The 72089-nt window shown below is 36.0% G+C and overlaps 1 protein-coding gene across 1 annotated transcript; it reads right to left on the bottom strand.

The window, feature by feature from the left end:
* Window positions 1-19101: 19101 nt before the first annotated feature.
* Window positions 19102-63804, bottom strand: LOC145684327 (uncharacterized). Its single transcript, XM_081756526.1, has 5 exons — window positions 63587-63804; window positions 50077-50215; window positions 46396-46567; window positions 33432-33518; window positions 19102-22891 (listed from the first exon to the last, which is right to left on the bottom strand). Exons 1-5 carry the CDS (start codon window positions 63660-63662, stop codon window positions 21851-21853), a joined length of 1515 nt encoding a protein of 504 aa, XP_081612652.1. The 5' UTR covers window positions 63663-63804; the 3' UTR covers window positions 19102-21850.
* Window positions 63805-72089: the final 8285 nt, after the last annotated feature.

The raw sequence follows: 72089 nt of genomic DNA, 5'->3' as shown, positions 1-72089 counted from the left end.
TGAGACTATATGAGACGTGAACCTACCGATTAACGTAGAATACGAACCACATGAGCTCCCGCCAGGAATCGAACCCGGGTCTCCCACGTCAAAGTTGCGGCATTGTTTTGCAGTGTAATATACGAGTTCAGGGGTGTACATATACAATTCTGTATATACAATTAAATTTAGTGAATTCAACATAATTCTAGGTTTTAGGATTATTTGGATAACTGGAGTGTGGAGTGATTCTAAGTATTGTTGAAATGAAATGAAATGAAATCTTTAAGTTTAACGTCCCATGGTTATGCCGGTTAGGCTAAAGGAGACGGTGATAATAAGAAATGAGTGAAATGGTGGAATGAATAAAGTGGGAGGAAACGCGAGAACCCCGAGAAATCCCACGAGCACGGCGTTTGTCCACCACAAAGTCCACACGGCGCTAGCTGGTATCGAACCAGGAACCCCAAGCACCGGAGGTGAATTACTGAGCCACCGCGCCCAAACCTTGTAAGTTATACGATGATATGTTTAGTTTCCTTTCTTTAGGACGTATGTTAAGCAAGGGCGGATCCAGGACGGACTTCTGGTGGGGGTGGTGGGTTGTAATACTGTTACGAGCTACTTTTAAGAGCTCCAAACTCTGGGATGCGTTTTATTTGTATATATAAAATAAAGAAGTTTCCTCTTCTGGGCGGGAGCGATCGCCCCGATCGCCCCCCCCCCTGGATCCGCCACTGACGATAAGGAAATAATTCAACAAATAGGTTGAATAATTGATGCTCTGATCCTTACGAAGAAAGACCTCTCGAGGCCTCCTCACCCTTAATTACCCTCGCCCTCAATGATATGAGGGCGAGGGTGCGCGAGGGCGAGGACAAGCTTCGATGGCGAGGGTGAGGGTGCGCGAGGGCGAGGAAAAGCTTCGACGAAAAGGGCGAGGGTGTGCGAGGGCGAGGAGAAGTTTCGACGAAGAGGGTGAGGGTGCGCGAGGGCGAGGACAAGCTTCGATGGCGAGGGTGAGAGTGCGAGAGGGCGAGGAAAAGCTTCGACGGCGAGGGCGAGGGTGCGCGAGGGCGAGGACAAGTTTCGGCAGCGAGGGCGAGGGTGCGCGAGGACGAGGACAAGCTTCGATGGCGAGGGTGAGGGTGAGGGTGCGCGAGGGCGAAGACAAGCTTCGATGGCGAGGGTGAGGGTGCACGAGGGCGAGGACAAGTTTTGGCCGCGAGGGCGAGGGTGCGCGAGGGCGAGGACAAGCTTCGACGGCGAGGGCGCGCTAGGGCGATGGACAATTCCATTCGCGAGGGCGAGGGTGAACGAGGGCGAGGGCCAACTGCTACTGCGAGGGCGAGGGTGAGTGAGGTAGAAGTAAAATGAACATCTATGCTCCAGAGTGGTTCAAAGTTGACGGGAGGGATTTCTAGGGGGAATTTTTCCCACATTCTCCCAATTTTCCCTGTTCAAGTACGTTATGGACCCCAATACATAGCACCTCTGGAAAGCTTGTTTCATGCTGAAGAGAATGAAATATAAACCATGACTTTCCAATGAACACTGTTGATGCAATAGCTATTTCACTGCGAGTCTACGATTTTCTTTATACTAACAGGGTTAATGGGAGCCAGGGACTTACTTCGTTGTCCATGGCACCTATTTTTTTTTGTGCATGAACCTATCTTTGTTATGTTTATCGAATGGACTAGGTTTGATTCGGATGTTTGGATGACAGGTTCATGTCCCTTCCTTGTGAGAATACGATAGTTAACATTTACGAATAAATGTTTTTACTCAGAATTGCACGAGTAAAACAGTAATAGAAAATTGAGTTTTCATAATTAGAGTAGATTTTAAGTAGTAGCAAATAGGAAATATACAATTTTAAGCAAATTTATGATTAATATATTTTCACTGAACTGTTACATGACAGTCTCGTGTTAGGAGAACTAAATAACTTGAAGAGTTTAAATAAGTGCGGGAAAAGGGGGACTCAGAATTATATATATATATATATATATATATATATATATATATATATATATATATATATATATATATATATATAAGCATTATAACAAGGTCTTCTAAAAGTTCTTGCAATTTCCAGAACTAAGGGCCATGCCCCCCCTAGAAAAATACCCTACATACGCCAATGATTACATATAGATAAAAATATAATTGAAATATTAAGATGGCGTTCTTAGGCTTTTTTCATTGTACACGATACATAATTCCATCATTAGACTGTTTTAATTCTTAATTGAAAATTGATACTGAAATAATAAACCAGAACACTTCAGAATGGAGACAAGGTTATTAATTCCGTTATTGATTTATTTCGTCTAGTCAGTTTGGAAACTACCTTCAAGTTTTGTCTTTAATCGTCGTAGTATCTAAATTCAGGGATGAAGTGTCTCTGATAGTCGTTCTAATCGCCTTTGTAACTTTATTGCAATGTCGGAAACAACAACTCTGGCAAACAGCCATAAAATACATAAACTATGGGCATGCATCTGTGAATAGCCTTTCTTCTTCTTCTTCTTTGATATTAGCCAGCTTAATCATCCTATCATTTCGTAACGTTGCATACGATGAGTTTATTTGCATGTCTATATTCTGATAATGATCGCCATGTAACAAGAGAAATATAAACTTACCCATTACAAGGTGTCCTTTTTAATGATTTTTTGTTTGATTCTAGTTCCGAAAGTTATCTTCGATTTGGTGGTAGTTAAAATAATTTCGCTCAACCGATTCAAGACTCGTTCAATCTGGCGGGTCAGTTAGTTTTTCTTCATTTTTTTTTCATGTACCGACCTTAAACCAGAACTCTGTAGGTGGCTCTGCTATACTCTTCGTATGTTTGGTATTTGCTTAATTTAGATAGCTCTCGGTAGATGGCTCTGTACCGCAGTGGCCGATTAACGCACAGGCACAGTAGGTACGTGCTTAGGGCGCCAAAGAAAAATATATTTAAAAAATGGTTATCGAAAATTCGATCTTTGCGAAAATCACTTGATAGTCTTATTTTATAATTTTATAATAAAGCACTAATCTAATGTTGCACTTGCACTTTATTTTTTAAAAGCGCTGTGCAGTTTTGGTCGCAATAACGCAGGAATCTCATTTGCTGAAGCACCCACCTGTGTACGCTCATCGTATTTGCTTCCTTTACGTTCTATAACAAATCAAAAAACTAAACAGAGGACGCTGTCGACTTGGATTTTTTTAAAAGGGATTATAGATGAAAAACTGCAGTGCGATGTTTGTTTCAAGTACACCCGCGTAGCAAAGAACGAGACAGTATTATCTATTTCTATGTTTACGTTGTTATTATGCACACGTCGTGTCGATAATTCAATCAGAATGAGTGGTTCAGGTGCAGAAAGACGCAAGTTAAACAGAGAGAAGAGGAAAACGAGAGTGAGAAAGTGAAGAAAATTCCTAAACTCGAAACATTTTTTGACAGCAGGGAAAGTGTTAAGTAGGCTTCGGATTTTTAGGTCCCAAAAAATTCAAATTAGGATTTTAAAAAGTGCATTTTAGGATTTTATAGGTTTTTAAAAACACCGTTTAGGATTTTTAGCGTTATATTACTGAAAACGGAATATTACTACACTTTAAACACTTGGTTAGCTATTTCATACTTAAATGGTAACCTTAATTTAGTAAGCTTTATGCTAACCAGTCTTCTGCGTAATAAAAATAATAAAACTCTTCTTAGCTTGGACTCTTTTTGATAGCTGAAATATAGTTTAACATATGTATGGCCTGTCGTACTATAGTAGTAGTAGTAGTAGTAGTAGTAGTAATTTTTGTCAGTTTTCTTATATTTGAAATTTTATACAACACCACAAATATCACTTCACTTTTCTAACGATACACTGAGGAAATACGAATGTTCAAATATTGTTTTTCCGGCACTTTTCATGTTTTCTATAGCTCAAAAAGTGGTCACTTCACTCTCTGTAATGGCACTGAACAACAAAATATTTGGCAAGATTTTCTGTTGTGAACTTTTTCCTGTTGTCTGACAAAATTCTCTTGAATACAGAAAAACTGCATTCCACATCACACGATGTAAGAGGCGCATATTTCATACTGGCTAATTGCTCGGGATTCCATAGCAAATTTTCTTGGACATTGTCTCCACGAAGAATTTGGCCCACTGAAATCAGGACTGCGTTTCAAAACCGCCTCCAACTTGTCCGCAATTTTTGTTCCAACTTCCCCAGGTACTTTTCTCTCTTTCACTTCTTGAAGAATTTGAAGAGCTTCTGTTAGTGGAAGAGACTTCTTCTCCAATTCAGTGATGGCTTGAGGCAGATGAGAAAAGTTGGCTTTAATGTAACTTAGTTGTTGTACAGCGAACTGTGACTTCAGTGCTTTTTTTGCAGACGTGATTGAAGCGGCTTCAATCTCGTCGAGCGAATCGATGACCTGAACAATGCTTTCAAAATTATCTGCATAGTATAGTGCTGCTGAGAGCCACGTTCCCCAACGGGACACAACGGGCTGTAGTGGCAGTGCTGTGTTTGGAAGCATATCCTTGAAGGTAGCCACTCTGTTAAAAGCTTTCAAGAAAACCTTTTTTACAGATGAAATTATGTCGTTGACGATTGACTACGTGTTTGAAAGTATTTTTCAAGTTAAAAATAACTATAAAGAATCATTTAGGACGTTATAATCATATAGGTTCTAAAAGCTAATTTAGGATTTTTTAGGTCTTAACCCCCCAATTAGGACATTTTAGGTCCTATAAAACTAATATAGTTCTACTTGTAGCAACTTGAAATGTAAAGAAAACACGAATTTTTTGCATTCACTGTACAGGAATAAAATAGGTTCGAACCTAAGAATCCGGAGCCTAGTGATAAGACAACAAATACGTCAGTACATGATACAGTTGTGGATGATATCCGGCAACATCAATGACAGTGGCACCGATGAGGTTAATAGGCTACTTGCAGTTCTGCAGTAACCCGGGTGACTGAAAAAATCCCTGGAAAAAAATGAATGTCCTCGCAAAACTGGATAGTGTGGACTGTGAAACCACCCGAGCAAAAGCGAATGTAATTAGTTCTCCATTACAAAGATGACTTAAATGACAGTATTCATTTCAAAGCTCACTTGAAAGCGTGTGGTGTAGCCATCAAAAATGCATCTGAAATGTTCAACTACACTCGGATAAAGAAACTCGAAACCACCTTTCCCAATGTAGATATTTGTATTGTATTGTATTTACTTTTTTTGTATGAACTTACAAGTATGAGGAATGTCCTCAAGTAAGTGTAACATGCGTCATAAGTACAAAAAATTTACATGAGTAAAATAAAGTAAAATTACCTTGTGGTGATATTTACGTACTCCTCAATCGTATAACAAGAATTTTCTAATAGAAATGATTTTAACATTTGTCTAAACCTTTTCATACTTTATATCAATAGGCAACATGTTGTAAAACTTAACACCACCATAACTTACACTTTTTTGATACATTGCTGAGCGGTGATTATTTGCCTACGAATGTTTGTATCTGCGCCAACTTCGAACTGTACAGGGAAAAGATTTTTTCTGTGTTAAAATGCGTTAAGAATCATTTACGGGTCCAGAATGCATAACAAAAAACTTTCAGCTCTTACAGTACATGTGTATTGAAAGTGAAATGTTAAGAAAGATATATTTTGAACCAGTTATTTATGTGCAGACTCTAAAGTCAGGAAGAAGTGTTTTACTCTGTAACAAGTATCGTAATATTTCCAGTAACTGTTGATGTTTAAAGGTAAAAAGAGAGTGTTACCGTCCATATAATGACATGTAAAGATGTAGCCTATAACCACTAAGATTCAAAGCTTCATAAAGGCTTGTTTTATATAATGAGATGAACAGAGTTTTGTATACTGGTATATATACAGGGTGTTTCAAAACAACACTGACAACGTTTGGGAAGTGATTCCTGACACCAAGATGAGACAAAAATATAGACCAACTTGGGTACACAAATGCTTTCTTTCGGAGTTATAGGCTGCCGAAATAATGAAAAATTGAACTTTAAAGGTCCATAGGTCCAAAACTATGGGACCTACCGTAGTCGGGTCAAGACTTCACTTAGGAGCTAGTATGTGTTCTATCCTAAAATTCTGTTTCAGAGTCCTTCGGTACTTCCGTAACAATTTTTATAGAGGTAGTTGGTGAGTACTTCAAATTATATGCCCGTAACCAAACTCCCTCTATAAAAACTGTTGCGGAAGTACCGAAGAAATCTGAAACATGGATTGTTGGATAGGGCACATAGTAGTTCCTACGTGAAGTTTTGACCCGACTACGGTAGGTGTTGTTTTGAAACACCCTATATATATACTTTAAACATTAGTTTTGTAGGTGTGTTTGTGGAACCAGTTGTTAGTTTATTTGCATACTCCAAAGCCAGGAAGAAGTGTTTTTATTCTATAACAAATATCGTACTGTTTCCAGTAACTGTTGATGTTTAAAGATTAAAAGATAGTGTTACCGTCCAAATTATGACATGTAAAGATGTAGCCTATAACTACTGTAAGATTCAAAGAGTCATAAATGTTTGTTTTATACAATGTGATGAACGGAGTTTCTGTATACTTGTATGTATATATTTTAAACATGAATTGTGCTGATGTTTTATGAGAAGTGGATAGGTGTATGCTGGGGAGGGGGCGCATTATATCAGAGTGCCTAGGGGCGTCAGAAACCTTAATCCGCTTCTGCCTGTACGTACCATGATTGTGGAGTAATTTCTGAAATTTACTTGAAAATCTAAACCGTTTATACATCATGAATTATTCCATCAAATATTGTATCAAATGCTTCAGCAAAGTAGAATTTGAACGTGTACGATACCAGGTTGTATGCAATTTTTGGTTGCTCACAACTTTTGATACAACTGTTCTCAAATAGAACATGTTCTATTCCTACCAAACATTGCATCAAAGAAAACAAACGACAATTACTGTGCGGTGGCGCTAAACGTGGGCAAGGGAAGTTTATTCATGCCTATAAGCAGCATCCTGTTTTGTTTGTATAACTGTAAAATTAAAGAATATTACAACAAATACATATGCAAAGAAGGCTTGGAAAATTTGTGGTTGAAGTTAAGCTGACAAGCCCAGAGGCTACAAGTTAGTGAGCATTCACGTTTCACATGCACGGTTCATATTTCCAATTGCTCGTTTATTTCAAGATTTACGATTTAAACAGCTTAATTTAAATAACTGCCTCACGTGAGTACCTTGTTGCACTCTATGCCTACCAACAAATGTAACAATTGAATGAGGAAATGTAAACAAATCAGCAACAAAATTAAGTTTTGAATTTGATCGTTTATAGTGCGTGTAAAAGTTTTAACCAACTTATTTGACCAAATCATTATCAAAGATAAGTTTGATAGAACATTTGATGGAAAATTATGACCTTGTATAAATAGCTCAAGGGTTACAAGGCGTCCTCTTTTGCTTGAACATCGGACGTCCTCCATGTAGGACCCTACAAATAGACATGGACAGACCCGGGAGGAGTTTTTCCAAGGGGGTACAAAAGAACGGCAAGTAAAGTCGCGGATACACACAGTTTGATGCACATACTACTCTGTGTAAAACAGGAAATATTTACGTGCATTGCATAACTTTATTAACTACAGTAAATACTATAATATATGAGTAAACAAATCTAACGTGTTTTGAAGAACCGAATCCTTTCGAAAATACAGGAGGAACAACTGCCCCTGCTGTGCGCGGCCATGTTCCGTGAGTTTATTATTATTATTATTATTATTATTATTATTATTATTATTATTATTATTATTATTATTATTATTATTATTATGGAAAATTTGGAAAAAATCACTTTTGGAGGGATACCTACAGACACTGGCGCAAATCCCGGGAGGACAAGGGGGACATGTTCCCTCCAATCTTGCAACTGGGGGGACTGCCCCCCAATAATCCGATTTGAAATGTGTTTTTCGGGGGAAATGTGATGATTTGTGTCCGATTGCCACAAAGGAAAGTAAGATGAAATTGATGTCCCCCAAGAATAAATCTCAAATCTGCCCGCCTCCTAATGTTGAAGACAATTCTGCTTTCCTGATCCTCCACAGCATTGTATTTCAACTTCACAAATATTTTCAACATCGCAAATATATATTGTAATGTACCATTGCAGGTAATGGAATTTTTCTTTGAAGGGGTCCAATAATTTTTGAACGCACTCTACTACGTGATTTTTCAAACTATAACTTCGGTCCGTGTAGTGTATTCACTCGTTCTTTATCCAAACAAAAATTAATATAGAAGCTTTGAATAATTTAGTGGGAATCATATTTTGGAGAATAATATCTTTATTTATACATTATTTTATTATGAATCCCGTATATGGACATTTCAGATGAATAGGCATCGAAATTATCATCTTAATGCAATACGAAAACATAGGCCCGCTATTGGACAGAAATTCTTGTAATTATCCACCAATCTGATTTTTTGGCAGAATAGAATAGACCCCCTTCGTCCCTCTGAGATGCCCATATCCAATCAAGATCCGGTTTTATCCAGTTTTTGCTATCTTTCATTCGTTTTATAATTTTCCGCCGCCAAAACACTCTTTTCTGATTGAACTATTTTCTGACGCTATCATATCAAGGCGCGAGAATGCTTATTCTAGAACCGGAAATGAAGCAAGCATAATACGTACCCTCGGCTATTCCAAATTTTGGGAAATGTAGAAGAAAAAGCAGCATAAACAAGGTAAAATCAGTTTCATTTTACAAATAAACTCACTGGAAGCTGAAGGGAGCCGGAGATAGTTAAAATTCAGCAGTAAATCAGTCAAAAACAGTAACATATATAATCCGATTCAGAAGACGCCATGTTTGCTGCATATAAATAGTGATGGACATGATTTACTGTGCTGTGTGTTAATTCTCGATTTTCATATGAAATTTTAGTGATCTAAACATTTAAATCTCCTATTCACCCCTCCCGAAATTCAGTTTAAGGTTACGTTAGGCCTGTCCTAGTATAGCTTCTGTTTGTATACATAGTAATTGTGATTTTTTTAGTAACATGGCGGTATATGATTTCGTGGTAGTTAGAGTAATTATCATTATGGTAGTGTAAACATAAAACCAGGGTTCTCATTTACTCCTAAGTTGATCAAGCTTCCAACCAAAATGGGTTAAACAATTTTTCATTAGGGTTCTTTTCCCTTCAGGAAGGGGATCCTGACAATTAGCAGTGTTGATATATCTTTCAGTGACGTTAATAGTACCTTGGAAAACATGATTTAGTTTGCAGAAGGGCCATTCGGCCCTGATCATTTCGTTTTCCTTTTTCAATTCATAGAGTCGATTGGTAAAATTAGATAATCTTATTTAATTCATATATAGTTGAGTGGTGTGATAATACACGTATTAGTATGTATAGTTATATTTATCAGTATTTACTTTCTTGGGTATGTGGAATGTAATGTGCATGTGTCTAAGTGAGTAGTGCAGATAGTAGAAGTAATATGCGAGTGAAAGTATGAAATATATATCGATGGACAGTGTATTGTTGTTTGTTTATCTCTTTGGTCCGTCATGAGAAGTACGTTACTCCATCGTAAAGAATTTCCCAGTAGTTCCGTACCGTAATTTCATAGTACATAGCTTATGATTAACAAAAATAGTGCAAAAATCATGATTAACAGTGCAAAGATTATTCAGTTTTGCACAGGTTGTTTTCATATTACTAGCGCCACCGCGTCTGAATTTAGTACTGTCCGTTGCTAATGTCCTGTAACTCAAATACTTAGTGATCTGGTCAGTACGAAAATGACCCCTTTTTCGCTATAAATAATAACTAAATATTAGTTTGGGCCCATAAGAATTGATTTTGAGATAACACATCGCAATCTACCTTTCTGGAAAAGCACGATCATTTATATAACTTAGTAATCAAAATATTAATAGTAATAATCTTCGCATTTCCACTTAACTCGAAGTTTTGTCCATATGATATTGTTTTGTTGCCAGGTTGCATTTACGAATCCTCTTTATCCGTTGCTTACTGTGAGCAATTACATTGTTGACATTTTCTGATATATATAGTTGCATGCTATTCAGAACATTAAATTATCACTGCATACAAAATAAATTTCGAAGCCGTGAAGTGAATTATACCGTACTTTGTTACGAAAGAAATTCATAGTCAGTTCATATAGGATCACACGTGTTAATTATTGTATTATGGTAATTGCTGATTGTAATATAGTTAGACTGCTGTGAACAGTCTTCGGCTTATTGATGATGTATAGGGTGTCTAAAAATAAATCGACGTCGTAGAAAAAGTGAATAGATAAATAAATGAGTGAGTAGTGATGATATTATCTATATATATAAAAGAGAACGCACAAAATCCTTTGTCCGCTCATCACGCTAATACGGCTGAACCGATTTCTTTCATTTTTGGGGGGTTGTTAGGATTTGGACCCTAGATGGTTTTTATCATATCACTTTAATTTTCAATTACCAGTGTCTTGAGATAATTGACCAATCAGGTGTCAATACGTACAAAAAATCCTTTGTCCGCTCATCACGCTAATACGGCTGAACCGATTTCTTTCATTTTTGGGGGGTTGTTAGGATGTGGACCCTAGATGTTTTTTATCATATCACTTTAATTTTCAATTGCCAGTGTCTTGAGATAATTGACCATTCAGGTGTCCATACGTACAAATCCTTTGTTATTAGTTCATCATAGGTATAAAAATAAACGTATTTATATGCAACCCGCATGACCCTGTGACTCGGCGGGTTAACATAACTGACAGGCGCTATAAATCACTTGAAAGCGAAAAAGTAAAAATTATCTAAGTAACAAAGTTTATTGCGTTCCGGGATGACCGCAGCGAAGCGGGGCGGGTTGGGGTGACCGCAGCGAAGCGGGGCGGGTTAACATAAATGACAGGCGATATAATGTTAACATTAGTGCAATCTTCTATGGTTTTTATCATATCACTTGAAAGCGAAAAAGTAAAAATTATCTAAGTAACAAAGTTTATTGCGTTCCGGGGTGACCGCAGCGAAGCGGGGTGAACGCTGCTAGTTAATATATAAATGCGTATAGTAATGAATATGAATAAATAGCAAAACGCCCATGTGTATATGTGCCCAGTGGTAAATTTTGCTATGAAGTATTGAATATTTATATATATATAATAATAAATTCCTTAGTGCATTAATTGTCACGTCAGATTTTTATATGAGGGTAATGTGATATGTAGAAAACGATGGATGGTATTTTTCACTTAGTGGCTCGACTTTTCCACAGTAAATACACCAGTTACTTGATCAACCAGCTTGACAATACAAATAATATCCATATGGCAAATGATTCCGGATACCTCAAAGTTAATTACATGACAGAATAGCTGTTTGTAGAATTAATACAATTTAGATATATGCGTTTGACTTATATTTATGATAATACCCAGCAACTTTGAATTTTTTTTCACGTCACCCGACCAAGCCAAGTTTATTATTGTTTGTAGAGGTGGCGAAGTGGACAGGATTAAATAATCTAGTAAATCTGTTACAGTAGACTCTAGTAATACCGTGCTAGGGCGTCTAAACCCCCAATGTCCATGAATTTTTCACTTCATTTATTGTTAGTATATAGTGTTTGAAATTAGTTGACGCCTCAAGGTTGGCAACTTTGCTGACTGGTAGCTACTAGTAAGATTTGGCAGACAACTTACTAGTACAAAATCTAATTTTATTTATTTTTTAATTTTTGGCAAATCCTGTTAGATTTTTTCTAGTTATTGACTAGTTTTCCATACTTTCCTCGAAACTCTTCTCAGTTTCTGAGGGTCCGGATATTTTTTTATTATTTTAGAAATTCTAAATTGAGAAATCACACTGACCTTCCGGTAGTGCTGGAGTCTCCAAGGTCTCAGCCGGATTACAGCGAGGAGGGGAATTTCCCTAAAGCTTTTGTCTTTTTGAAAATTCCCTTGTGGGCACGTACTTGCTGTTGCTTTGGAGATATTTATTTTAGGCTACTCATTTTAGTAAGTCAGCCATTTTTGGCATATAAAGGTATATTTGGCTGTAGATTGTTGTATGTTGAAATTCAACCACTTATCTTTGTAGTTTAGTGTCTTAGCTTATTTCTTTGCGCCGCTTTTCCTCTCTTTCTCTTTCTTATCTATTCCTCTACTCTCTTCTTCAAAATATTTTTTTTTAATTTATTACCTTCCCCGAAGTTTTGCACTTTACAAATATCCATCATTTAATATATAGTATTTAAAACTGAATTACCAACTGAGACGTCGAGAGACACGATTCGTAGAGGTATTCATTGATGTGAAGTATGAAATAAATGTTTTCCACCATATTGACAAACCGTATTAGCGAGCAACTGTCTGGTCTACAATTACATTTTACGTTCGTTTCCTCCAATCATTATCCGCTTACCTAGGTAGAATCTTTCGTCAAGTTATTAGCTATTCGTACGTTTGTTTCCACTGGTAACTCTGATGTGAAGGTTGTTGTAGTTGTATTGGGCCCAAAATAGTGTTAACAGTGTAGAATCATATACACATTACGTGCTTACGTGCCTGCCATGTTAGTTAAATGTTTTCCCAGTTAAATAAAATATCTGAGAATTCTAATTTTGTCGTCATGCGCGGGAAATTAGTTGAATATATATATGCGATATATCGGATTTAAGATGCAAAGTGTTGCAACCTCAAAATTCAATTTGTCGAGGTTGATAGTTTGAAAGATCGAATAATTAATGAATATAAATATATGTTGAGATATGAATATGTGTTGAATATGAATATAATATTGAATTGAGCAAATGAATATTTGTGTAAAGAGTCTTGGTAAATTATCCCGAAGATTTCTTGGTTGCCACGGTAACAGAATATCCGATAAAGTATAAATGTTAAAAATACCGCCGTATGTTGTATATTCGTTTTAATCTGTGTGATATTCTTTAATAACATATGTAAGAACTAACATTATTAATATTACATTAACCGCAAGTAGCATGGGTTTAAGGCAGGTCGGCGTAACTCTAATTTAGTACTAAATCTATACTCAGACCAGTAAAATGAAATCCTACTGTATGAATTACATTTGATTCCATCCCTCCTGTACAAATCCTAAATCTCAACCAGTGTTTTCACCTTTATAAACGTGTTCTCACCGACGAAGATCCTTCTGGACTTGAGAAATTCTCGATTACTATTTTTTTCTTGAGTTGTGCAAATTTACCAATAAATGTGTTTATTTAATGATATAAGGCGATAGTGATTCAAACCTAGTCAAGGGGCTAGTAAATCAATTGAAATGACCAGAGAAGTAAACTAGTCGCCTTGATAGTAGAGACAAACTTTGTGCTCGTCATCCAAAAATGGGGGAAATATAGTAATAAGTATATCTACGGTTACGATTAGTAATCTAATTTCGTATTTGTACACGAAAAGTTGAAGTAAAGTGAAATGTTTGGACACCAAAAAGAGTGCTTAGATATTTAGTGATATTAACACTCATCGCTATCTACGAGATAGGACTCGTAAATTCAATCAAAATCTTCATATATATGAGAAAAGACTCATTCAAATCCTAATATAAAGTTTTTTCTTCTACATTCAGTTATGATCTTGTGAAGTATAAATATATTTTTTGTGAAGTATAAATATATATATTTTTGTGAAGTATAAATAAATATCTTGTGAAGTATATATATATATGTCGTCACAATGCTATTATTCAATTTCACATGTAGATGGATACATTAATATATATGCTGATTGCATGTTCATGATAATTTGTGTCTAGTTCTAGAATAGATGTAGTAAATGTTCACCAAATTGTAGTTAGATAGTTTCTTTTACATTATTTTCATCCATGTCGATACGCTGTCCTGTATGTATGTGAGTGTGTGTGAATGAATGATAAACTTAGCTCTTAAGTGGTAGCATTAATATTGAATTACTGTGATAATGTTCGTAAATGTATAATAGCATCTCATATGTGTTAGTGTATGACGAAGTTTATGAAAGATAGCTAATTCAAAAGTACTCAAAATCGGCCCTGTGAGAAAAGCCAGAATAACAGGATGAGCCAAAATAACGGCAGTTTTTTTCAGGAATCTCAAAACTTCTATTTGTGGAGAAATATACACTTTGACTTTTTTTTCTTGACTGATTCAGATGTGCGTTCGATCTTCCTTTCTGAAGTTAAAATACTGGATACAAATTATTCAACATTTCGAAACAATAGACAAACAATTAAATTAAACTTCTCGTCACCTGGGCTGGGTTAGGACAACTCCCACTTGTGCAGTTGCCTGGATCCAGGTCAGAGTCGTATGAGGGGACATATGTCTCTTCCAGATCACTTCAGCATTGATCATCAAGTAATAGCATTTGGATATGAATTACCTTTTTAAGACTATTCGAGTTTCTTCACCATATTCCCATATTCATCCAGTAATTCCTTCTCCTCCAATTTCCTCTCCTTTCTTCTTTCCCTCCTTTTCTCCTTCTCTCCTACCTTCTTCTCTTTTCTCACACTTTCTTTTCCTATTCCTAATAAAACTGAAGAGGGGTCGTGGCTGGGAGTTGTTGCTATTGGCATGTTCACTAAATTGTTTTGATGTTTGTCTTCGGAAGTCCGACATGAATTAGCAAACCCTAAAACAAGCATCTGAAGCTAGAATATTAAAGCTCATTTACCCCAGCTCTCTCTTTTGGTCTATGAATGAAGATTGACCTCTTTAATTTACTAATATGGATTTGTAATGTAATAATCATAATTAAATATTAAGTACAAAGAAATGAAATATTTTTCTGTGAACTTTGTTCATTGTGTAATAGGCATTTTTGTACCTAAGCATTTGAATATATGTTTGTAAGTACTGTAACTTAATATTATTCTACTGATTAAGTAAACTTTCCGCTTTAAGCAATTTTTATACTAATTTTACTACTAATAATTGGAGTTTATTTTACTATCACAGCTTGTTGGAGCAACTTCATTCTCACTTTCAGAAATATCGTCATTTTACGGCGGAAGAATTTCAAGTGTCATAAGCTCTTCATACCACTTGGTATTTTCTGTTTTCTAAGTTCTATCCATAACAGGTTGAGTCAATGTATTCGATTGGGTTACAGAGGTTTGCACGTTTCCACATCCAAAATACGACATTGTTTCGCTTTATTTATTTATTATTATTATTATTATTATTATTATTATTATTATTATTATTTTATTTTATTTTTTATTTTATTTTATTTTATTTTATTTTTTTTTTTTTTTTGTTCCAAAGCAGCTTTCGACGAAGGAAGAAAAGTAGGATCAACAGATCTAAGTTTTGACTATGGTTTACTCCTTAACACATAAGACGTTTTATTTTTAAAAATATTGTATCTTACTTTATGAAAGATAACCATACATACAGCACACAAATGCCTCTACATCAGCAATGATTCATTCACCAAAACGGATTCTCCCAATTTAGCCAAAATTCTTTGGTGAGCCACGCTTTTGTGAGAATGTTAAATGGTTTGATTTTTCCTTGTCTGCTAAAAGCAGCAGTGTAATCTGAACCAGTTAAGGCATGAAAGCCTGGCAGGTTGTTAGCTATTTTACTTCCTATTTCTTTGACTATGTTTGTGACGTTGATGTACCTTCTAGAGTTGTTTGAAGATAAACCACATTCAAGCCATAATTGTGCATTCTTCAAGTTTTTTGTTGATAAATCATTAACACTAAAATATCGGAATCGTTTGCTAGTACCAAAACATTTCTTCCTTCTCTCTAACGAGTCGAGTGAAAAATATGCCAAATGATCATCGTATCTGCTTCATTGTGTTGACATCCAAGTTCTTTCGCCTCAATCACATCCATGTTCACTCCTATACATGAGTACTTGTAAGAAATCTGTTCTACAGCAATATATAACGTTTTATTGTGTAGCAGTAGCAACCTTTAGAAGATCTCTATTCTTTGCATAAAAGCTTTGTTAAAGATGTTTTGAATGATTCGTTTGGTAGAGCCATTAAAGGCTTTTTTCTGTTCAGCTCCAGGTACGTTTATTTCACTTACTATCGTTTCAACATTGCGTACGTTATGTTCAGTGTCCTTGATACTTGGAGTTTCATAGACGTCAAACACTAAGTGAATTTCTCTAGCTTCTCCTCTATAGATTAATTTCAGAATGTGGTAAGCAAGAACTCCATAGTTACCTGGGAATTGAATTGTACGCAGAATGAAAATGGCATCAAAGATTATTGTGTCCACAGTAGGTGAAGCAGATACTATATCTTCCTTCTGAAGCTCTTCCTACTTATGCATCAGTTTTGATTTACGTTTTATTCATTGAGCTATCTATTTGTCTAAGAGCTAGACGAATTACCGTCAGATGATAAGTCAAAACATCCCTCATGTCACACCTCTGTTCAGAGGCAATATTGAGAAGTCTTGCAAAAAGATCACGGGTACATTTTACGAGCTGCAGTTTCTTATCTGATTTTTGGATAATTTTAGAAGCACACACAGAAGTACAGTTCATAACAATTTTCTTGGTATTGGAAGTCCAACATTCCTTGGATCACTAACATACAACGTCTGAAGTTTCCGAAGGACTCTGTGTTTTTGAAGTACGCACTTAGAAAATTTTGACTTAGTTTACTGTCCACAAATTGTCCACTGGATATGTTTCTAAAGGAGTTTCTCTGTCCATTACTTCGAAAGAATCTGAAAAGCTCTTGAGTAAAGATATTACACTTTCAACATCTTTGTTGTCTCTCTCGATCCGACTCTGGTGAAGGTCCTGTTTAGAGTCAGGTTTCCGGAATACTCCACTAACGTCCAACAAACTTACTATTTTGTTTCTCATTGACCTAGTTTCCATCCACTAGCCCTGGCTAATTCAGAGTTGGCAAACACAGTAATATCAGTAAGTTTTGATGTTGCATCAGCGTTCACTGTTTGCTCGAGAGCCATGTCAACTGGAACTCGAGAAAAAGATGTTTCAGAGCGCTTTATGGACAGACTACCTTAAGAAAGTGCCCGTCTTGCACCAAGGAACACTGAGTCAATATTTACAAATGTAGGAAATGAACAGTCATCCAGCGAGCATAGTCAGGTCTACTGCAGGCAAAAAAATATTTAAGTTACTTTTTGTATAGCATTTATGTACATGTTCAAATCGTTCGTTCTGTAAGCTCTATTAAAATACTTATAAACCTCCACAAAGCCTATATATTGCATGTAAAATTGAGCAGTTTTCCCATGAAGACCAGTCCGTGTTCTTTCAACGAATTCATTGTAATCATTGTAGAATTTCAGAATTTCTGGACTCTCCAAAGGTGTCTGAAGCGAATTTGACTACAAATCGTTGTTCATATATGTCAGTAGTTTTCTTACCATTATAGTGAGACCTTCGTCTCCGTATTGCTTTAGAAATATTTGAAAGTGAAGTTTTTCTAGGGCAAGTGACAGAAGAGTATGTATTCTTTTGCATCTGTTAAAATGTATTCTCTTCAAAAAACCTGTAAGTGAACCACTAGCTAAAATATCACTTTCAACAAGAACTTTTTCAATACTTGATCTTTCTATTAAATAAGCAATAGCTCCAAACATGTTGGCGCGGCAGCCATAGTGATGACATCATTACTCGGATCCCCACACGGACAAAATTTTGAGAAAAACCTTTCTTAAGACTATAGACTATCTGAAATATTAAGCACTTAAAAAAAATTATGGTAAACTTGGGATAAATAACAGTGGTCTATGCGTTTTGATTTACATAATATTAGAGGTCAAGAATACAGCACCGTATGATAAATAAAATAGAATTACTCATTCAATTTCTAAGATATAGTAACGAAATGGATATCGTTGGAAAGCTTATATTCTGCTTTATTACGTTCTTTTCATATCGTTTTTTTTTTTCGTATCTATAATGGTTTCATAGTTATTTGCCAACAAATGTTTACAACAACGAGAAAGAAACTAAATTTTGAGCGAATCATTCGCCATATTTAAAGATGGCGGCAATATAAATATGGGGCAATGACACCAAATTTTAGACACGTTTGTTATCTTCAATTTGACGCAAGAACGAAGTTTCTACCTTCATTGAGTGGAAAGTTATTCTTAGTTAAAAATTGTGCTATGAATTCCGGTGGCAGCCATGTTGATGACGTCATTACTGACCCCCACCACTCACCAACGTTAAGAAAAGCCTTTCTGAAAACTGTAGGTTATGGATAATCTTAAGCACACAAGTTTATGGTAAATAGGGGTAAATAAAATGTGTTCTCTCTCTTGGTATAAAAGACATATATTCCTAACACAGTCAGAGATATAAAGATGGAAGAAAGACATATTCTTAACACAGTCAGAGATATAAAGATGGAAGGAAGATATTCTTAACACAGTCTGAGATATAAAGATGGAGGAAAGACATATTCTTAACAGTCTGAGATATAAAGATGGAAGGAAGATATTCTTAACACAGTCTGAGATATAGAGATGGAGGAAAGACATATTCTTAATACAGTCAGAGATATAAAGATGGAAGAAAGACATATTCTTAACACAGTCAGAGATATAAAGATGGAAGGAAGATATTCTTAACACAGTCAGAGACACAAAGATGGAAGAAAGACATATTCTTGCCACAGTCAGAGATATAAAGATGGAAGACAGACACATATTCTTAACACAGTCAGAGATATAAAGATGGAAGAAAGACATATATTTTTAACACAGTCAGAGATATGAAGATGGAAGACCTGATCACAACATTGCTGCACGTCTTGCAAATAAAAACAGAAATAAAACACTGAACTGCTGAACAAGGCGGTACTACTCATAAAAATAAATACTTTACATGCTACGTTTCAATCTTCTAACCAAGATCTTCATCAGGCATACACTAAATCAGTATACAATGCAACCATACTAATATAATTGCCACAAAAACCTACCTGCTCCCTCATTGTTCGGAGATATAAAGATGGAAGAAAGACATATACTCTTAATACAGTATTATTACAAAATTTATATGTCCACCTCTTCAAATAATACGATTTTTTAAAGGATTTTATACATAATTTATTTATTTTGCTATTGCTTCTTATCACTGTTTCACATGTATTACTACAAGTTTACTTCAAGTTTACTCATGATTGTTTTCTCTGGTTTTGTTCTTGTACTGTTTTCGCCTACATTCAGAGTATCACACTATCCAACTTAATTTTTGAAACTTCGAAAAAAAAATAGTCTGACCTAAAAAAAAATAGTATCTTCCTGTTTATATTCTGATACACTCTTAGTCCAATACAATGTAAGTTACTTTTAAATGTATTCTTTTTATGGGTAATTCTGTTACCGTAACCTATGGCAAATATACATATACAGTGTGGCCCAAAAGTAGGTATACAGTCCCGTACTGATCGGTCCTGACATTTTATATCATTTACTTGTTGTTATCCATACAGGTATTGACTTAGTTTCTTTCTTATCTATTCTTAATTTATTTTCACTTATACCTTAAGCTTGGAATAAACCAAAGCAAATAAATTCATTACTTTAATAAATTAAAATATCATACTTGATCGATGCTGGTCGTCTGTATACCTACTTTTGGGCCAATCTGTAGTTGAAACAAAGCGAAAAAAAAAGTTGTTAGACAGAGTAATGAAATACATAAATAACAAATACCACAAATATTTCTGCGTTTGTGAGACGTTTATAGGTACTACATGTCTATGGATGTAAAATTAGTAACCATCTGAATTATGTCAAATTCGACAAGAATTTTTCAATTTTAACAAAAATCATCCTTCTTCTTTTTCCCTTAAGATAAGGCGAAGTTGCGTAACAGTCCAAACAATTGTCAAACAACAATAAAATTGACAGTTAAGCTAGGTTGCCAAGCTGCAAGAATCTTGTAGCTGTCATTAAAAAAAAAAATCTTGCAACCCCACAATATTTCTCGACGTAAACATAGTTTTGAAAGGGACATGCAACATTTTCTTCCATCTTGCAAGAAGTGAAACCATGTGCAACTTTCTGGGTCGTCTTGCTTGCTACTTTCATTGACATAAAGAAAGAAAGAAAAAAAAAAGTTTTGCCGCTTCCGAAACGCCGGATTCTTTTGGACAGGGAGGGGAAGCACGTCAAAATACACGTTTTTAATGAGGAGGCTCACTCTTTGTCCAGTAGAGTGCAGTGCTGCATGATATCTTTCTTGCTTTCATAAAGTTGTACTGTGTAAACAGTAAATAGAAAGATAGAGTTGCAAAATTTTTAAATGACAACTACAAGACTCTTGCAGCATGACAACCTAGCTTTAGACAAAATGTCAAGCTTTTTTAAAAGAAAATCAGCAGAAACACTTTGAAAGAACTCTCTCCTATAGTGGTAGACAGACCATTACAATTGTTTCTAGCAAGAATAGATAATACAGCGCCAATTTTTTAAAATTAATTAGTTACACGTCAGAACCCTTTTCTTTTATTGACTATGTATTACATCAATGTAAAATTCGGCATTTGAATAATGTCCTTCTAAACGGCGCTGTCTGTTACATTATAACAGAGAAAGGGCTGAACCGTTCTAAATTAATTTTTGAGCATTGTTAGTACCTATCTTAAACGAGGATGTTGTACTTCATTTTGGTTAAAATGTGTATTCTAAGGGAAGAGACAGGTTTAATATTTCAATACAAGGATAGTCGAACATGATATGTACATATTTACAGAAAATACATTACAACCTTTTGAATTAAATTTAAAATACTTTCACTTCACTGGTGAAAAAGAAATATATCCTGCTAAATAAGGTTTTTTTATTATTATTTAAGCCATTATCAGCTTTTTCCAGCACATAGATCTCAGTGACCGATGACTGGAACAAAAAAATCAGAAAATGGCCGAAAAGAGATATTTCATGTTTAGCCGTCCTCGTATAAATTGAATTCATAAGGTTGAAAATCGCTTTCCTGTGAAAATGACATTTCATCTTTTACCATTCTCGCATTGAAGTATCGTTTGAAGAATATGCTTAACCATCTATACCTAAAACTTTTTAAAACTACTGTACAGCACAATCGTAATGACTTGACATTTGAAAACTGCAATGATTGCTCATCAAAAGGTTATTTATACATAGCTTAATGTTGGAGCTTATTTATCACAAGCATAAGAAGTTCGTACTCACCAACATGAACTTAATTCACTGTCGAAGGTAAAAAGAAAGTGGTTTAAAATAGGAACAGTAGGTAAAGAACTATAAAATATGGAAAATTTTGTACAGTTCAATTAGGAATTTGTTAAAATTATTTACAGTGTTCTGTCTGTTGTCGACTGAAATTATATGTTGGACCCGTCATATGATTTATAGTATCAGAGATGTTGCCAGATGTAATCTTTTTTATTACCATTTCTTCTCGTCGACAAGCTTTCGTAATATTCTGTTGAACTATTTGTACTATTAGCACTGTTCCTAGATAAAATGTGGATCCGAAATATCAGCAGTTCTACTAAATGAGTTCCACTGGTTACAAACTCCTTATGCTTCTTAATGAAAAGTTGCAGCACACTTTTCATGTTATTATACTATTATATAATCTATTTATATAAGAGATTATCTAAAAACTAACATTTTTCTCCAATATTGTGCTCTGTAACAGATTTTTCAGATACTTTTCAATTATCAAGTCATTGTCGTACAGCTGTACTTACTATTACAATTACAGGAATATTACATTATTCTCATCCAACATCACGGACAAGATAAACAGCATTTACATATTTAATAGTTGGTATTTGTATCTTATACACAAAGTTCTTTTGGGGGTGGTCTTGTGGGTATTTTTCCTAAGGTAAAAGTTGTTGACTCAAATTGCTGTCTTTCCTCTTCCGTCAAATCAGGAAGAGGAGTGTATACTGAATAGTCCTCAGGCATTCCGGACACACTGCTGTTTCCAAATGGAGACATCCCACTAGGTTGACTAGGAACCCCAAATGCACTACTTTGTTGTTGTGCAATGGAAGTGTTGTTAAAACCAAACTGATTGCCTCCAGCATCAGATCCTGTTCCAGCATTTAAAGGCGAGTTGCTTATTGATTGTGTCTGTCCAAATATATTATTGGTACCTTGTGAGAAAGGTGGAGGTGGCTGTTGTTGTTGGGGTAGCCCGTCACCACCAAACTGTGGCGAAATTTGGCCAAAATTTTGAACGCCGAAGACATTTTGGGCTTCCCCACTAGGTACACCACCAAACACAGATGACTGCATCCCTTGAGAGCTCTGACCTCCAAATACATTATTAGAAGACTGAGCTAGTAATGGTGACCTATTTGTGACTTGCTGCTCTGTACTGATGGAGCCAAAAACATTAGCTACTTGCCCTGCGTTAGGAGCTACACTACCACCAAATATACTCGACGACATATTATTTACATTATTACCGCCAAAGACACTACCACCACCCTGAGTATTCCCAAACACGTTTGTATTTTGATCAGAAGCACCGAACATATTTACTGGCTGACCAAATCCACCGGAAGTAGCACCTGCACCGCCAAATACATTCATCTGATTAGCTGCAGCAGCGTTGGAGGAGTCCAGATGAGACAATGAAAATCTGAAGTTGTTAGCTGCAGTTTGGGTCTGTGTTTGATTTCCGAAAGCTCCAAATCCTCCACTGCCGCCAAATACGGAATTTCCCGACGCTGCTGCTGAAGTTGATGAAGAACCACCGCCAAATATAGATCCTGCATTTGATACTTGACTGGGCCCGAACCCAGTAGATTGGAATGCAAAATTTGATGGTTGTACATAGTTCACTTTTTGTCCCCTCTGCAATTTTTCCTGCAAATAAGAAAAATAAAATTAGTGCCTAGCAGTAGCGGCTCGATACCATAATCTGAGGTAGTTCTGCACTGTTTATTTTTTGTACATTGGTATATTAAATTTCCAGTTTGCAGTAATTAATTATAAAACGTACACCAACCACCATAATTTTTACCACTCTAATCGTTATAAATGACAATTATAATTAAAATGTATATATATAAGTTTCAGAAGTCCTAAAAGGCAGAAGTCCTAAAAATATAGGCACTAGTCCTAAATTTTAGGACTTCTGCAGTTTAAGACTTCTGCCGTTTAGGACTTCTGCAGTTAGTGTTGTAAATAGAAAAAAAAACGGTTCCTATTTTTTCAGAAATTTACGTTTTTTTTTTAGAAAAAAAACATTGCCTCTCGTTTTTTTTCTAAATTTCGTTTTTTTTTTCAAATAGTCATTTGTAATGCATCTTACGTCAATTTAAGTATGAAATATTTTTATGTAGGTGTAATTACCGTAAAATGCAACATAAATTATACGCTAGATACTGATACGCTACAAATATTTTACAATTTACATGAATATCATACCTATTAACAATTCGGGTTTCAGCAGTTTTCATCAATATCAACTAAGAAATAAAAGTAGAAATGAAATTTTGTTTTTTAGTGAAAGCAGGTCTTTAATAAGTATGAAAATAATGTCACGAACAGTATCCAATAACTTGTCTAAAGGTAAAAACTAATACTAATTTGCCTAATAGTATTTTTCTAAATGTCATATATAAATAATTTGTCGACTAGATATATATGATATGCAGAGCCGGCTCTACCATATACGCAACACGTGCATTTGCGTGGAGCGGCAAGCTTGGATGGTCCGGCAAAATCTGTCATAAGTATATAGTAATATCCTATGTGATGTGGTAAACAAGCAATTCCACGCATCAATGTTTACAAACACCTCCACATGGTTCGGCAAGAGGATCTCCCACCAGAGGGACCTATAATCACATGCAGACGACGGCTTCTGGCCCCTCCCACGGAGCAGAAGACGACATCGAAGCAGCAGCGCCACCGCCACCCAAAGGACCCTATAAATTGGATGGACGAAGGCAACTCGATACCAGTTTTCTGGAGACCCTCCTTTAGTCTGCTACGGGACTCTTGGAGTAACCTAACCCCAGGCCTCTAGTCTGCTATGGGACTACGCCTATCCCATCTCCTGGCTTAGCCTGCTACGGGGCTCTGTCTGGGAATCCTAACCTCAGCCGCTTAGCCTGCTACGGGGCTCTGTTGGCCACTTAACCCGCCTCTGCTTGCTACGGGGCTCTGTTGGCCACTTAACCCGCCTCTGCTTGCTACGGAGCATTGGTTCCTTAATTCCACTCCTCTTAGCCTGCTACGGGGCTCTGTTGGAGATCCTGTCTGCGACCTTACGGTCAAAGACCACCTATAACTCACCTTGATTCTAGAGAGATCAATTTGTATAGTATTTTGTGAAAATACTTTTATAGAGGAAACTTTTTATAATAAAAACTGGTAGTGAGAGTCGATTCCGGACGCTCTTTTTATTAACTGCTCTACCCAAAGATCCTATATGAGACAAAGTTTTACAATATTATTTAAATTAAATATTTCTTGTTGGAAACAGACTTCATGAGGATGGTAGTTACATTTACTAAGCTGACCTTCTATTTGAATACTACATTCATAAATTAAGTTTAGGTTGCATTAGTTTAAGGCCACATGGACAATGCTAAAGCAAATGGTCGAATAAATCCGAGCACAAATTGCTTGATTGTTTCAAATGCAAGAATTCAATTCTCGAATAGTAGTGAATATCTGTTCCATGTAGTACGTTATCACAGTTTTGATATGAAACTAGTCTTGTTTTTGTCAAAAACAAGTTCCTTATCATTGAAGATAGAAAAAAAAGTTTTTTTTTTTTTTAAATGTTAGAAGATATAGAAGAAAAATCAAGAAATAAAGATAAAAGAGCTAGTTGCACTGGAATTGCAAACTAATACATTGAGATTGAAGCTCGATAATGAATTCTATAAAAAGGATTACCATCTTTTCTCTGCAGGTGTGTTTGCTTTATCTTTCACTAACATAATAGATTAATATTTAAAGAAAAATAAACAGACACGACGGGATTGCATTTTTAGTAAGTATTTAAGCCTTTCTGAGTGCAACTGCACTTACCCTTACCTTTGTTGTTCATGCTGGAGTAGCATACTTAAAATCATGACTTTTAAGATTTGTTCTTTCTGGAAAAAGGGGGAGGCGGCAAATTATGCCATTGCACGAGGCGACAAATTGACTAGGACCGGCCCTGATGATATGTATATAAAAGACATGAATATAGGATGACTCAATTTGAAGTAATGCAGGGTGTTTCAAAATTAATATAGGGCTTTGAAACTTTGTAGTATCTATTACAATTAACTTACAATTATAAATATTATATCAAATGAAAGAGCAACTCAAACAGTTTTGTACTCACGCATGTACATGCATTGTTTCTTCTGTCTGCCATTAGAAAGAGCAAGTAGCAAAGATGGAGACTAGAGAGCAGAAAGCTTTTTGTGTTTTAATAAAGACTGAATCTGTACAGTGCAACCGTCTGTGTGAAGAATATTAAGGAGAAGCTTGCAACTACGTCTTTATCGTTTGCAGTTGCTACAGGTCTAAATCCTACAGATTACGGTTTATGTGCCAATTTCGCAAGTGAAATATTGCTGCATAACAATGAAGATTTTCTGGATCGTGTCGTCTTCAGTGATAAATCGACCTTTCACCTAAGAGCTAATGTGAACACTCATAATGTTTGCATCTGGCAGTCAGCAAATCCTCAGGAGATAGTACAGTTGAAACGAGACTCCCCTAAATTGAATGTGTTTTGTGCCATATGGCAGAAACTTTATGGGCCTTTCTCGCCTATCGACTAGATGTGTGCCGTGTGACGAATGAATCTCACATCGATCACTTGTAGCGAAGACTGTTTGAGGTGCTCTTTTACTTGATGCATTGCTTATAATTGTACATAAAATGTAATAAGTACTACGAAGACTTAAAGCCCCAAAATTTATTTTGAAACACCCTGCATTTCTCACCAACAGTGTTGGAACTAAGATGTAAAAAGGAGAGAAAATTTTCCTTAAAGTTATTGTTTACAACGATATTATTATTAGTCGAGACTATAACTACAAAACAACATGAGTTAGTAGTCAAAAAATGTAATCAAATGTATACTCGGTGGTCCAGGTGGCCAAAGTGGCACACACGGGTGTGTCACTTGTTTAATCCGCTCCTGTGTGGACACTAATTAAGATATCGGGATATTATTCTTGCAAAATATGGCTGGACTAGTTTATCATATTAATTTCTTTTTCTTCTGGTGTCGAATTTCCTTCTCAAATTTCACTCCAGTCAAAAATTCGAGAATTTTCTAATTTCGAATTTCCTTTGCTTCTTTTTTCCCTGTAGCTTCCTTAGTTGTAGAAAGACATCCTTAAGACTTGCCAGGGAGATACCTCGGATGGATACCTAACTGTTGACATCAATTGGACGGGCCTGCGCGCAGTGTTGCCAATTAGGAAAATTTAAATTCTCCTATATTTGGGCAAAAAATTAGAAATTTTTGTTTATAAATCGGTATTTATACGTCCGAGTGCAAGTCAACTTACGCCAATCGAAATTTGTCCTTACCTAACAAACACAAGTACAGATCGTTACAATGGGGTAATTAGGGGGCGTACGTAAAATTCGTATTTAGGTTCTAACCCTTGATTTTTCTAGTTTTTGCCTACTTTTCTGTTTACCGTAATATATTTTTGGTAATTAGAAACTTTATTCCTCAAATATCGCCATCATACTTGTAGGATATATTAGTGGTGTACCAATGTTTAATTTAAGATAATTTGCGTCTGTCTGGTAGCAGTGTTGCCAGCTACAGAAAATTTTAATTCCAGATTTTAGGGGGAAATTTTGGAAAAAATATGTTTTGTCTCTATTATTTATCTCTTGTTGGCTATATTGGAACAAACGTACCAGTATCTGGAAGTCTCGTCTTTGCTCTACACAACGCACTATAGAAAGTTTCAATAGGATAATTAGGGGAAGTACAGTTGAGGTTTACAGTAGACCTTGTTCTCTAATTGGAAAGATAACTGATTTTTTTAAAGGTAGAATGAGATATTTTTTTATTGACATGCTTACTTTATTAGATATCGTCACAATACTTGTTGGATATATTAGAGGGATACCAAAGCTTATTTTAAGATAGTTTGTGTGTGTCTGATGGTAGTGTTGCCAGCTACAGAAAATTTTAATTCCAGATTTTAGGGGCAAATTTTGAAAAAAAATCCCTTTTTTTATTTATATTATTTCCTTCTTGTTGGCTACATTCGAACAAACGTACCAGTGTATAATAGCCTCATCCTTAGCCTACACAGCGCACCACAAAAAGCTTCACTAGAATAATTAGGGGAAGTACAGTTGAGATTTATAATAAACCATTTTCTGGAAATGGTAAGAAAATGGTGAATTTGTGAGGTAGAATAAGATTTTTTTTTAAATTTCATGCTTACTTTGTTATATATCGCCATGATACTTGTAGGATATATTCTTGGAGTACTACGGTTTATTTCCAGATAGTTTTCGTCTGTCTGATGGCAGCGTTTCCAGCCAAAACAATTAATTCCCACTATTAGGTGAAAATTCGGAAAAATTCCCTTTTCCCCTCTATTATTACCCTCTTACTGGCTACATTGAAACAAACGTACCACTACCTGAAAGCTTCCTCTTTGCCCTACAGAACGCACCATAAAAAGTTTCAATAGGATAATTAGAGAAGCTGTAGCTTCGGCATATTTGATTTTTGCTTCTGAGGCCTAAAAAGTGTCAAAATTTCATGTATATGACAGATTTTTTTTTCCCTCTTTGAATGGAAGCCAGCGACTTCAGGATTTCACTGTACCTTGTCAACACACCAAAGATTTGTTTAGGTGACTTGAACTCATATAGCAGCAGTGGTGCTAGATATAAAAAATTTTGAAATTCGGTTAGGGAATTTTTTGTAAATTTTCACCCCTACATTTCCCTCAATAATTTCCCACCCGTTGGCAACAATGCAATGCAACTTACACCAAAAAATACCCACTTCTATTTTCTAAAAAACAAGACCTTAACCATATCAATCAAATGAATAGTTTTTGAGCAATAAGTCACTAACTGAAAATGTAGGAAAACGCCAAAAATGACCTGGAGCCGAAAAGAATAATCGCACAATTTTGCTCGTATAGGTACAAAGAAACAAATGATTTGTAAGTTACGAGGGCTTCGACTCAAGTTCTGTTGATTATTTCAATAATCTGCCACATAAATCAATAAATAATAGTTGCCAGAAAAAAAAACAGACTTTTGAAAAAAAACATGAAAAAGAACGATGTTTTTTAATTGAAAAAAAAACTTCACAGAAAAAAACCGTTTTTTTACAACACTATCTGCAGTTTAGGACTTCTGCCGCGATATGATTTTTAGGACTTCTGCCTTTTAGGATTTATGCCTTTTTCATTCACTTGCTTTATTTGTGAAATTCGCCACCACCACACAACATTGGGACATGCAGCAACTATTTGGCAATAATGTTACGAACGAAGCTAATTCCAACAGTAACAGCTATATTTGTACTACTAAGATTATTATTATCACTGTATGTTCTGCACTTATACACGAGTTACATAATACAACCTATTTCATTCTAAGAATTAATTACATAATTAGTTAAGAAATTAGTTTCTTTCGAATGGAAATACGAGAATCCCAAGACAAATTCCTAAAACAAAAATAAATAAATAAAAAATAAAAAAAATGTTTAAAAAGCATATTTTACCAGACTTCTGAAACCAAGCAAACATTCAGAATTGCAATATATACTATGTGGAGCGTATTTTATTAAGAGTAGGACAAAAATCTACCAAAGTTTACTTAATTAGGACAAAAGCTCACTAGACATTTCACGAGTGAACATTAAATACCAACTGTATACATAAAGAACGCAGTAAATTTAAAATTGAACAAAGAACATTTATTATGCAATACAGTGGGTGACATTCATAAGTCCTAAACGGCACAAGTCCTAAAACTATAGGCACTAGACCTAAATTTTAGGTCCTGTGCCATTTTTGCAGAAATTACTACATTGTTATTTAGGGGTGCGACCTGCAAATTTTTCTGTAGCACTCTGTAGTAAGTAGTTGCACAATACCAATATGAACGTATTTAATTCCAACGGTAACAACTATGTTAGTAACACTAAAATTATTATTAATAATGATAACGAGTAAGAGTAGTTAATTACGAGTATGACAAATATTTGCTACAGAAAGACTTCTGTACAAGAAATATATATGTAAAAATAATTTACTTCAAAACAACACAAGGGAAACAAAATTTATGACGTACATAACTAATACACAATATTATGTTACTAATATGAGGTCAATGGTGTGGAAATAGAGAAAAACAGACATTATGAAAGATCTGGGAATCACATTTGGTAGGAAGTTAAAATTTTGTCAACATAGAAATATATCATGGAAAGAGCAAGAAAGGACAGTAGGCTTCATTTATTTATTTATTTATTATTTCAGAACGATAGAATATGTATTTATACAAATAACTTGTAAGAACTAAGGCTCTGTAATATGAAACAGTATATCTAAAACTTTGACTAACAGATTGACAGTATTCTTCTTACGTACGCGATGGTAGCGCCACAAGAGATTTTTAGGACTTCTGCACTTTCGGACTTCTGCCATTTAGGACTTCTGCCTTTTAAGACTTCTGCAGTTTAGGACTTGTGCCGCGAAATGATTTTTAGGACTTCTGCCTTTTAGGACTTGTGCCATTTAGGACTTGTGCCGCGAAATAATTTTTAGGACTTGTGCATTTTAGGTCTAATGCCGTTTAGGTCTTGTGCCTTTTAGGACTTCTGCCGTTTAGGACTTCTGCCGCGTCCCCTTTCGGGCGAGCTTCAGCCCGATAGCTGCCTCCTAAATACGCCATTGTTTTGTACAACAAACTTTAAAAATACCATATCCATATCGTAAGAAACACTGTTTTCAGATACCATAAAAATTTCGGATTCACGTAATGTCTACAGGCAGAAATTCCTACTACTGAATTATAGATATTTTATCGTTTGTAAATGAAGTCCACCCGATGTGCCTTCTGCTGTACAAAATGTCCTATTACTCTTTCATTCAAGTTCGGCATGGTGGATATGAAAATCACGCTCGATTGATAAGGCAGCCAAAGCATTGAGTCTTTCCTGGCATATTGTGCTTCTCAAACATGTTTTAACCATTTTAAAATTAGATAAGTAACGTTCTGCTTCACCTATTGTCATTGGTGTAGTTAGAAGAATTTCCAAGAGTTCTATGCTTTCCTTAAAATTGTTACACAAACTGTGTTTGTTCAGAAAATTTGCACAAACTCGAACATGGAATACTATTATTTTCAAAGCGCACAACAATTACACTGAAGACCTTTATCAAAAGCAAGAGAAGCGCCTCGTGTACTGTACATCACGTCGTGTGTCTTCGGCTTCTTCGGAAGTATTCGTGAGTTCTGAGCTGCTGGAAGTGCAGCTCTAGTAAATCCTATCTAAGAAACAAGGAAAACGTAATGCAGTGCGGCTGGTGAATATCTTGGTCTCAATGCTAAAGCATAGGGCAATCCGTGCACAGTTCTTGCAATATTATTAAGCTTCAGAATGTGTTTCTAGTAATTCTACGCTATGTAGCATATCCAGCAGTACAATTTCAGGACACTATTGGACCAAATATTATCATTACATGTTATTACCTTGATTAAATTAAACACAATTCAACTCAATTAAAAATATATTTATTCCACTAAAATGGCTGGTAGTTCTGCAGCACTTATAGACAAGCCGCCCCTGGTGCCTAGTTTTTATATTATACACAGATTGCAGCACAATTAAGCAATTCTAAGTCATGGTGCCACATACCTTTCATTTTGCTAACTCTTTATGATGGGAAACTGAATAATAACGGAAGTGACATCACGGCAGTGACTCTTACCATGGTGCTTCAATTGCGTAATGTGAAACCACAAAAATAAATAAATAAACGAATAACACAATGCAAGCACGCTGCACTTTGCACCTATTATGGAAACAAATCAAACATAATATTTGATTTAGGATGAATCACTAAAATAAGTATACTCATTACTCAAATCACAAGAAATGAATTTATATGACTTGACGTACTGCATATGCGTGGGTGATTCAGAAAGTAATGCCTCCAAGTCCACTACTTGGCCAATAGTACTGCAAAAATTCTAAACTGTTTATCATTAAGGTTAGTGTAAAGGGACAGGTTTTGCTGATAGATGTCACTATAGTTTTCGTATCTCTCCCATGTATTTTTTACCTTTCACGAAAATTTACAATTTATTTTACAAATTTCAACGTAGAAACTTCAAATTTTTAGAAAAGGGACTTCATAAACTACTAAAGGGAACAATCCGTGCCGATTTTTTATTTAGAATTTTCTTCATTGTTGAAACAGTTCCATTGTTAAAGGTTTAGATATCCATTTCAACAATCAAGCCATTTCAACAATGAAGAAAATTTTTAATAAAAAATCGGCACGGATTATTGCCGTCGATAGATTATGAAGTTACTTTTCTAAAAATTTGAAGTCTGTAGGTTGAAATTTGTAACAGAAATCGTGAATTTTCATGAAAGGTAAAAAAAATACATGGAAGAGATACGAAGATTGTACTGCCATCTATCGACAAAACTTGTCCCTTTAAACTAACCTTAATGCACTGATGTTGAAACTACAGAATGTCATTTATTCCACCTTTCCTATCTCTTCTCGTTCCAGAGTAATGAAGCAATACAAGGTATCCATTGAATTTCTGACTGCGGAAGGTTGTGCGCCTAGGAACATTCATCGCCGGCGACGAGTCATGGATACACCATTACGACCCGGAAACGAAGAGTCAGTCGATGGAGTACCACCACACGTCTTCTTCTTCGCCAAAAATTTCAAAGTTGTCCCATCCGCTGGCAAGGTGTTGTTAACATTCTGCCTCATCCTGTCTATAGTCCGGACCTTGCGCCCTGTGACTTTGGGCTTTTTTCCCCCCAAACTTAAGGATCACCTTAAGGGCCAACGCTTCAGTTGTGACGCAGAGGTGGAAGCAGCAGTTCGGCAATAGTGTCGCCACCAGCCACCCCAATTTTTCGTCGACGGCATCAAAAATCTTGTTTCGCGTTGGCGCAAGTGTGTTGCCCGTAATGGGGACTATGTTGAAAAATGATACCACCACTTGTAGCTGACATTGCTGTATCTATCAAACAGAAATAAAGGTATCACTTTGGAGCCATTACTTTCTGAATCACCCTCGTATGATTTACTTTGTTGAAGTTTCTCAATTGTATATATTTGTTGCCATGAAGTGCTTGTTCATTATATACAGGGTGTCCCAAAAGTTACCGAACCCGATGTTTAAGACCGTATAACTAAAAAAAAAAAAAAAAAAACTAAATGGAATGAGAAGAAACGCTCTTTATAACAGAAAGACCTATATATTGAGAAAATTTTGAGACACAAATATGTTTCTTGCTATGCATGATTTAATAATAAACATTAAAAATGTTGCCAGGGTCGGATTTTTTTTTTTTTTTATTTTTAATCGATTACACTGAATCACAGAAGTCATAGCCGTAATTTTTTCAACATTTCTCAATACTACCGTACAATCTGGATGCCCATATATTGAATTTGACAGAAAAAGTACGTTGATGAATTCTTGCAAACGTTGCACACGTGTATTATTGAGTTATTCCCAAAATCCATGTTTTTTACAATAATACGAACCACGCTGGCAACAGTGCTGCTGTCAAGTGTCACTGACAGATGGGTTTGACCTCTAGCTAGCAAACTAAGGCACTTTTAATGAAAAAGGAGAAAATCGACGTTTTACAATCTCAGAGCTTTCCGATGAATTTCCACAAATTTCAAGGACTGTGTTATATGAAGTAGTGAAGTGGTTTGGATCTCAGCACTTTGGTGATGACGAGGAGCTGAAAGATGAGGTCACAGGCTGGCTGAAGGCACAGGCAAGAGAGTTTTATGCTAATTAAATTTTTAAGCTAGTGCAGAGATATGATAAGTGCTTGAATGTTCATGGAAACTATGTTGAAAAAGAGAGCAAAGAAGTAGTTTTCAGATGTATATAATAAATTTTTCTTATTTATTTTGGTGTTTCTTTCTTTTAACCAATCGGAGGTTACTTTCCGAACGACCCTCGTAAATATACATCCTATGACTTCCATAAGAAAATCTCATTTGTTTGAGTTTAACATCTCTTTCTTAGCACTGAGGATACCTGGAGCATGAAGTTACAACTCCCGCTCTTCCGTCACGGACCGAATGCAAGTCTCCCACACTAAAAGAAATAATGTCATGAGACAATCCCTAACTTCCACTTTAAAACGAATTGAATACAATTTACTTACTATAATAGACAAGATCTCTTCATTTGGTTTCTTAACGTAACTTCTTCTTGCAGATGCTGCTTCTTGTAACTGCTTCACTTTCTTTTCCTGAAATTAAAAATAAATAAATCAATCAATCAATCAAAATACATATTAATTCATAATTATTAATTGAAGTTATAGAGTTGAGTTGATTTTGAGTTTAGCGTCCCTTTCAGCAGCGAGGCTATATGAGACGGGACCAACTGATTAACGTGGAATCCGAACCACATGAGCTCCCGCCGGGAATCGAACCCGGGTCTCCCACCCACAGGCGCATACGCTAACCGCTTAGCCTCGAATGAGCTGTTTGAAGTTATAGAGTATGCATCAATAAACACCACTATTTCAATCTACACAAAGATCTTCTTCGGGATGATTTACTCTTTTAAGCTGGAAAACAATTACTGTAGTCACATTCTTTAGTTTTACTTTTTGTGTTGTCTTATAAGGAAAATTAAGATTCTTTCTTAGACAATTAAATCAAGCTAAGAATGTATTACCAATGATATAACTGAGGGTATTTCTGGATACTGTAGTGTCTGAATTATCTATGTACGAAGCCACAAAAAGTAAATTCACAGAATGTGAGTTAAGATTTTTTTCCTCATATGTCATATTTACCTTTATATGGCCTTCGTTCTGTCTTTGATATTACCTCTCTATGGCCTATGGAACCCGGAGGTTCAATGCAGCATTCACAAAAGCTTTCCATCGACTTCTATCCTTAGCCAATTGGATCCAGTTTCTACTTTCTATTCCTAGTTCTGCGAAATCCATCTTTATATTGTCCTCCAATCTGCGCCTAGGTCTTCCTAATGGTCGTTTTTCGATTGAAATTCCAGTTAAAACTTGGAAAGCGTTCCTACTTTCTTCCATTGTGGCTACAAAACCTACCCACCTTAGCCTCCTAGATTTGCTGACCCTAACAATGTTTGATAAACTGTATAAATTATGTAGTTCCTCATTATGAAGTTTCCTCCATTCCCCATTCGCGTTCCTCTTGGGTCCGAATATTCGTCTCAAGATCTTGTTCTCAAATACTTTCAGTCTATGTTCTGGCATGATTATCGTTTATATATTTTAACCTTCAAATTCCTCGATAGGATTCGCGACGACAAAAGATTTTGAACTGGAAAGAGTAAATTAAAGTTACTAGTTTAAAAGAGTAAATTGATCTCGACGAAGATCGCCGTATGTATTGAAATAGTGGTGTCTATTAATGTATAACAAGAAAAGAACAGCGGTACAAAGATGAATATAGCATTTCTTATATATACTCATTCAGTTCAGGTAACTCTTAAATAATTATAAAATTAATATTTACTTTTAAAAAAATTACAATATAACTTTGCTTTATTTCCAAAATTGTTAAATTGTATATTGACCGTAGAATGTAATGGGAGAAGATTCAACTCAGAATCAGGAAAAGTAGATAAACAAAGAAAGGTATTTAACATCTCAAAAAGAAAGCAAATGCAAACGAATACGTAGATGCAACATGCAGAAATCTAAGTGTATTCATGGAATGCCGAGTAGAATCCACGAGTTGCCGAAATTTAACTGACTAATACATCTTGAGCAAAGATGAAGGTGAAAAATCTCAACTTCGGAGGAAAACAAACCACAAATGAAGTAGGATAATGGAACACAAAACAATAACCCCACATAATAAGAGATTGAAAAGAGAGATTGGGAGCGTCAAGATTGAGGAGTAAGATTGAGACGACCCTTGAACCAGTCTTCGCTTTACCACTACGACTTACGGCAAGGCTACTCTGGTTGGAGACAAGTCTGGGAGCAGAGAGTCTACAGGTTAGATCCAAGACAGCATCACTACGAATCCAGGAGTCCAAGTGACTCTACACCAGAAATTATAGAACGAGAGACATCCAACTATATTGATAGAGAAGGGTCATCGCTGCCGAAACATCCTAAAGTATACTGAAGAAAGACAACAAATTGCAGGTGAGTTTTGACTCATATGTTATTTCAGTGAAGAAATTCTGTGGATTCTCTTTCACAAAATTTGACACATCTACGCATGAATTAACAAAACAAAATTAAAACTCAAAACCTTAATTTAAGAATCTCGGTTTATGCCGCTCACAACGGAGTGTAACTGGAATTCACTTCCTCGTATCGGTATCAATTTCAAATTTTTATTGTTCCTTACGCGATCCACGTACATACCAGTAACAAAAAACGAAAATGTAAAATCACGTGCATAAAACTTAAAAGCATATTCGAATGTGAAATGGTGTAAGGTTGGTACTTCTAAAGTACTGTACAATTTTGGAAGACAAGTACACCACTTAGGATCCCTCTTCTTGTATTTAAATGCACAAATGGAGATCTCAGACAGGAGGTTGGTCATTTATTCACTTAGGAACTAGTATGTGCTCTATCCAAAAATACATGTTTCAGAATCCTAAGGTACTCACGCAACAATTTTTATGGAGATAGTTGGAGAGTACTTTATATCATAGGCCCGTAGTCAAACTCCCTCTATAAAAATTGTTGTGGAAGCACCTTAGGATTCTGAAACACGCATTTATGGATAGGGCACATACTAGTTCCTAAGTGAAGTCTTGACCCGACCAAGGTAGGTCCCATAGTTTTAGAGCTATGAACCCTTAAAATTCATTTTTTCATGATTTCGGCAGCCTATAACACGTAAACGATGGGGTTTTCGCCCTATGTTTATAGGAACTTTTTTTTGTTTGTTTTACTCTCAGGAATCACTCCTCTGCTTTTGTACAACGAATTTAGCGCCATACTGTATATATTCCGATGATCATAAACATGCCACTGTGTCATTATCAGTTGTCGAGTTTTGTTTATTTAAAAATTACACGAAAACTCAACATAAAAATGCTACATGAATTTTAAAATTCAGTATTTGCTGATGGATTCTACAGGATGCATTTTGAATATTAAAAAAAGACAAAGATATCTTTCCTTCACATTCTTGTGTTAACCACAGCACGTTCAATTTCAAAGTATCGTTGGCCCTTCCTCAGTGGTACAGTGTGCGGCAAAACAAACAGTACTGAAATTCTTGTACCGATGGTGCACAGGTGCAACGTGGTATGAGCTGTGAGCGTCACATGTGTGTCCAGTTGTGTGTGGACTATCGTTATGTGCAATTGGCGCAAAAATAATGTTATAACAAAGGAGAAGGTGTTTATTGTCGAGCATTATTTCCGCTCATGCGGTGTGGAGTAGTGTCTTACTGCAGATGAGCGCACACATCTACTGTATTACTCTGTAGTGTAATTATGGCATATGACGATGAAGATCTCATCAGCAATATATGATTCAGTGATGAAAGCCATGTGTACCTTGGTCGCTACATCAATCGACAATTGATTATTGACCCATTCTTGCATGATTGCGCGGTTTTTGCCACACCACACTGTGTCGTTACAACAACAATGCATGCAGCAACAAGACGGAGCAACTGTCCATACGCAAGTTAGTCACTTGCCCTTCTGCCAACGAAAGTCTGGACATCGCTTGATTTTCCGTAGAACGGATTTTACATATTCTTTCCACTCCCCTGACCTCGGCTTCAGCTGTCTACGTATGGGATTATGCTGAAGAAAGCAATTTTCCGAACCGATAACCCTCCGCCACTATACCGGAGTTAAGAGAGAAGATTCGGTAATTTGTCTTGTCGTGCCAGTAACCTGTGTTCACTAACATGTTGATTGATCTACAGGACCGCTATGAATAATGTGTGCGATGTAATGGTCAACATTTTGAACACATAATATACAGGAGTGGTTCCTCTTAAATTTATAATATATGCAGAGTAACATTTAGTTGACATCCATTTGACAACATTTCTTATATTTCATAATGTTGTTCAATAAATAAATAAATACATATCAACGATGAGATTTTAGTACTGTTTGTTTTGCCGCATACTGCATAAAACTGGTCTTTGGAATCTGTTTTAATACAAGGATTGTTTTTATAGAAAACTGAACCGGTTTTTAATAGAAAACTGAACCTGGTTTTAAAACCAAAACCGGTTTCTGATAGAAAATTGAACCTGTTTTAATACCGAAATCGGTTTTTAATATAAAACTGAACCTGTTTTAATACCGAAATCGATTTTTTTTTTAAAAAAAAAAATCTATTTTAATATCGAAACTGGTTCTGACAGAAAATCGAACCTATCTTAATACTGAAACCAGGTTTTGATAGAAAACAAACCTGTTTTAATACTGAAAACGGTTTTTGATATAAAACAGAACCTATTTAATACTGAAACCGGTTTCTTGATAGAAAACCGAATGAGTTAGAACACCAAACCGATTTTTGATAGAAAACCGAAACCGATTTCAAATAACAGTTTCTTTAAAATTTTCAATAATCTGTTTCAGTTTTCCGAAAATCCGTTTTTGTGTCCACCACTCATATATATACACACACATATTAACGATGGATTTAGGATTCAAAATATTTCCAAAAAGTTAACGAAAAATTTTTTCCTTACGTCCTTTCAGCAAATTATATTTGGAAACTAATTTTCAGCCACTTCTTTCACTCTTGTCAGGTTCATTTAACTATTAGCTATCTTGTGAGTAGCATTTAACTTCTTTCAAGCCCAGAAGCTCGTGAGAATATATAAAATACACGTCTTTTTACCTTGGGGACCGCGTGATGCGTTAGTAACCCAGGCGGGCATGTTCTAACGTGCATCTTACGGGATGAATGCCCTGTACAAAACTGCTGTTGATTTGTAATAATTGTTAAAATGCTTAATGCTAATAGTAAATAAAAAAATTCTCACACGTTCACACATCCGAAAGAACAAAATATGCGAATCGTTTCGAGGCACTAATGAGCTCTTCATCAGCGCCTTACGAAAACTTGTTGCTACATAAAAGACATAATATACGAGGGCTGTCTAGAAAGTAAGCTTCTGAATAGAGAAGTTGTACGAGGGCTGTCTAGAAAGTAAGCTTTTGAATAGAGAAGTTGTACGAGAGGTGTATCGAAAGTAAGCTTTTGAATAGAGAAGTTGTACGAGGGTTGTTTAGAAAGTAAGCTTTTCGATAGAGAAGTTGTACGAGGGCTGTCTAGAAAATAAGAGACGTTTTGAAAGACAGAAGTAACAGAATAAACAAACCAAATTGTATTATATACATTTGCAAGATATACTCTTAAGCTATTTTTCCAGATAATCGCCATGCAAATTAAGCCACCTATCACACCGTGGCACACGTTTTTCAATACCGTCACTCTAGAAATCTGCCGCCTACGATTTTTGTGATAACGAAGCTTTGAACTCCGTGAAATTTTGGGGGAAATGTTCAGCAAAGTCCGTAATCGTGAAAATTTGCACGAATTTTGTCGTCGATTTGCCTCATCAGTTCATCAGACATAAGGCTAGGCCTACCACTGCGGTCCTCATCGTGAACATTGGAACGGCCATTTTTAAAATCAGTGCATCACTGCCTCACTCATTATTCCATGTCCGTACACTTCACACAGTTGGCGATGGATTTCAATTGGCTTGTGGTTTTTTGCCAACGAAAACCTAATTACAGAACGCACCTCACAAGAGGCGGGATTTTCTATTGCAGTGCCCATCGTAACACACCACAGAAAGCACAATAAGAGCGTCACAATCCTCACGCTACCACAACTGGGTGCGTACTGAGTATGGCAATATTCTGACACCAAGATGGTGACTCTAGCTCTGCTCACTGCCGCGATAGGTCAAAATGTCTGGCACTTTCTGGATAGCCCTCGTATGAAATTTGCTAATTATTCTTGGTGCACAATAAAAGTAACAGGATAAGTTTGTAGTCTGATAGTAAGATTTCCTTCTCTTTTTAATATAGGTAATAAAAACTCATTGGTAAGTACTTCTACGTAAGATCAGAAATAACAACAAACACTCAACTGATCATTTTAAACTAACATTTAATTAACGGTCTTGAATTGCGACTCAATCTAATAGTTAATGATGTTGTGATATATGTCGGCACTGTCGGAACTATAAACTTATCCTATCACTTTTATTCTATATCATGAACAATCACAGAATTTCATACATCATGTCTTTTGGTGTAGCAACGAATTTTCTTTACATGCGCTGAGGAAGAGGTGAGAAACAGGAAAAATAACTACATAAAATTTTATTCTATTTCCATAGTTGGCATTTCAATAAATGTTACTGTAACTAGTTACAACCAAAATCGCTGTATAAACTGTTAATATATTTCACAAATTATTATTATTAATAATACAATTAATGAGAATGGTGCAGAGCTCCTGCTTCTGTGGTGGACATTATCGTAGCTTGTTCATAAGAAATGTGTCTGGGTTGCCACACAGTTCGTTCTTTTCTCGCCTACTTGGAAGAAAAGGGAGAGACGGAATATCTTTTTCGTAATATCAAAAATAATTTACTTAATTCTTCTGTTCAGTACACTAAAGTCTGTGACAAACATCTTGCCATTTCAGCTAAACGAATAAAACGCAAGCCAAGTGGTTGCGCCAAGTGAAGCGACGTTGCCAAGTGGTAAAGGGATGTGGCTATGGCTAAGCAGTCGAACTACAGCGCGATCCGGTGACAGGGGATAGACATGGATGTGTACAAAATAAACGTGGCAATACCGCTGGCCTCTCATTTGCTAGCAGCATTTAAAGGGAATTTGAAGCGCCACCTTCAAATATCAAGATGTTTGTCACGCCGTTTAGATCATATTAGTTATTAATTAAAATAATTACAGTGGAACACTTTTTCTGCTGTCCCCGTTGGGACTGTCCTAAAGAGACCTGCAGGTTCCCGGTGGTATTTATGGTCCTGGCTGCCTCATTCAGGAAGGCCAAAAACAGATATTATCACAATGGAGAGCAAAAACTAATGTATCTGGGAAGTCGGTAATTGTTCTCTGCTCACAAGCGTTCAAGTTGTTCCTAAAAATGATCTTATGCAGCGAAAAATATTTATAATAGTATGTAACAGTATTGCTGTATTACAAAAGCTACCAATCTTGATAAGAAGGACACATGTGTGTATTCAATTTTGGTATTAATGTACTAGTGCAACATATTACAAAGTAACTAACTAATGTTACATTAATATTTAAACCTTTAATATTCTTAATCTTTAATTTTTTTTTATCGTCCTTTCATGCTTAAACTGTACGTATTTCTCTATCATTCGATTTTCATTAATATTAAATTTAAAATATTTTCAACTGAATTTGAAAAAGTTTCAGAAATTTTGCAGTGTCTACCTAGTTGTTTCATAAATATTATCAGAGATGTATGACCACCGTTCGACCATGCTGGGTACGAATCAGCGCTACTATCAAGGCATCATGGGCGAAGTGGGTTCCTAAGATATTCGTTCCACGATGAGATGCGTAACAGTCGGAACGTGTAACGATGCAGTGAGGTGCTTACAAGGATGGTGGTGCAGTCATAGCGCTACACAACGTTGGGAATGCTACGGATCATCGTCAACCTGAATCCCCTGCAAATCAGGGTGGAAAAAAATCATGATTTTTTTAAAAAAAATCATTTTTGTTGATTTTTTTGATTTAAATCGATTTTTTTGATTTAAATCAAATCTTTCTCCTCGAATAATACAAGTCGCGAACTGAAGAAAAAGCGTTAGGAATTAGTATTAAATGTTAATTATGTCATTTAAGTGAAAGTATTGGGGTTAAATTTTGAATTATCCCCAATCGTTAACCTATATCAATCCCAAACAATGTTAACCCTTTTAAATTAGGCTCTTTTTAAAGGTAAATTATAGACTTTCAGTCAAGCAGCTACAACATCATCCCTATTTATCCTAGGGTCATGGTACATACATCACTTTCTTTAGAATAGAACAGCTTTTGAAACGGCAACATTCACATTTCCTTACCATGTCCCTGAAGCGGGAAATTTTAAGTAATTGGCATTTTTGTTTGCTTTTTTTTTTTTTTTAATTTTGATCCCCTCTGGAATCCCCCGTGTTAACGCACAGATCTCAAAATCAACTGGGAAATACTAAGGAGTGTACTAAATGTGTGTACAAAATTTCAAGCTTCTATCTTGAATAGTAAGGATGAGGAAACTATTTAACAATGAGCTATAAAAACATCCCCACAATGCCCCAGATGACCTGGATGTAATATAAAAATTTCCTCAGACAGTCCTATTTATCCTAGGATCATGATTTGTACATTATTCTCTTCAGAATAAAACAAATTTTCAAACGGTACCCTTCAAATGTCTCCATGTATCTGGGCCGGGTAAATCACGGAAAAAGGAATTTTCTGTTAAAAATATCTTTTTTTTTTTTAACTTTTGCTTCTGTGGACCCCTCCTTCTGTTTTAAGTCAGAGATCTGAAAAATACTGAGGGGTGCACTGAGTAAATGTGCAAAATTTCAACCTTGTAGGTGCAAAGGTAAGCCCGCGAAAAATAATATTCCCCAAATTCCCGTATAAAACAGGATCTCAGGTAACAGTTTCCTGAGACATCCCTATTTATCCTAGGAGCATAGTACGTACATCATTTTCTTCAGAATAGAACAGCCTTTCACATGGTACCATTCATATGTATCCATTTGAGGCGGGAAAATCATGAAAAAAGCTACTTTATTGTTAAAAATATCCTTTTTTAAAACATTTTTGCCCCTCTGGACCCCGCTGTTTCCACGCAGAGATCTGAAAACATCTGAAAATTATTAAGAGCAGCACTGAACGAGTGTGCAAAATTTCAGTCTTCTGAATGCAAAATGTAACCCGACAAAAAAATAATAATAATACGCATAACAAAAAATATCTTTTTAAATTTATGACGTGATCATAGACTATGCCTCAACGCAGAAATGCGTGAAAGCATATGTAACGTGTTCTAAAATGCCTCCAGTCTTGAAGAAAACAAAGTATAGAGCCTTATTGGTACTTTTTAAATCGAATAATGAAGATTCTACCTTATCACCTAAAAATAGGTGATATAATTTAAAAGGTTAAGCATTAAGGAAAAAGTACAGCAACGTTTATCAAAATGACACTTTTTCCACAAAAGTTACTGATATTTGGCAGGGGCCTATTTTTTAAAAAAACTCAGAATTAGCTTGCGGCATGAAATACATAAATTTCGCCTAAAGTTATAAAATTAAAAAAAAAAAAAATCGAGAGGGGATATGACCCTCTAAACACGCTCTATTATCTGGGTACAAACAGACACACACAAAAAAGAATTTTCGTCTTAAATGTCGATGGTGATTTCCCCGTTGGAATAGTTAATGATTTTAAAACCCAAACCAAATGTTACGAAAAGAAGAAAGCAGGATTGCTCCGTTACCTGTTCAAAACGGGATTTTCCCTAATCATCCTCTGCACGACACTTGTTTTCATACTGTACTGTACATTTGAGTCTCATTGTATTATGATTAATAACTTCCATAATCGAAATAACAGAACAGAAACGGGATTTTACTTATTTTCACTTTAAATTAATTTATTTCGGAATTCGATTTAAATCAACGATTTTTATTTAAAAAATCAAGTGATTTAAATCTTGATTTAAATCGTGATTTAAATCAGACTGATTTAAATCAATCCACCCTGCTGCAAATCAATGACGATTTGTCTACTGCATCATCCAGCGTTACAACAAACCTGGAAGAGTCGATGACCAGCAGCATAGTAGCAGACTGTGCACAGTGAGGACACCACAGACAGTTGAATTCATAGCAGTAAGAATTCGGCGAAATCCCGTGAGAACTCAATCAGTCGTGTCCTGAGAGATGTCCATTTCGAAACCAATCTTGTCACAAGTGTTCAATCAGGACCTGGGACTCAAAACCCTATAAACAACGTATAGGTTATTTCCTAATTTATGTGTTACGCCAGCAGAGAATGGTGAAAGCCAAACTTCTCCTCAAGTATTACGCAGCAAAAAGACAGGACATTTCTCTTTTTCGGCGAGAAGTTCTTCACAGTTGAGCACTATCTTAACGTTGAAAATGATCGTGTGTAAGCATCACCATTAGTAGAAGCTGCTGAAGGTGTTTTCAGGGTCCAAAGATCCCAGCATCAGACATGGTATGGTGGGGTAATCTTCAATAGCAAAAATAGCAACAAGGAGTGAATACACCGGCTACTGTGTGCGAAACCACAGTGTTGGAGTCTATTGTGAAACTACTAGGTAATATTATGTTTTCCAAGCAACAGTGGACTTTTCGACAGGATTCTGCTCCCGCACACAAGGTAAAGTTAACACAGGAGTGGCTATGGGCCAACGTCCCAGACTTCATCTCCACATCAGACAAACAATCTAACAGCCCGGATCTGAAGTCGTTCGACTACAAACTGAGTCAGTGCTTCAATCAATGGCCTACAAGAAGACACCCCATAATGTGGACTCCCTGGTCACGACAGAACGCCAGATGCCGGGCCTGCATCCAGACTCAAGGTGGACATTTTGAAAACTGATTGGTGCTCTTCATGCTTCACACTTTCACGTATCATCTTGCAAAAGAATATCAATACAGCGTCAACGCTTTGTCTGTATCATTTCCAAATTTCTGACGTATCTATGAAATAACTGCGTAAATAACCATTGCTTATGGTAAGTCAGTATTGCAGTTACTATTTTGTTTTTAGGCTGGACACTTGGTAATTTATTACTTATTACTACCGATTCACTACTAACGATTCTTCCGACCTACATAAAAATGCAACAGTGAAAAAAATATTATGGTTATTAACATTTTAAGAAATTAAACTGACGCATGGTAACAAATATTAAATTGGACTAACCTCAGTTATTTACCAATTGCCGAAATTTTCAATAGGAACTCTTATCTTCCTCGGCGGCATTTTCTTAAAGCATCAATTACAAGGTGTGCCAGAATTCTTTTACTTTCACGATACCAACCACGCTTCGCTGTAATACTATGCGCCACTACTTACTATCCTCTGAGGTTCAGTCGAGATGGGGTGCTGGTCTGTGCAATACCGCATCGCGGCAGAAGAAAATTTTACGTTGTATAAAGACAGAGTCAATCACAGCTACATAACGCAACTTGGGTCGACGTGACGTCCCTAGTCACAATACCGTGTTGCTATGAGTACTGAAATGGCGTCAAGGCAGAACTGTGAAGAACAGCAAACTTGTACGACGGCCCTGTCAATCTTCATTACTATCCTTACAAGATACAAGTTCTCCATGAGCTTATTGACAGACAAGACTAAACGACTTCAATTTTGCAACGAATTCTTGGAGCTTCTGCAAGTTGAATATGACAATATGAATAAACAGGTCATGTCTGGCCTCCACAAAAATACATGTGGATTAATGGAGCGTCCTATGTAAAGCGTAAGAGTGACAATATAGTGTGCCATTTCCTCAGACTGACTACAGGAATGTGTTTATCTGCATGGTGAACACTTACGAAATGCTATTATCAGAAAATAGAGAAACATGAAAAGACGAATATATCTTTGTGAAAAAATAAATATTTACACTTTTTTCTGAAGCGCTGTTTTATTTTCAAAACTGTCAGTTTTTTTTGCTGACGTACCCTGTATAAACTCCTAGCATCAATCGTTATGGTGCAGAAGTTAGGAAGAGCGTCCAATAAGTTATCTATCTAGACAGGAAAGAATACAGATAGGATTACGTGGTCATCACTGTTTCTCGGTGTAGTCCCCATGGAGGTCTATGCACCGTGACCACTTTGTGGGCAGTGAAGAAATCCCAAAGAAAAAAATAGTCTTTGTCATGGCCTGCAAACCTTTGGGAAACAGTCTGTTGGACCCCGTTGTCCGACGAAAAACGTTGTCCCCGCATGTGTTTCTTCAGGTCTTGGAAGAGGAAATAGTCACTACGAGCCATGTCTGAAGTGTAGGGAGGATGATTCAACACTTAGAAAACACAGTCCAATTTCTACAAATCCATTGTTCGCGGCCACAGCATCACTCCGACTGACTTCAAATTGCGCAGCGGGCTTCCCCACAGTGGCCTTGGAGTGTGTATCAGGCTTCATTAACCTCTGCTCTTCCCTTCCTGTCCAGGTAGATAACTTATTAGACGCCCCTCATATACCACACAGATGTTGGAAAAGCTAATATTCAATCAGTACAACGAAGCTTGAGGGCTTTCTACCGCCAATTCGTTACTGGGAAAAAGAGAACATAAATATGTTCCCTAGATATGAATGTTCTTGGCATAAGCCCGACAACATTACATGGAACAAAGTAGAATTATTATATGAAATACTCGTTAATACGTCAGAACCATCGTATCTAGCCCGTAGAGTTTTATATTTATCAGACTTTCATACTAGAAGCACAAGATCACAAGATAATTTCTTGCTCTCCATACCCAGTCACAATTCTGATTCATACTCAAAATCCTTTACAGTAAGTACTCCGCCTCTGGAACAGTTTACCTCAATTAATACACAACGTTTCCACAGTTGCAAAATTTAAAAAATCTGTAAATTCCCTTCTCTTAAGTAAAGATAAGGATACTGGTAGCACATGACGCATCTTCATTTTACCAGATTATTAATAACCCACATATGAACACACAACCAATAGGTAACCTATGTTAATTTGTACAGCTTATAGAATCATACTTCTAGTATCGCTATATGCAATATGCAATTTTAGGTTTCTCCATGTTATTTTTGTTTCCTCTATTGTATATTATTTTTCAATTTTTGTTTTTGAAGTGCTTAACCATTTTTTTCACTTAAGTAGTATATTCTTTTTTTATGTGGTTCAATACTTTTCTTTTGTAATTGTTAATATTTTGTATATATTGGTGTTTTTTTTTTTAATATATATATAATGTATGCACGTGGTTAAGTGCTCGGAGAAGGCTGCAGAGCCTTAACTTCGCCACGTAAAAGAAGTCATGAATAAATAAATAAATAAATAATTCCGATGTACAAACTATTACTTACGTATTCCATAAAAGTTCCTTGACTTTGTGCTTGATACGCTTCCCAGCGAATCTCCTCCGGGGAATGGTCTTCGAAGCCAGGAAAGCAATCTTGTTCTTTGAAAGGAGCAAAGCATGACAACGGCCACTGATTCCCTCTCTCCCACTGTTCGATTTCCTGGACCACAACTTGTCTGTAAGAAATAAGCCAGAGTAAACAGAAAACTGTCCAACACGTTGGACTACATATTAGCAAAGCTACTATCAGATTTATTATGAGAATATAAATTTGATGTAGCAAAAACGTTAGGATGGTTATTAATGGAAAGCTAACTTATTAAGAAAATTTCACTAGTAATCTTCCCTTTGCAACATGTGAAAAACATTTGTGTTTAAATAACGTTTGAAACAATATTAAATTTCAAATCAAAATACGAAGGATTTAATTTGTGGTTATTCAAATATTCGTTGCCAAATGAATACCACGTTCTTTTAAATTGTGAAGATTGTTAAATTTAAAAACAAATTAAAAAAATAATAAAAAAGAAAGGAGAAAATAAAGAAAAGAAAAAGAAAAATATACTTCTTCTTGTTTCGAGAAGACTGTGTTTTCATGTCCATTTCACAGGACGGAACTTAAAATAATTATAAACTGATGTGAAGTGATTAGCTATCCAGTAAACATGAAATGACATCTTGCAGTTTTACGTCCGACGGTTATGCCGGTTAGGCTAACGGAGACGGTGACGATGACAAATGAATAAAATGATGAAATGAAGAAAGTGGGAGCAAACGAGAGAACCCCGAGAAAACCCACGTACACGGTGTTTGTCCACCACAAAGTTAACTTGATGCAAGATGGGATCAAACCAAGAACCCCAAGCACCAGAGATGAATGCTCTACCACCGAACCACTGCGGCTCCCTATCCAGTAAATAGATAGATTTCGATCACAGTGCTGATTGAAATCATATATGAAGAATAAAAATCTCCGAGGTACAAAGGTAGGTCTTAGTGATATGTACCCTATTGCTTCAACCAGTAAATCCTCCTATATGGGCGTTTACTTTACTTAAACTATCCAAAATACAATATTATCAATAAGAATAGACACAGTATTGTTACTATTATTTTGTAAATATAGGGTGCTTCAAAAATGAACATTTGGCTTTATCAATGAAGCCTTTTGAAGAAGACGTACGGTATGCGTATCATATACGATCACAGGATAATGTCTCACGACTAACTTCCTGTTAAAGTGCATAATTTATAGTCTACAATTATTTAAGGATATAAACTACCGCATACTAAGAAAGATACCAGGGAACATCGAAACAGTATAGTTAACAGCAGATTCAATACTGGACACACTAAATAAAAGAGTACGTTTACAAATTATAGCCCTATAGATATCATAATATTACTATATCTCAGATTCCAGTTGAGCCTATATGCATTGCTTCTACGGTTACTGTTCCTTACTTATGATGGCACAATTGATGAAAAACTGGGTTTTGTTTTCTGTTACAAAATTATATTTCCATAGCCCCAAAAGAAAAAAAAATCTTTGCAATCCACTAAAAATGTGCAGTGGTGACAATGTGACCCACGTCCTCTGCTCATTAATATTTCTGAATATAATTCTCTTTTCCATTCTTTGACGAGCATATTCTATATAGTCGCAAGATTCCATCTTAATAGGAAATAAAGCTCTCCACATTTGGAATTTACACCAGATACATCATGACTCTTCCCCATGCAAACTTTAGCATTTCCCACATACAAGAACAGTGTCGGAACAATGGTTTTGCGGTAGGATGGGCCAGTGTTAGTGTAATATAACTAAAAGTTATGCAAAGAAGCCTCCTTCACACTACACATTACCAACAAAATCGCATTCAAAAAGGGCTTCAGTCAAACTAAGAAGGCCTTGCTAAAAAAAAGATCACTACCACAACGTGTTATGGCCAAACGATTACATGTGGCCCAATCAACAGTGAATTGTTCAATTCATTACCATAGCGTGTTATGCCAAACGATTACATGTGGCCCAAACAACAGTGAATTGTTCAATTCATTACCATAGCGTGTTATAGCCAAACGATTACATGTGACCCAAACAACAGTGAATCTTCCAATCCATTGCCACGTGTTATGGCCAAACGATTACATGTGACCCAATCAGCAGTGAATTGTTCAATCCATTACCATAGCGGGTTATGGCCAAACGATTTCATGTGGCCCAATCAACAGTAAATCTTCCAATCTATTGTCACAACGTGTTATGGCCAAACGATTACGTGACCCAATTAACAGTGAACTGTTCAATTCATTATCACAGCGTGTTAGGGCCAAACGATTACTGTGGCCCAATCAACAGCGAATCTTGCAATCCATTGCCACAACGTGTTATGGCCAAACGATTACATGTGACCCAATTAACAGTAAATCGTCTAATGTATTACCACAACGTGTTATGGCCAAATGATTACATGTGGCCCAATCAACAGTGAATCGTCCAATCCATTGTCACAACGTGTTATGGCTAAACGATTACATGTGGTCCAATTAACAGTGAATCATCTAATCCATCACAAATTAGGGTACAAATTCCATGCGTCAACACTATGTTATATCGCGAAGAGAAAGAACAAGGAAGATGGCTGTACGTGTTCCACTTAGCTTTACCGCTGGAAATTTCTTTTGACAACGGTCGAAGCATGAATCTACCTTAAGTGACTGTAGAGAAATTCGAGGCATCACTTACAGAGGTGTTCATGTAAAAGACCGATGTAACTTTATGTGCCAATACAAAGAACGTATCTCTAAAGATTTTATGATCGTTATTGACATTTGTTATAGAAGGAAGCTCAAGATTCGGAAGGCCAAAAAAAAGTGAAAATCAATGTTGCATATTATCAAGATCCCAGTTTATACAGATGAAACAGGAACGGTACCCATGGTGTAGAACTGCACCAGAACAACGCTGCAAGTCCCACGACCAAAACATCGCTGCCCTCGCCCCCTCCCCCCCCCCAGAAGAGGAAACTTTCTTATTTTATATATATAAATAAAACCCATCTTAAGGTTTGGAAGCCTTAAAAGTAGCAGTGTGACAACCCCCTCCCCCCCCCAGAAGTCGGTCCTGGATCCGCCCCTGATGGTAGATACTACTGGTACGCATGCTATTCTGTTCGAAGATATTCCAATTAAAGAGTCCAGATGTTAGTCCCATGAACTACTGTGCTTTTGGACTTCTCAAAGGCCGCCTTTACATCATGTCGCGTTCGAACGTTAAATGGCCTCTGGAAAGTCTGTAAGCAGGAGTGGAACAATATACTCCTGGTACAGCTGCAACGAACTCTGCAGCAGAGAGAACTGGCATCTTGTGCAATGGTCCATACCGCTCACAATGACATGGAGCATGATCGATGGTGGCGGAGTATAATATTTTAAGTAAGCAATAACTTTGGTTTGTTCCGATGGAAACGAATCAGCGCCCAGGTTCTGAAATATAACAATGATTGTTAACGTTTGTCTATGGCACTATCTACAGGTCAATTTACTTAAATATTGATTCACAAATACGCTCAAAATGCCATCGTAAAAAAAAAAAAAAAAAAAAAAAAAAAAAAAAAAAAAAAATCAACAAAATAAATTCTTTTTTCCCAGACCTTAAATAAAGTTAATCAAATCGACTTACACAACGTCTCCAAGGTTCCTATCATTACTCCTAGGTGCACCTCCACGGTTTTGGTTTGAATAGTAATTACTTCCTCCATATCCTCCGTATTGATTGCCGCCTCCTCTTCCGCTATCTCTATAGCCATAATTTACACCTCCTAGAAGATTAAAAAAAAACATGATAATGATGAAATTATTACTATTTCATGAAATACAAATAAAGTAAAAACAAAATAAGGTCTTAATGTTCTCCGGCACAGATTATAGTGCCAAGTCATGGTACTACACAAGTTCTACAAGTATTTACTATTAGAAATATTTTTAAAATGCAGTGTAATATTTTGAAGATTGCTTAGTTGGATTTGAGTTAGCGTCCCTTTCAGCAGTAAGGCTGTATGAGACGTGAGATTCGAATGAGTTTCCAACGGGAATCGAAATCCGGTACCCCCACACAAAAGGGTTGTGTGTGTGTGTGTGTATTTCATTTCATTTCATACCATGAACCTGAGTATTCAAATTTTCATCAACAATAACTTCTTTAAAGTTGTGACAAAAGTTAGTATAAATTTACAAAAAGTAGCTGAACTTGCGCTCTCTACATAGCGAAACATTCACATATGAGCATGAATCTTGTCAGTCCTCACAACATCTGTACATGTCCCTTCAGAGACACAAGTGAAGGACGTCTTAATAAAAATCGGCAAGGGGTACCATAAAGAGGAGAATTTTTTCGATTGTTTTTTTTAATATCTCGCACCGTTTGCAAGAGCTGAGACTACTTCCGCTTAGAGTTTTTAATTCATGTATGATCAATGTTTTCTTTCTTCTTGCATGCAGTATGTGTAATTAGCAAATACATTACACACACATACAATTATAATTTCAGTGATATATATATGATGTTCATTTAGCAAAACACTCCAAACAATAAAGATTTATCTTAGATTGGAGAAATGGTTATCCTTCGTTTTTCGTTATCATTTGGCCATGAAACAAACGCCGGAGAGATATACTAACCCCGCATACAAGTGTGTGGTGTTAGAATGTATAACTCGTAGGACATGATGCTCTTTTAAAATTTCAATACCTCCAGTGTACCCTTAAAAAATATAATAAAGAAATAACGGTCTTTTTAAAAAAAATTCAATTAGAACTGAACGATCTACACAAAATTTGCAATCAATCAGTGAAAACGGCATCTTTCTAGAGCTTGTGGTTTTCGAGATTTTATCGTCAAAAGAACTGGCCACAAACATATAAACTTCTTGACCACAAACATATAAACGTAGCATTTTAATATATAGATAGGTCCAGTTTACATTCACAATGGTGAATAGCTGATGATTAACTGAGAGGTAAATTAAAAAGCGTGTACTCTCGTAAGTTTAGTTGCTAACAAATAATTTCCACAATTCTACATTTCATATTTGTTAACAAAAGAAGTTTTCGTACAAAGTATTTGCAGCAGTAGATCACTCGACAGAAGAATTGTCTAACTACAATACATTTACATTAACAAGAGTTTAAACCTTATTATTTTTCTACTGGCATACGAGGAAGAAAAGTGCAAAATGACATTCTGAGTAGTGAAACATTTTCATATTTTTCCAAAGCTACTGACGAAGACGACAATGACTGCTGAAATGGTTTAGTACAATTAAAGTACACCTGGACACAGTACGTTCTCTTTATATCTCTCACAAATTATGGCATACGCTTATTTAAAATGTTCTCTTGGCAACTATTGCAGGGCACAAAATTTCCGGTCGCCAAGTCGCCATTGACTACAAATTTAAGAGCTGCGACCAGTGTTCAGTAGGAATGGTTTTTGCCTACACTCACAGGGCTGCGCAAGAAAACTGTCACTGAGTGAGCTTTCCCAAGCGAGAGAAAAGTTTTAAAATTTCCATGTTGTCCGCCAGCCTATGGTTGAGGTGAACAAGAAGAAAAGTGAGAAAAAACACGAAATGTGAAATCTTCACAACGGACATGAAAATGAAGTCTTCACAACGTTGTAATCCGCCCCTCCTTTCCCACCCTGAATCGAAATGGTTTGCCTCCTGATGGGTCAACGCGAGACTACTGCTTCATGTGAGAGAAGCCTCTGCAGTCTCAATAGAGTTACGACTGCCTACAGGAATTCGCTGAAGACTAACACATTGGGTGATTTGCTGACAAATTTCCATCAATGGCCTTTTACTTAAGGAGTTTGATCCGAAAACTGCAATCGATAACTGGTACTTCAGTGCAGAGAGAAAGCGTTACACAACGTGAAGTCTTAAGGTAAGATATTTTTTAACCTATATATGAAGTGTCCAATTCAAAACTTAAAACTTATTATCCTGAATGTAATTGTTTGGTTTAAAAATTTTATGTCTTGAGAGGGGGGGGGGGGGACTTTTATATTTGTATATGAGAGATACTGGCAACCATCATTTTTGGATTGACGAATGCATCTGACTGTAATTTTGCACCCTGAATTACTGTGTTATGACTAAGAACAGCACTCAGTCGAAGTCACTGACCGTTTAACTGCCACTGAGCATAACAGCCATAGAGCAAAGATCAGGGTTCAAAAACCCAGGCCCTAGGTCGCCACAACCACTAGAAATACGAGTATGGCGACTAGCTTTTGAGAAAAGTTATGTGAAACCAAACTCGAAAGGAAAACAAATTTCCAATTTTGACTGGTTGGTTGAATTTGAGTCTTACGTCTCTTTCAGCAGCGAGACTATTTGAGACGTAGACCTACAGCTTTACGTGGAATCCAAATCAAATGAACTTCCACCGGAAATCGAACCTGTATCGGCCGCGCCAAAGACCCGTATTCTATCCATTCACCCACGAGGAAGCTCCCAATTCTAGTCTAATTATTCATATTGTATCAGTGATACCTGCATCAAGTATTTCTTCTGAAAGAGAATTCAGTTTAATAAATCTAATAGAGAACAATCTGAAGTAATCAATGAGATAGGACTACCTTAACCATTTGATGTTTATTAACATGAATGGACCGTTGTTAAAAGATTTTGATCCATCCAGAACACTGAACACTTGGTACTTTAGTGCTAAAACTACAAAGGTATCTTATACAGCAAAAATAGAATGTCTCGTGCTTCCACTCTCAAAATTTCAATTTAAAAAGTCAGAAAATTGCACCCTGTAGCGTAGATACCTGCTATTTTAAAAAATAGACGCTTTTTTTTTTAAATTTTACTTTTACTTTGGATCGCCGCCAAAAAATATACAGCTAATCTGGAGTGTCTCGTGCCTCTACTCTGAAAATATCACCTTAAAACACTCAAAGTTGTACCCTGTAGTGTGAGTGGTACAGGTAGACAAACAAACAAATCTAGATCGAGCATCCCACGAGCTTCACTGACGTTCGCCAAATATGAATACCAAAATATATTAATTTAAAACGAAAATACAATTCATGTTTTATAAAATAAATGTTTCAAAATGTCTTATATGAAATAAATATTTTCCAGTGTAAGATAAATGGTGTTATTATTGAAGTTTACTTCCGATACTTTGTGCATTCAATTACGGGAACTTCGCGAGCACTTGTTGCAAAACGGTTCTTTCCTGAAAATTAATTTAAAACAATTAACAAAAAGATAATTCTTATTTTATTAAGTAATTTTTTCAAAACGTCTTAAATGAAATTACATATCTTTCAGGGTAAAATAAATAGTTTTATTGTTGAAGTGTTCACTCCAATGTATTGTGTGTTCAATTGCGGGAATTTCCCGAGCACTTCTTTCACGACGGATTTTCCCCGACAATGCAGCTTTCTTTACTGTACATCGAAACTTCTACTAGTACGGAAGTTCAGCACTTGAAATAGTAAGCATTACGTAGTCTTCGGAACTCCGAGCATTAAGCTTCTTAAATTTTGCCAAGAATTTTTACGCTATTGCTGGTGTTGATTCTACAGATTATTATTTGAAGAGTAGCAACAAATGACTGAACTAACTATTGTTGTTGGAAAGCCAAATTTTACTGAAAAATACTTGTGTTACCATCAAAAATAAGAAATAATAATACTAATGTAATTACATATTTAGTGGTAGTACCGACACTTGTGGCCTTAAAACTGTCAAACGTATGAGGGATAACGTTTCTCGATGTTGCCGAGTTGGCGAGCACACTATTCACGGAAAGTATTTTCTAAAATATAAAATTGCATATTTTATTTCAAATATGCTATAAGCATAATCCATACATTAATTTGTTCTATAACTATCTCAAGCCAAGGCAAGTTTTTTTTTCTTTTCTTTTTCTTTTTTTAATTCATTCAATGCATTCAGAATTTTGTAAAGGTTTTATGTTGAATGTTGCTGTATATCTTAACGTGATAGCATCTAATTCGCCCAAGGAAAGTCCAAAATCTAATAAAAAACACTTTCAATGTGATCACCTTAGTTGTACCAATAATATACTAACAAAAACCTCAAATACCCAGGCGGGTCCTTGCAAACGTTTAATATAGCCTCTGCATTTCTTTCTATTGTTTTCCTATTATCTCCGATCAGATTTATATCACTATGGTGTAACGTGCACGTCACATATGTAGATTTATGTGGCCCCCATGACACTTTTTGCGTATAATTTTGCGAATCTTAGATATTAATGCTACTTTGCTGGTTACAAATTATTTCAAGAATCAGTAATTTAACGAATAAGAGTAATTTACATCTTTATTCATTTATTAGGCATAATACTAAATTATAAAACATTCTTTTAGGTGCACCAACGCTATTATATTATTATTAAGTATTCTGCCTTTCGGCAGGTCCTGAGACTAATGAGGATTTTTTTTTTTATTTATTTATTTTTTTTTTTCAATTTTAGATTTGGGCCTGGAAATGTTTCTTCTACTTTCCTCGATCTTCTGCTTCCTATTTTAACGCCCAATATTTTCTCCTATCTTTCAAATCATCGATCAGGTGTGTTCTTCTTCTTCCTATTCCTTCGCGAGCGTTATATGGCCTAATATGTTTAATCGCGAGCGTTATATGGCCTAACACATGGTGAAAAAGTATATATTTTAGGTACACAACGTTTTCGCACACAACTGATACATTTCGCGTGTCACCAAAAAATCGTGTCTCTATTAATGTAGATCTTATGTTCTTTTGGATGATACATACATAATAATCTCCAAAGCGAGTAAGCTCCAAAGCCAAACCACTAGTCATGCTATGCGAAGCTGACCTAAGTTTGCAAAGTTCCAACTAAAACTCACCACCTAATGTAGCTCTCGTTGCATGTGCTCTGCTTCCTCGACTGTCCGACGATTTCTCATGCCACTAATGCTCTCGAAAATGCCATTACTTCTTGTAACACAAAAGAAGTTTACATCCATTTATTTTATTTGTTATGTTCGAAGTCATATAAGCTATAGAATATTTAATCTGAGAATTTCCTGAAGCTCCGAATTTGTCATGATATAGTGCTCAAAGCTTACAGTAATGATGGTGCGCACACGTATATAGATACATATATACATGCATGTAGTGAGAAGGAACTATACGGATATTATGAGACATTGTGACATGTGTATGATTATATCAGGAACGACAAGGTAACTGCGCGTAATCTGAACGACCTGTGAAATGTTACATATTCTATACTATTAATATTGGAAGTGAAAATTTATGATTATTATCGTTAGACACAGTACTCAAAATTTAAATTAACTCGGAGAGACAAATCAATAGCTTTTACTTGTAGGTTATCTTAAGCTCGTAGAAAATCATATTCAAGTAGCGGCAGAAAGTGGTGATAATTTCATGAGATTATTTATTTATTTCGACTTATTTTACATGTCGAGGTTGAGGCTATATGAAGCCTTATCTAACACCTAAGCATGATACAAAATTGAAAAATCAAAGAATATAGCTAGCAATAGCAAAAGAAAAAAGTTAGAAAGTAAAAAAAAAAAAAAAAAAAAAAAAAAAAACAAGAAACAGACGGTCACTTGAACACACACAAATATAATATAGTGCTGAGTTTCATATCTTTATGACAAACTTCTCTATTGGCTCTTCTGTCTCTGTGTCCATTCAACCCTGCTTCGATAACAATAAATTATAAGCTGCTCTTTTAAAAGATGCTAAAGATTTTGACTCACGTACAGAGGTTGGCAAAGTATTGCTATCACGACACGTTGAAATTATATATGATTTGGAGAAATAAGTTGATCTATGAATAGGAATTGCAAGTTGGCTATTAAAACGTGATCTTGTGTCCCTCTGATGGAAATCGCTTAAAAAATTAAGGTGTTTCAGAAGATAGGAAGGTTCTGTAAAAGTAAGTGTTTTATACAGCAGTACCAACGAGTGCAATTTTCGCCGTTCTTCATCCATTGCAGCTTTTTAAAGAATGGCGTTACATGATTTGAGAATTTTAAGTTAAAAATAAAAGGTATACAAGCATTTTGTACTCGCTGCAAACGCTTTTGTAAATGTATATCAGCGTCAGTTAAGGCGGTGTCACAGTACTCCAAATGTGGTACCACTAGGGCTTGAACAAGATTATTGACATGTAAGATAGTGCTGAGTATAGTTCCGGAGACGGCAGTCCCTAGTAAACATTTTATTAGGAAGTTTTGAAAATTTGACCAGATAGTTATTCTTGATCATTTTGATAACTATAGAATATTTGTTCCATAGTTAAAGGTGTGTAAATAAGTTGGTAATAGTTGCAATCAATATTAATTATATGTTATTCTCGGAAATTTTGAATCATTTAAAAACGTGTTTTTCTGGAATCCATCGTAAATCTCTTCTATCATATTACAGTTGAGTTAAATAGCTCTTTTATTGTCCTTCATAGTTATTCTGAATGTTGTATTGTACTATTGTAAAGCTGAACATGTCAGGCTCAATATAAGACTCAGAGTGAGACATACGTAATAACTAAGTGAATAGCACGTGATTCATACACAAAAATAAGTATTCTATGAAAATAAATTACAGACGTAGATTCACCATATTACGAAGTTCAAATTGACAAGCATGTAATATAAATTGTGTTCGGAAGCTCAAGATAGATAGTGTGAAATAACGGAAGTGCAATAGCTTATTATGCAAGTTACCAGATACGCCCACAATCTGTAAGATGATATAGCCACCTTTTTCCAAATATAGTGCACAATCGAAACGACTGAAATAACTATAAACGAGTGAAAAAAATCCGTTATGCTAGAAGTCATCGTTCTGGTGAATTATTATGGAAAGAAAATAAATAAATTATATATATATATAATTAAATTAAAATAACCTGAGACATGCCTAAACTTGAGAAGTGGACTTAAAGGCTTCTATGTACGGACACCCATAAGGAAAATCAAAGATAGCAACCAGGGCCTAGAGTTGAACGGCATGCACCAGGTTATGGCATATGCTGATGATGTAAATTTAATAGGGGATGATAGGATAACAGTAGAAATAAATGCAGAGATCTTATTAAACGCTTGCAGGGACATGGGTTTAGAAGTAAATGCAGAGAAAACTAAATACATGGAAGTGCGTCGGGACCGGAATACGGCAAATTGTGGAGGCGTTAAAATATTAAATAATACTTTTGATAAAGTGGATACTTTCAAAAATTTAGGATCAATATTAACAGACGAAAATCATATTCACGAAGAAATTAAATGTCGACTAAAAGCAGGGAATTCGTGTTACTATTCGGTTCAAAATCTCTTGTCGTCGCGAATTCTGTCGAGGAATTTGAAGCTTAAAATATATAAAACGATAATCATGCCTGTTGTTCTGTATGGTTGTGAAACATGGTCGCTTACTCTGAGAGAAGAACATAGACTGAAAGTATTTGAGAACAGGATCCTGAGAAGAATATTCGGACCCAAGAGGAACGAGAATGGGGAATGGCGGAAGCTTCATAACGAGGAACTACATAGTTTATACGGTTTACCCAACATTGTTAGGGTCGTCAAGTCTAGGAGGCTTAGGTGGGCAGGTCATGTAGCTGGAATGGAAGAAAGTAGAAACGCTTTCAAAGTCTTGACTGGTAGACCCATAGGAAAACGACCATTAGGAAGACCTAGGCGCAGATGGGAGGATAATATTAAGATGGATCTCGCAGAGAAGGAATACAAAGTAGAAACTGGATCCAATTAGCTAAGGATAGAAGTCAGTGGAGAGCTTTTGTGAACGCGGCACTGAACCTCCGGGTTCCATAGGCCGTAGAGTTAGTTAGTTAGTTAATAGATGAACTTGTCTTGTGGCTAAGCATCAATCATATTCTAGAGGCGTAGGTGTATAAATGTTAGAGATGTCATAAATATTGTCTTCCAGAGATATAGAAACACATATAATTTTTATAAGGTTGAATGGCAGAACATATATAATTAATGAAATGTTCATTAAGTAGTCAGATTATTTACCAAAGAACTTATCATCAGTAATATACCGCCATTCTTCGACTTTTTCTCCCAAAATTTACCTCTCTCTCTCTCTCTCTCTCTCTCTCTCTTCCTCAATTAGTTTCCTTGTGCGAGTAAGTAACACGGTAAAAAAAAAAAAAAAAAAAAAAAAAAGAAAAAAATCGGATGAAGTTTGCCTTTAGTAGTTCCCATCGGAAAATCTACTGATGGTTAGGAAGCAGAGAGGCGGCGAGGAAGGGAGGTTACAATGGTGAAATTTCATCCCGCGAGATTTTGGATGGCGAAGATTTGTCTTAGGCGAGATTTTGGCCAGTAAGCTTGTATTTTTCATACAAGTGACTATAATTTACGGCCAGAAGACGTACACCTACAATATATCAAATAGGCTTTGTAGTATTGAGGCGTATAATTTTCAGAACTGGCACCTACGTCAGAAGAAAATTGACTATAATATTGCTTAAGCTGCATTCATATAAATGTTAATCATAACACATAAAAGTGAAAGAATTTTGAGTTTGTATAAAGATTTCCTTTCTCAATGCTGTTTTAGATGTTTTTTCTCTCATGTAGTAGGTTAAAAAAAAAATCCTTTCAATTAGAGGAAAGGAACGATGCAAGAATTTTATGTTTAGTATGATATAAATATTAGCTAGTCAAAGTAGAATACTCATTTGCCGAATAAGAGAAAATGCTGTGAGCTTTTTGAAATATCCAGATAATAGATTTAAATTGCTAGACAATCAGTAACATGGAAGTAAGTAAGTTTAATTTTAATATGTTCACGTTTCATTCATCCATTCACACCACCTAGGAGAGGTATATTCTATGGTGTAGACTACTAATTTGTCTGTTTCATCAGAGGCACCGAAAACATGTGTTTTTTTCCTGATTCACACTTGATTTGTGTGTCGTTTCGACATATGATTTTGTTTATTGCTTCTTTTCCTTTCTTTCATCTTCTCCTTAAGAGAAGTAACTGAAAGTTTATTTCAAATTAGGCTATTATCAACGTTAAATGATTGCACTTGTCAAAAAAGACAGATTTAGAAAATCCGAAGGTCTGAATTTTTATTTTTAGTTAATAATGATATTTCAATTGTTATTCCTGCTTACTTTTTATTATTTTCTTAAAGTGAAATGCCGTTATATTGAAGGTATATTATTATACTCATATATTTTCCAATCGTTAGAAACTAGTAAAGGGTCTTTTTAGTTACAGGTTTCTATAATTACTGAATCTTTAAGAGGTCCAAGCTTTCGAGTCTCCCCTGGAGTCTTGGTCACAGAGGTTATAAACAGGAAGAATAAATAAATAAATAAATAAAAACATCAAGGTAGAAAAAGGAACGGACTTACCAAGGGAAGAGCTATATTGTACAAGAAAACATGTTGTCCAGTGTGTCAGCGATCTCTAAATGAGGTGAACCGACTGAAATATGGCGGAGTCAATTTGCGCGCCTTTCTTGTATTTTATTGGAAGTTACCAACTCAAGTTGTTATTTTAATTGCCATGCCAATGTTGTGAAAATTTTGTAATAACCGCCTCAAATTCGTCACTGAGCCATCACTTCTCTAATTTTTTTAAATGAACTAGGTAAACCTGCGCTCTCTACACAGCGCATCATTCGCATATGAGCATAAATCTCCTTCTCACTCCTTACAACATATGTACATGTCCCTTGACAGACACAAATGAAAGACGTCTTGATAAAAAAAAAAAAAAAAAAAAAAAAAAAAAAAAAAGTCGGCAAGGGGTATCATAAAGGGAAGATTTTTCGATTATTTTTTCTCAATATCGAACCGTTTGCAAGATTTGAGCCTACTTCCAATTGGAGTTTCTAATTCATGTATGACCAGTGTTTTCTTTCTTCTTGTTGCATGCAGTATGTAATAAGCAAATACACTACATACAATTAATTATAATGTCAGTTATATATGGTGTTCATTGGGCAAAACACTCAAAAAATAAAGAATTATCTTAGACTCGAGAAATGGTTATCCTTCCTTTTTCATTATCATTTGACCATGAAACAAACGCCTGAGAGACATACAACCCCTGTATACAAATATGTGGTATTGGAATGTATAACGCATAGGATATGATTCTTTAGTTTTTTTTTTTTTTTTTTTTTTTGTTTTTTTTTCAACGCTTCCAGTGTACCCTTAAAAATGTAATAAAGAAACAATGGCCTTTTTTATATATATATTCAATTAGAACTGGACAATCTACGCAAAACTTCCAATCGAGCAGTGAAAACGTCATCTTTCTAGAGCCTGTAGTTTCCGAGGTCTCATTGTCGAAAGGATTGACGACAAACATATAAACGTCCTCAACATATAGTTTAAAAGAACTCGAAAGATGGAAGCGCAATTCACATGCATTGATTTTAGAGAAGGCTTATTAAAATACAAAGACCTTGAACAATAACTTTATATCATAAACTTTATGAAAAAGATATAGTTAACTAATTTAGACTATTTAAAGTACAAATACTTAAAATGTTTGTCTCTGTTAAACGTGAAATCACACATAACCGTAAATGAAAGATTTGAAAGCTAAAGTTATAGACTAGAGCTCAGGCGCTTTTAATTGCTATTGTAGCATTTTAATAGATAGATAAATAGATTTTCAAAAACCAGCTCTCTACTTCGTTTCTAGCTCCAAATAAAATTTTTGAAACTTCTACCCCTGTGTTGCGTTTTTTTTTTTTTTTTTTTTTTTAATGTTTCGATAAATCATAAACCTGACACCGGATTTTCCGCTTTTGAATCTCTAATGTGTTCCTTTACTCAGACTTTTAAATTTCTTTTCGTTTTGCCAATAAGAGAGAGTTATGACCCCTGGACGCTGAAAACCTATGTTGTTTCAATTCTCTTTTATCTAACCTTCTTTCTTTCTCTATTTGATTTTCAAAAATACTACATTTAGGTCAGTATTCATACTGCGTGACAGTGTCTTTATGACTACAGTAACGACAGCACTGAAAAGGATGACAGTTCACATGCTAGCCAGGAATAACGGAGGATTATGGGGAGGGAGGGTGAATATGTGTTATGAATGGAGAAGAAGGCCTTTAACTTTGTCCAGATTAATATTATTACATATTATTTACACTTTATTCTATTCTATTACACTCTAACTAAAGGTTCTGAAGCCTTAAATGCTATTTTCCACGTACCGTTGCACGGCCCAGGGAGTACTCCCAAAAGTACACGTACCCCAGATTGGTAACCGCCGTCCTAAAGTAACCGTATACTTTACGACAATGTTTGCTCCACCTAGTGAGATACATAAGAGTAAATCTAGCAAATTAGAAGTTTTAAAATCGGGCTTCAGTTGTGTCCATTATTAATAACTTCCTCTAAGACTTTTATTTATGCATTAGATGAGCCTATCGCAGATCGACGAAAGTGATGTTCTTCTTACAGAAAATCTACGTAGAGTTCAACAGAGTGTAAATATTTAGAACAGCCCAGTACATATGTTATCGGTACTTATAAACAAAGTATGGGAGAGTGTTTTATAACAAACAGGGAAGTGAAGGGGTCTGAGATAGCAAAGACAGACGAGTATCATAGGCAATTCGGGTGAAATGCGCAAGGACGTGAGTTATTTAGGTCGTTGGGACACGAAATACCTTGAAAACGTGCACATAATATGTTAAAAGTGTATAGGAGAAATGCATTACAGTATTTTCGCTACGGGTAAGCCGCCTGTATAAATAAGTTTTTAGACATTAATGTGTTTGGTGCCAGGTCAGTCCATGGGACCATAGATCTGTTCAAGTTAACGTAAGAGTTATCTAGTGTTATTTCAAGAGTAGCTTATACGTAATCAAAATGTATGGAAATCTTACGTCAGACATCCGTAATTGTGTTGAAAAACGTACGCTGTTAACCACGTAATAGTTCAGAAGGATGCTATGAAGATGCAGTGTGTTAAATCATGGTCCGTAACCATTGCAGCATCGGAAGGCTGTCCGGCAGGTAAGGTATCTAGTAATATAAGGAATGCAATGTGTTTCCACTACCTTCGTTTACGCGCGTACGTACCGTTGCAGATGCGCCTGCTTCCTACGGACGCATCCCGTGCTGCTGGCAGCCTCACCAGCTTGACTCTATTCTTACAAAGGTTAGGTAAAATTCTTGCTTTCTAGCGCCAACCTAGCACATGTTGGTCGGTTTGGCATTACTCGAGCAGATGGTTCTACCAAATTTTGAGACATTTCGTACATTTTCAGGTTAGGTTAGAGCTTTGTGTATTTTATAACAGAGCATGTACTAAATGAGGAGCACCATTACTACTTGTCGCTTGACTTCAGGAGGGCTAAGTATAAAGACAGTGTGGATATATGGCATGAAAACTAGAGTGAATAAAATACGAACCAATCTGTGCTAGGTGGCCACTGAAAAGCACGAACGTGATCTAACCGAGTCAGAAAAGGAGCGTTGAAATGGGGCCCAAGCGGTAGCAAGGGGGTTGTTTGTAGGGAGCAGGTGTGTCAGCGACGAGGGGGGGGGGCATACGCATAAACGAGGATAGTAGAAAACACTTATACATACACAAAACTTTCACTATCATTCAAAATTCATTTCAATATGCTGTGCATTGACAGTAATCACTCATATTCACACTCTCATTCCTACACAATAAATGTTTCACATCGTATTTTACCTGTAAATTTTCTATTTGGTAGAACCGACTGCTCAAGTGAACCGGTTGATTTTGCATTTTTTTTTTTTTTTTTTTTTTTTTTTACGGCATATTACTATACACTGTATTTATACATCTAGCAGTTAACCCCTTCCAAATGAATCTGCACCCAGAAATGCTCCTCTTATAAGAAACAATTTATGATGTACTAGGAGTTGATTTCCTGATAAAAGAAGTACGTTAAGTCCAAGAACAATGTATGATCTCATGAACTGGGCTTTTGCTGTCTTTTTTGTGAAATAATAGATGTTTGCCAGTAAGGTGCATTCAATCAGCACCCCGTAAAGTACCAGCTGCATTGCGATTCGCTTAAGTCGTATCCTTTACGACGATTTTACTTAGTCCAAAAATAAGACATCCTAATAGATACATGGAGTAAAATAACAACCCTTAACTTACCATCGTACGGGTGTTCGTATCTACACGATTCTCCAAATTTGCATGTTCCTTGTAGAAAAAATCTACAAACAACCATGATTAAAATATTAAAAGTAAATTATTCACATTAATCTCGCACTGACGTCTTTCTGTTTGTTTTGATGCTTCAGGAAGATGTCCGTATCCGATGAAGTCTCCTAGCAGACGAAAACAAAACACAACTTTTGGTATAGAAAAAAACGCACTCTGAACTTCAGTTTTTATAAGTATTGCCAGACAGTTAAGTATTTACAAACTCACATACTTACAACTATTCCCCTGACTGCAAGCGGGTTTCACTACTTGTGTGATACAGTGAAAACTGTCTTTAGCGGAATCGAGCGGGACTTGCAAAAGTTTCCGTTAAAGTCAGGTTTCCGCTTAGTGGAGGTAGACCTTTCCTTTTTTTTTTTTTTTTATACATGCTTATAAAGGGGCATACTGAGGAAATATATTGCTGTACGTACATTGTTCGATTACAATACTTCTTTCTTCTACGAATAAATTACACACACACAAATGAATACAAAATATGCTATGCACACGTTTTCTTTATTTTTCTAATAGTCAAGCAGGGTTTTCCGTGTACATTGCTGCTTGACTTTGCGCATACACTTTAGCCTGACAAATTATACTAAGTGAATCAGAATCATGTTTTCGTAAGGCAAATTTTTGTAGTTCCTTGAAAGTTCTGAGAGAATCTTGATATGTATTTATTCTACACTCTTCTTGGAACTCGGTATCGTATTCCTCTTCTTTCTCTATCTCGTTTACTTCTTTCCGACATTTCGTATGATTCTTGATTAAGTTGCGGGGATTAAGGACAATTTGTGGGGGTGAATATGAGTAGTGGTTGGGGAAGGTCAACACTGTCCAGAAATATTTAAAAAAAGAACGAACATTTTATCGCAGACAGTGTAATGTATATGTCTCACAGAATATCTAAACATCTTCTAAACACTGTAGTCCGGAACTCAGAATTTTCCGTTAAATGTTTATTTTTCTTTCCGTTGTCCGCGTAACACAGTTTCCGCTTAATGAAGGGAGTTTTACACGTTTTGTTCTCCAAAGTTCATGGGACCGTGAAATATTTCCGTTTAAGACAGTTTTCCGTTTAATAAAGGGTCCGTTGAAGACAGGTTTTACTGTATTATTTTCATCGGTAGCAGTGATGATTTCACTGGGAGGCCCGAGGGCCTTATTCCGTACTAGCCTACGTAAAAACTGCGGAAGCGTAACGTAATGTAAACAGTACAAATTAATTATAACTGCTATATCTATTATCGCAAACTTCAGCACAGATTTTGCGTTCCGTTGATGCAAACTGTTCGGAATGAGTCATCTCCGGGAGACCACTCGAAGCTTGCTACGAAAAGACGTCCGATTTCATTTCAAAACACTATATTCCGCTCAAGTAAGTTTGTGGTGAACAACATTGTGTCCGTGGGCTTTCTCGAGGTTTTCCCGTTTCCTCCCACATTCTCATTCCATCAATTCTTCCTTACCTAAATCAATACTGTGTAAGTAAAGAAAATTGAAATTAATTTAACTTCTTTCTATCTGTCTCACTTGCTGCAATTCGCCTCACCACTATGCACTGAAATAAAATACTAAACTTCGTGTAACAAAACAGCATGAAGTACTTTGGCCTACCATATGCTCCACATTTCATCCAATATTTGTTGTAAGCGCACTTCTTCCTACGGCCATTATTAATACTCTTTATATTTCTGGCTATGCACTGATCAGTATTACTCTAATTGTTGCATTTGGGAAGTTCATAATTATTATAATGTGTTGACGCTGTTTAGAATTCAGATCTATATCATTATACATAAGTGACTTAGGGGTCGTCCATATATTACGTAACGCGGTAAAGAGGGGAGGGGGTTCGGCCTTGCGTTACGAAGTGACAAGAGGGAGGAGAGGGTGTAAGTCTTCGTTACGTAACGCATGTTTTTTGCTGTAATTTTTATTCTCAGATTTATACGCAATCTTTTAATAAAATAATTTTGTTGTTCTGTACTAGCAGAATACCCGTTCTTCTCATGGGGAGAATATCTTTCATTTTGGACATAAAAGGCACCAAAACCACCACTAATCAACTTAGGGACCCCAAAAACTATGAATTCGACCCCAAAAACGGCCCTTTTCAATTATTTTTACATCTCACCATCCAGCCCGTAGGAGTACTAATGGGGGCTGAATTTGGATTTAAACAGCATCGGAAGTGTCACTGTTCATCTCCGCGACCCCGAAAACTATGGATTCGACACTAATATCGGTCATTTTCAAACACTTTTATATGTCAACCCTCAAATTCCCCCCCAAGTTGCGGGGCTGAATTTGGATTTAAACGACATGGGAAGTCTCACTGTTTATCTCAGTGATCCCGGAAACTATGGATTTGACACTAACATCAGTCATTTTGGATCATTTTTACATACCTCCCCATCCCTCAAGTTGCACTTTCAAATTGAAATAAGAAATATCCCAGGCCCGAACTTCATCTATGTTGAAATTTTGATCAAGATCGGGCGGATGGTTCAAGAGTTATTAAGTAACAAGCATAGTCACTTTCATATATACTAGACACCAACAAGACTGGTGACGAACTCTGCGTGTATTACAATACGATAAAACTCTGTTTTGTTTCTATCGCAGCATTGCATTTACGACACACGTTTTTCTGGATTTAGTTTTTAGTGATCATAACCACCGATTGAAAATGCCCTTGCGTTTCCACTCACTCGTATCACTGTTTCTCAGAATATTATTTAAAATCTTTGATTTGAATCATTACTAACTTTTTTTCTTATAAGGGGTTTCGCATGTGAAATAGAATAAATTATTTTTCGTGAAATAATATTTTCCGCGACGGAACGATCCACAATTTGCAGACCAAAATAAGAAAATAAGAACCTAATTCGTCGGATGTTCATCTCGTACTATTTATTATTATTATTATTATTATTATTATTATTATTATTATTATTATTATTATTATTATTATTATTATTATTATTATTATTATTATTATTTGATTTGAATATTAAAATCAAGCTGTTTGATGCTTAATTGTTACGTTTATATGATTTGAGATATTAAAATATAATGGAAGATGAGTTATCATCTAGGGAGCAAGACAGCATTCATATAGGAGTACATTTATTGAGTAATTACAACCATTACTTTAGATAATACAAAAGAAACAATATAAATGATATGTATAAAGTTATAATAGAAACTCTAATAGCATAGTGGTTGGAGTTTGGTTATTAAGAAGCTAGTCCTTGATATTTCTCGTGCGTATTTATGAGTTTATGCAATTTTTTTATACAATGATAAATTATGTAATAATTATAAGCACAATGCATACTCATAACCCATAGAGTTTTTTCATGGTTGTTGGCTCTGATTGAGACATCTGGAAGGTTTTGAGAAGGCAGTTGACACCAAATGATGTGGTTTAAGGGTTCACTAACAGTTTGGAAGACGGACAATGACTGAATGAACGTCGAATGATTGAATGATAATAATTGCTCAAAATTGCCAGTTTTTATACTAATTTGTGATTTATTTTGAAGTACGCAAAACAAAAATATGTTTTTCTTTCTTTCTTTTTTTAGTTAAAATAGACACTTAGAAAGTGTTTATGTAATGTTTTGGTTGTTTTTGGAAATTTCATTTGCGTGCTTGATTCTGTCAACAAGGTCATAGGACTTTTATTTTTATTTATTTTTTTTTTAATTTTGTGCTTGGATTACTTTTGATGTTGAGTATAGCAATTATTAATTTTGTTTTTTATTACCTATGTTATTGGAACATAATAATACTTGTGAAGAAATCGAGTTTATTCGCATTCTCGCACTGATTTAGGATAAGAGAATTTGAAAAGGGAGTAAACTGAAGTCCAAAGTCCAAAAAAGATGCTCAAAAACTTATTCACAAACGAGACGTCCCTGTTCCTTCACGTGTGTAGCCACTTCGAATCTATAGTCGACGAAGAAGAGAACTTTGCAAGGTTAACCCTGGTGAACTTCAAATGCCTCCAGATCCCTGAAACAGAGGTTGATGTCAGTCCTTTAGATCCTGCTTCACCTGTAACTTTCGGTAGTATTTCCTCCTTGTCATCATCGATTACTTAAAAGCAAGGGCGCCGATCCTGAGAGAGGGCAAGGGGGCCCGGCCCCCCAAAGCTGATGTGGGTCCCCTTATAAGAATATACAATATTTGGCATAATTTGAATGAAATTTGTCTTAAAATCCTCATATATGCCTTCTGCATCTGAATGCCCCCTCTCCAAATTTACAGAGAAACGGCGCCCTTGCCTAAATGGATGGATGCGATCTCCTTGGGAAAACGACAATACACAGGTTTGAAGAATTAGGACTGCTGAATTAAGCAATCTTATGGGGTTATACTATTATTACGGTTTTACTATTTTCTAATATTTTGATTTATTGGCGAAAACACTACAAATACATTCAGAATACAAGCATATTGTAATAAAAAGTTCTACCATTAAAAATAGTTTTTTTTTATTGTAATAACTCCCAAAATAAGCAAAATTGGTGAAAAAACAAAAATCAAAAAGTGTTACGTAACGAAGGGGGAGGGGTTCGGCCTTGCGTTACGAAGTGTGACAAGGGGGAGGGAGGAGGTAAAAATTGGTCAAAAAATAGTGTTACGTAATATGTGGACGACCCCTTACTCATCAATATGATAGCCATATTATTAGCTGGAAACAAAATTTAGATAGGAAACTCTCTTTTCATGAAAACAGATTATAAGGAAACATTTTTAAAAATACGTATCCTAAGGAAGGTCATAAAGGAAGTTGAAATCTTTTTTCGAAAAATGAAGTATCATACTTTAGGAAGATAGAATTTGGTATATGAGCTTCCCATTAAAATAAAAAAATACTGAAGTTGTTTCGGCGTTTTCAGAAAATTCTGCTCTTAAGTAGGAAAAAGGGGGCTAAATCTTACAGATTTCGACTATTTATTATAAAACTGTTAAATGTGAGGGTTCACTCACATTAGAGGAGAGGAATTCGATAGTTAAACTCTTAATTAAAAATAAGAGAATACGTGTTTCGATAATTCAGTTTCTAACGAGGAAATGGAACAATTTCTATTATATTCAAATTTCTGATTTTTTTATGCAGAAAATCTTAATATGAGTATTTGTTTAAGTTAAAGGTAAAAATTGTGATACATAAACTTCTAATTGCAATAAATCGAAAAAGTGTTTCAGCCTTTTCAGAACTTTAGCTCCTAAAGGGGTCAATTTCTAGTATTAAAATTTTCGATTCTTTATTTTGAAAATGCTTAATGTGAGTAGGCCTATTTGCTTATGTTGGAAGTTTGAAATTCGATACCAAATAAGGGCTACTGTGACTCAGTGGTAAAGCATTCATCTCTGGTGTATGGGATCCTAGCTCGCACCAAGTGGATTAAACTTCGTATACTTTAAGAAATTCGAATGTAAAATATCAGCACTCCAAACACTACACCTCGCAAATCACAAGCGCACTACATCAACACACTTATCTCCTTCTATCCTTCTGTTGAGGACTAGCTCGCGAGAGTAATGCTCCCGGAAGTAGAAACGAGAAACACAGTTCTAATTGGTTGGCGTTATCCACTTCTTGCCACGTTGCATTCAAATAGCAGACAACAAACGCTTGCTGTTGCTGGCCTCAGTGGCCGAGTGGGCTAGCGCTATATGCTAGTAATAAAATCCTCTTTTGGCGCGAGTTCAAACTCCGCCAGAGGAAAGATTTTTTAAAACATTTTTATAACACTTATTAAATTAAAATAATATGAAAATAATACTTAAAAAAGTGATTTATTTATTTTTATGCAGATAAGTAGTTGTAGTACTTATGCCCTTGTACTCCATGATATAGGGTCGTTTTGTTCCCCTTGTACTTCATGATATAAATTTTGTGACCAACTTAAAACAACTGGCTAGGATAGCGCGTAAAACAGCTGTCTAGAGTAGGGCGTGGAAAAACGAACTTCCGGGAGTATTAGTCTACTCTCCCGAGCGGGTCGTTTCTGTTGTGCTTCTACACACTGCTCACTGTTCAGTCTCCCAGAAGGTAGCGAATTTTGGAGAGTATTTTGTCAATTATTTTCTTCACATCAGAAGACAAAATGGGAAATACAGATATGATACCGTAAATGAAAAAAAAAAAAATGTGTAAATTAACAATAAAAAAAAGTTTGAAAAATGCAAAAGTATAAACTGTAGGTGAAATTTTAAATTTATACAGAAAAATATATACCTACACGCTACAATTTTAACTTCATTTTTTGAGGGAAGGTCCTTCCTAATATGTCTGGATGAAAGACTGCTCTCTCCAATTCAGCGTCAGGGGCACGGTGGCTCAGTGGTAAAAACGCTTACGTTTGGTGCATTTGGTTGATCCCCAACCAAGGAAGTTTGTGGTGGACAACATTGTGTCCGAGGGTTTTCTCGGAGTCTTTCCGTTTCCTCCCACGTTCTCATTCTATCAATTTTTCCATCATCATTCACTTGCCCTAATTATCCGTCTCCCTTAGCCTAACAGAGATAATCATGGAATCTAAATTGAACATTTTCATTTCACTTCATTTTCCAATTCAGCATCTTCTACTATTCTCTCCTTTTCTTAAAGGGATTAGTGACGTTTAGAAAAATGAAATTTTTAAGTTTGCGTCCCACGGTTATGCCGGTTATACTAAAGGAGACGGTGATGATGAGAAATGAAGGAAACGGTAGAAGGAAGAAAGTGGGAGGAAACGGGAGAACCCCAAGAAAACCCACGAGCACGGTGTTTGTCCACCTAGTGAGGTTTAGAAAATGAATGAGGTTTGATAAAACCATCGACAAAATTGCATATCATCACCATCATCACAGTATTCCGTCATTACTGCACTTTCTGCAATTGAGAAACTTCCATGCACCGCGGTCTTCTGCTAGCCTCTTCATCTTGACGAAATTTTTAATTCTTAATTCCATCAAGTAGATCTTCTTTTGCTCCCTCCCTCTTTACTCTTCCACCATATCTTCTACAGCGTGGTCCGAAAGTGAGCGTGCCCCAAATTGGTGTTTTCTGACGGTTTTAGGTTTGACCCCTATTTGTTTGGTAACATTGCTTGGCATCGTCTGGCAACATTGCTATCCATGTCCATTTGTTTCCCGCCGTTTTCTGCTTGGTAACAGTTATTTGCACTGAAGTTGGAGTAATCAACAATGTGTGATCAAAGTCCATATAGCATTGAGCAAAGATTAGTTGTTGCAGTTTATTTATTTAACAATCACTAGATACAGCTCAGAGGCCATTTTACACTGGATATCCAACAACGACAATAACAATGGAAAGGATTTGGGAAGGTATTGGCCAGAAGCTATTTAGTAGGTACCATCCCGGCATTTGCCTGGAAGGACTAAGGGAAACCCTGGAAAACCTCAGTCAGGATGGTCGGCAGCGGGATTCGAACCTGCCGAACCGAACGACCTCTCGAATGCGAAGCCAACACTCTACCACTTGAGCTACTTCGCTCGGCGTTTAGCTTCATGAAAGGCGTTACACAGGTGTCACTATGGAAAGTGTTAAAGCGAAATTTACCGACCGCTTTGGTATTAATCCACCAAGAAAAGCAACAATGTTGGGGTGGGAAAAAACGTGCATTTGCTACGGGCAGTGTGAAAGACCTTCCTCGAGGCGGTCGACCAATAAAACAGAATTCAGCTGTGTTACGACATAGATGGTGATCATACCGATGTTTATGGTTCTTAAAACTCTTAAGACTTCAAGGTAACTATGTACAGATATTCTACCATAACTAACACTGTATTGCTGAAACTAAACGGGGGGTACGCCCACTTCTGGACCACCCTGTAGTATGCCCTTGATGATACACTTGTTTCTCGGCCAACATCTCAGTCAGTGCCCTCGGTCACTTTCCTACCCCCACTATTTCTAACACTTCATTCGTTTTGCATTCTCTCCATTCTTCTCCACACCCACATTTCGAAAGTCTCCCAATCTTTTTTCATTGCTTATACAGTATGCTAATTGCTTTTGCCGATAACTATATAAATTCTAAGAACGCGAGTAGAGGTCATTTCAAAGTGAAGTGGGTAGCCAGAGAAAATTTTGACACCAGACTGTACATAAACAAAACCAGTTTTACATATTAAACTACATTATATAATACGGTTAACATTGCTTCAAACATTCAGCTCATTCATTTCTTCCTTTTTGTGTGTGGGAAGGTGTAAAAATGTTGCTTGAAGGACTCAAAAACATGTGAGATGTAGCAACTAAAAACGTTAGTAATAATAATAAGCATTTTCGCACGTGTTAAAGGTCTTATTTTCCTCGCGTACCAGTAATTACTTTCCCAAGTCCATTGCGTCGTTACATTTTAATTACTACACTTTGAACATTTGTTTCAGAAGTTATCGCACTTTTTTTCATGTAGTTTCA

The sequence above is a fragment of the Thermobia domestica genome, chromosome 4 (assembly GCF_964235325.1).
Source record: "Thermobia domestica chromosome 4, izTheDome1.hap1.1, whole genome shotgun sequence".
NCBI classification, from domain to species: Eukaryota; Metazoa; Arthropoda; class Insecta; order Zygentoma; family Lepismatidae; genus Thermobia; species Thermobia domestica.
Note: the sequence above shows the minus strand (reverse complement) of the source record. Positions and strands in the feature narration are given on the sequence as shown.

Excerpts from the sequence above, each read along its gene's own strand:
- LOC145684327 (XM_081756526.1), bottom strand. The coding sequence starts at position 63,662 with ATGGTTGTTTGTAGATTTTTTCTACAAGGAACATGCAAATTTGGAGAA. Across the intron at positions 33,519-46,395 it reads AAGGAACTTTTATGGAATAC|GAAAAGAAAGTGAAGCAGTT; the intron begins GTAAGTAATAGT and ends TTTTAATTTCAG. Across the intron at positions 22,892-33,431 it reads AAGAGATCTTGTCTATTATA|GAAAAATTGCAGAGGGGACA; the intron begins GTAAGTAAATTG and ends TCTTATTTGCAG.